Source organism: Phoenix dactylifera, chromosome 12 (assembly GCF_051530095.1).
Source record: "Phoenix dactylifera cultivar Ajwa chromosome 12, Ajwa_hap1_PhDact_Kaust_v1.1, whole genome shotgun sequence".
In the NCBI taxonomy this organism is placed as follows: Eukaryota; Viridiplantae; Streptophyta; class Magnoliopsida; order Arecales; family Arecaceae; genus Phoenix; species Phoenix dactylifera.
The window spans coordinates 26885856-26957944 of record NC_143201.1 but is presented as its reverse complement, the minus strand read 5'-3'; the positions used below and the strand labels follow the sequence as shown (position 1 = coordinate 26957944).

Genomic DNA, 72089 nt, shown 5'->3' with positions numbered 1-72089 from the left:
CGCACAATTACAAGAGGAAATCTTTCAATATATCACTACAAAATAGATTGACAGAGGTACTGACATCATTTTGTCGCACAAAATGACAGAGATACCCTCAAATAATTTGGCATAAGTTGAGCATCAAGATTAATGCATGTAACTGCAGTATTTTGTGAACATGAGAACTGTTACTCTAGAGGTGTGAAAGATAATGCTTCCTCATCAAAAAACAATTGCAATCCGAGTAAAAACATCGTCTTTAATTCATTACTTCCGCCTTGAGTATGCGTGTACCATTTTACATGCCTTTGATCCAACATTTAAGAACTAATGCTTGAGAAAAAATTTACATTGCAGGACTCTGAACTTAGGCGGAAACAGTGCCATAGATACAATTACGATGAGTTATAGCCCTCTCATGTATGTATAAACAGGATCGAAGTACAACTAGTGTATAAGTCAGAAAATGAAAGAATATACAACAATCAGCATTCCTAACAATCCCCTAAAATTCACTATGGATCAAGCACCCAAAGTTTGCACTGTGTGGTATACAATAAACCTTAGTTGAAGTCCACCAAACTTTTCTAAATGGATAAATAAAGGCGATAGAGTAGGACGGATCAGAAAAGCAGCAATCGATCGAACAATATTTCTTCTCCTTAAAAAAGGAAAAAAGGAATGATTGCTAGCTTAGCACTTCAATAATTTTCAGGCCTAAATGAGGCACCTATGTCAAAAGGCCATAAAACCAGATGAACAAAAGATAATCCATCACATGACATTTGGCTTTAACACTAGATTGAAAAAATGATATCCGGTCTCTTGCTCTTCTAGGAACAAGATAACCTCCAAGAAGGCACAAATTTCATAGTAAATCATTTATGAATAGAACCATTAGCTTAAACAGCATCCTAGAAGCTTGTCTAAAATATGTAGCGGTGACTCGACAAGCTTCTCACTGCATCACTGGAACTTCAAAGCTGGCCCTAGTGTTGCAGTAGGAGCCATGAATGGATTTGCTATCAAGCACAGAACATCAGACTCAACGGCTACCAAGTACCAACCATTATGGATGTAAACCAAAAAATGAATGGCTGCAAGAAAGATTCAAATTGGTAGAAGATATGAATCAACCATGATGTGAAACCAAAATTATCTGAGAGATATTGCATTCAATTAGAATTATGATGCCACACAGTTATATGACTGCCATCCAAGAGATAAAATAAGCTTTAAGGGGAAAGCATTGACCTAAGAACTCTTCAGAAGGATATCTGATGTCATTGGAGGCATAAGAGATGCTCTAATATGACAAGATTATACAAAACTAATATGTCACCAAGAAAAAGCACCCTGGCATGATGCAAATGTTCAGAAGAAGGTGCATTAGTTTTAAGTGAGAAGAGGATAAAGGAAGGGGGGTGCAAAGGACATTTCAAAGAACATAAATGGTTGAAAATCCTTAAATGAATGAAATTGTGAAATGGTGTTACATGTCAATCCTTTGAAAAGTATGCATGGCCCTACAAAATGAAGATATAAATGAGTGATTACCCTGTAGATGCAACTGTAGATGTGTAAGCGTGCGATTGCCCTCTAGATGCCACTATAGATGTGCCTGCGCACATCTGTGTGATGTGGTTGCCCTCTAGACACCACTGCAGATGTGATTGCCCTGTAGATGCCACTGTATATGCACATGCGAGCACATGTATGTGAAAAATTGGAGCCATGTACAGATAAAAGGAAAAAAATCTAAACTATACCGTAGGCACTAAGTTCCCTCATATTAATAATGAGTAAAACTGCCAACCTAACATAAGGAACTGATGAGTAAGGGAAAGCATTGGAGGAAGCATCAACTAAAGGACACTAGAAGAACATCTTAAGTAGCTAAGGATTCGAAAGTTGTTCTAGTTTGACAAGAGTATGCATAAACAACTGGCCTTCTCAAAGAACATACCTAAAACTGAGAGGATTCCAGAGAAAGGACATGCATTACAATGGGGTTAGAAAAAATACAGAAGGGGTAGGTGAAGCACACAAAGCTTCAAGATTAGCAAAATGCATAAGAAAGGAGAAGCCAGACAAATAAGATACACCTTAAGAAAACATGGCATGCCTGGACAAATGAAGACAATCTTGCATTTAAATCTGAGTATAAAGCCACCTCAAAGAGAGAACTTTTCCCAATGGAAAAGAATAACGAAAGGATTGACCAAAAGGTGCAGGGATGTGTAGGAGGAATGAAATAAAGGTACTCAAAGGGAACCAAGATAACAAGAAGCAAAGAGAAACACAATTACTGAAGTGGAGGTTATCATGGAATGAACCAAGCCAAAGGGACCAATTTTTGCTTCACTAAAAAGTTAGACTCAGTGCTAAGACAAATTATAGGCCATGAAGTCTGAGATAGTATATCCATAAAGCATCAACGAATGTATAGCCTAAAGGCATGAACTCAAAAATACAAGTTGATGCCACAGATTAGAGAAAGACAAGAACATGGAAGAACTAAATGTAGCAGATTGGAAATGTACACATTCCAGATAATGAAGCCACTCAACTCTACAATCAGCTCCAATCCTATGACTTGCAAAAGGATTCTACACATAACAAAAGGAAGGAAACAAGACAGATTGATCAGAAGATATGTGCTGAATCATGAAAGTCATCTTAAAAAACTGAGGAACAAATAGGACATCTGGAAAAGTTAGCCACTAGGATGCAGTTATAAGGTGATGGACCTATGCTATGACATTGATAATGGAGACCAACTGTGATGCAGCTATGAGAAATGGAAGATACTAGGAAACCATCTATCAGACTAGAGGCATCAATGAGGATAAATGAATTATGAACATAAGATAGGTAGCCTAAGGTCCTGTACCCAGCGCAAACTTACACGTATCATAGGTTGTATATATCATCATGACTACAACAACCAGTACAGTACTACTGTGCTTGAGAACTTGCTAGATTTGCTGAGATAGCTCTGCAAGCTTGGAATGGTTCAACAACATGTAAGGAAGCAATGAGAGGGTATCTTAAAATTAATGACAAAAATGGTTCTCAGATACGTGTCTTTTTTCTCTAACCACTTCAGGCTTTTTTCTCCTCAGAGTGATGGCATAAGATCACCACGGGCAAAATAGAAGGAAAGAGAATTACAAAAGATGACCCAAAAGCAGTGACCAACATAGGCCTATAGCAATTGGATTCATCAAAACTGACTGTATGCCAAGCGTTGGCAACTTGGCATAGTATGAAGGTGTTCATGCCATCAGGCATGACAAAGAAACAGAGTTATAAAAAGATGACTCAAAATGATATAGGCCCCCTCCACCAAAAAAAAAAAACCCAGGTGCCCCAGATCTACCCTTGCTCACCCCGATCTAACAAACACGATATGCAATGTTTTTTTTATCCATAAGAAATTGCATGGTTGGATTTTTATGGGGCTTCAAAAGCAATCCTAAAGGCGGAGAGATATCACATATGCAAAGTGCAAATGATATTGGACTTGTCTAAGATGCAGAGACTAATGCACAACTCCACTATCTAAATCATTTGTACATATGAAATTAGAATTTCAGTCATGCAAAAGCAAGGTCATGTATGATTACCCGAACAAACTCAACAAAGGCAATGCGTGTGGAGTGCACATTATCTCCAAGAAGCCTCAGATGAGAAACCTGTGTGAAACAAAATGTTGTCTAATGATAAAAACTCTACAGGCTTAATCATCTTAAGCAACTGATCATAAAAAATAAATAGATACTAGTTTGAGGGTAATGTGCTGACCTTGCCACAAATTAGTTCAAAGAAAACCTTTACATCTGTTTGAGTAACCTGCACAAGAAGAAAAGGCTGTCATAAAAGAGTTTTTGTTCAATCAGCAGCAAAAGCTCCAAGATTGTAATACCACAATCACTTGCATAAGCAATCTGTTTGGGTACCAGTTATTTTTCTATTTAATCCATAAAATATGTCTGTCAATAGTTTCAAAACACTGGAGTCAGATCACAGAGCAGAATTTACGTACCCTCTTATCTATGTTTGTACAATAAACTGTCCTTACAACCATTTCCTTTTCATCCTCAGACTGCACCCAGTCACAACCAGCGACAACATTAAGAAATATTTCAAACAAAATGAAGGAATAGTAGGAAAAGAGCTATAAGTTAAATGGTATTACTGTATAAGCATAGGCATGAAAAGATGTTACTCATGCTCACCCGTGGAAGAAATTTAGGATTGACAGGCAAGATAGCAGTCTTCGAAGGTAAGACTCTGACAGGATAGTAACCTAGCATGGTCCCGCTAAGATTCAACGCTGCTCTTGCACCATCTATCAGAAAAAGTTCCACAATTTTTATCTATAAGATGCATGGGACAACTACTGATTTAAATACATCTAAGACAATCGGCAGTTGAATGAACTAACCCTCATCAGCAAACTCTATAAATGCAAATCGTAGAACTGAATGGGTGTCACCACAAACCCGGCAATCAACTACCTTCATTATAAACATGTTAGAATAGTCAGAGAAATAGAAGTGCATTGTTAAGTGCCAAATCAGCCTTTTTTTATTGACAACTGTATTCTGAATTTCTATTAAGATGGAAACAGAAATAAATATCTAGCATCATCATCATCATCATCATCGACAATAACAATAGATGTAATAAATGAACTACAAATATAAATGTAATCTAGCTTCAGATAATAAAAGAATATGCATGGACAAGAAAAAGGAAGCATCTGAAACAATGCATGCTTGGGGCATTTGCAAAAGACTCGGTTAAAGTGATAACAATGAAAAGAATGGAAACAGATGGAAGTTAAAACTTTCTTAGCAACCTGACTCAAAGAATTAATAGTTCCTGAACTTTTATCTTGATGCATTTTGGTGAAACTTGATGCAGCAGGAAAAGAAAGAAGGGGTGATTTGATTGATGAGGTTATGCTTTGAAGATTAACATGCAAATAGAATAAAACTAGATTGAAGAAACCTTCACTTGGTAAAAAAATTCTCTCGAAAAGAATTTTACTAATATCTCAAAGGATGACCCTTACAATATATTATGTGCATATTTATAGTATATGATATCCTAACCCTAATTCGAGCATTAAACCTGATACAAAATTAAACTCAAAATAGGACTCCACAATAAGAAAATATACGAAAATTATTTTATTACAAATATGAAAATCTGGCCAAAATTTGATACTATCCTTGTTGGTCTATTTGGTCATACTAGAATTATTCTATTATAACATAAAATTTGAGACTAGAATTATTCTACTACTGCAATCTTTGCCCATGAATCTGTTGGCTCGTTCAATGCTTGGCATAGTCTAGTTGGTCATAGTATCTGTTGGCTACACTCTGTGCTGCATCAAAACTTCTCCTTCCCATCTTCAAGAAAATAATTACTTCTTGCAACTGCTTGAGAATTTTTGTGTGGCCTTTGACTGCTAAGGCCCGCATGAGAGTTACTTTGATTGCAGACAAACTCATAATATTCCTCAATCCTAGCAAGTAATGGAAGGATATCACTTATCATTCAAGCTTCCATAATCAAAGGATATGGGGCCCCAACATCACAAGTTAACTATATCAGAACCCTTCGTTGTCCTTTCTAGCCAAAAGTAATTCACTGGGGTTTGCTGATTGTCAACAAAACCATCGGACATCCTTATTTAATAAATGTTAAAAAAAAACATTCCATACAATATAATTAATTGTTGTGGAATCATAGCTTTGTGTCAATGGGATTTAACACCAGCAGTCAATGATTTCTTTCGAAGTCTTAATTAGATGAGCTACCCCCACTCCTGGCCAAAGTGCAACGCTACAGAGAACTTCAATGGAAACAATGATTGTGCCATATCTTCTTTATCTCCCTCAAGATATGCCTGATGACCATAATTAGTGTTCACACTATGGTGACATGCTTGTGTCAGGCCAATATCATCTGGAAGAACTCTTGAACATTTGTTCTCTTATCCAGATTCTTTAATTTCTGTCTTCCACCTGTCCATCAGAGTTCTGGATAGCAACCATATGTTTCCTCAATTTTGGATCACACTTCCTAAGAAAACATAAATATCATGTTAAGTATCATCCATTTCTTGTTTTTATAGTTTTAGTCAAAGCCTAAATGATCTATTGCGCCTTCTCTCTCTCTCTCTCTCTCTCTCTCTCTCTCTCTCTCTCTTTAAGCCTCTCTACTTCCATCTCACCAAGATATCTTTATCTCTTTTTCTTTATCTCTTTTAAAGCTAGTCTAGTGTGTTAGCACCAAATTTGTTCACTTTTCAAGATTTAAGGACCATTTTTGAACCCTTTACCTGCCTTATCTTCTTAAGAAATCTCTTTTTTCTCACCCTTAAAACTCTCAGATTCCTATTTTACCTTGACCTATTGGTTGGTTTTTATTCTCATATTTAAGAACATCTTTTAGTCCATCTACCATGCAGCTCATTTACTTAAGAATAATCTGTACCACTATATGTTTTTAAATCTGCCCAATTTCTTGGTCTTCAACCCATGGTTGGTCTGGGGTTCTATATGTCGATGTAAGTAGTCATGCTGGATTACATGTTACATAAAAGGACCATAGCCTATTATAATGGCATGTATTAGGATACCACCTCCAATAAAAAATCATTGCACATTTACAACCATTTCAACAGTTACTCAAATTTTTATTTTCAAGAGACATCAGATTTTAATACTATTGTATTAGCAAAGTTTCTTAGTGAAGTACTGTAAAAGCTCAATGCATATCCTTAAAGCATATCCTTTTTTTTTAGGGAAAAAAAGGACGCATTCTATAGTTGCTTATAAATGAGCATCATATCATATCAACATGAACTTCAAAATCTGGTGAATATAAGCATAAGAATTTTTATGTCAAACATAGAAAACGTTTAAAATGTGCAAGTTATCACGTAATATTATGTATCTCTTTTTTCTTGATGTAATTGAGAAAATATTATCACCCATCTCCAATTACTTGGGGTAATATAAAACTGAGACCTCTTGATGATCTAAACCTAGTTCAAAACCATGTCAGGCTAGATGAGACACTATCTGAAGCAATATCCTCTACCTGACAAAGTCTCAACAGCAACAAACCCTTCATAAGTCATGTAGATTATGAGCTCGTGAAAACCCAATTTTTTCATTTTAACTGAGGAGACTATACAAATCATCCAGTTCATACAAGCCCATGAATGTCTGCGCATACAATGCCAATGCAAGTAGTCAGCTACTCCTAAAAGGCAGGAATATCAAACTGACAATAATCTAGGCTGAACATAGCAGCCCCATCATTGCTAACCTTGCCATTGACAGGCCAGCCTTAATAAATAATGTTCTGAATATGAAACCCTTAGTTTTAGCCTTAAGAAAGTAAAACGACAATAGTCTTGGCCTTACTCATTTTCTAATATCAAAATGAACAGCTTCACAGACTAGCATTAAGAAAATCAGACACATCTTATGCGCAGCAGAATAGAGGAGCAAACAGTGTAAAGCATCAGAAAACTTTGATTCATAAAACCATATAAAACATATTTTACAACTCTGTAAACATACCATCCATGATGGTTTCAAATCTATTATATCATTCTTAATACAAGGAAGTTTGACGAGAATCTTCTAATAATAGATAGGAATATAATAGACAAATCCTCACAAACCTTAATTACTTTATAAGCATATAACACTGCCAAAACATGCAAAAGACAACAACTTTAAAAGATGATCCAAGAAATTCATTATATAAAAAAATCACATAACTCTACAATCTGAATTTAGATAACTCTTACCAAAAGAAATATCTTTTGCTGCTAAATTTGCGAACTGGATTAAAATGAAAGAAACAATAAAATTCCTTAAAATATAAAGAATAGCAATGCACTTGATGTAGCAATCTATTTCGTTCTATTCTGATCAATTTCATAATTCCAACACCTTATCATACATGCACAGCACATCCTGCAAATTTGTATAACTTCTACAAGTTGCAGACCAAGAAACTTACTTGCCCACAAGTAGCAAATATTTCAGCAAGCTTCTCTTCAGTGACCTGAAATTTATTAAGTGCAAGGCTCGGATTAGCACACTGCAATATGGAATTAGATAATCACTAACATTAGCAGCACAAGACCAGCGAATATTTTTTAAGTGACATATAAGAAAGTGACGGCAGCAAAAAAAAAAGAAAGAAAAAAAAGAAGAAAAACCAAGAAGTTTCTTCTTTTCGTGGGCTCACAAGCTGATCAATCTCAGAAACGTATACAGTTCGCCTGATGCTCTCCTCCCGCATAGCTCTCCGGGCTCTATCATTCATCTTCCTCCGCCCCTGGTTATAACCATTCCTCCTCTGGGAAAAAAGAAAGAAAGAAAGAAAGAAAATGTTTAACCACCTGGAACTTCACAAAACAGCCAAATTTCTCTAGAGAAAGTCTCCAAAAACTAAAATTTAACAGAGAAAATTGCTAATTAAACATTTCTTGCCCAAATTTGAGACACGACAGATCACAACAATCTCTTTCCAAGTTATCCCATGTTCCTTAATCTGTTCCTATAATCCAAGAAAAAAAAAATCAAAGTTTTGAAAGATATAGAATCCCAAACCCTATAAAACCGAATACCCAGACGATCTACATCGCAAATTCCAACAAACAAACAAAAAAAGAGCAGGACAAAAGAATCAGAGCCAGTACTCTGTGATTCGGCTGATTGTTCACCGATCCATCGCTGCTCGAGTCCTTATTACTCCCATTAACAAACTGATTGTCGATATTATTATAATCGGACGACGCCACGAAAATGGGCGCATCGGCGGAGAGCCGCCCGTTGGAATTCCTTCCCCCGCCGGCGCTGGCGCCGCTTCCGTCGGCGGCAGGGGCGTAGGACGACGGGAAGAACTCCTTGGCGGATGGATTCAATTTGGAGAGCAGGTCCACCAGCTTCCTCACGTCCCTCTGGTACTCCGTCTCCGCCGCCGCCGCCGCCGCCGCCGCCTGCCGGTGGATGTCCGACCCGATCGCGTTCTCCGCCATCGCAGCCATTTCCGTTTACAGCAACAAATCAGCAATCCAACGCCGCAAAGAATCCCTCCCCCCCACCAATTCAATCAAACAAACAAACAAAAAAAAAAACAAATTTAGCCACCAGCGATCGCTCGCTGAGTTCTTATTTTAGGAGGACGGTGGTGAGATGCGGAAACAGGAAGAAAGAGAACAAGGAGTGATGAACCGAAGACAAAGTGAGGGGAGGGGGCGGGCCGGGAAGGGCTCCGTCGCTATCCGTGCGTTGGCTACAAATAGAAAGCCATATCTAAATTGCAGTCCCTAAAATTTGTTCCACACGAAAGATTGCTTTCTAGAGAGAGAAAAGGGATGGATACTGGTAATAAATACTCTTGCTTTTTTTTTTTCGTTTTTCTCCTTTTGGGTGTAATAATATTTACGTAAGCTTCGGTCAGCTAAGTTGTTGAGGTTGTTACTTGGCCCGCATGTGCAGACCGGATAGGGAGTTGGGTGGATTGGCAGTTCAAAAAGTATTGTACGAAGCTTTTGATGGATAAAAATTTGTGAGGTAGTAAAAAGTTTACGTCGAATCAGTAATGGCCCATTAGTTTTATTTATTTATTTATTTATTATAAAAAAAATTCATAATTTTTTTTCTAAAATTTTAAATTTGCTTGAACATCCCCCTACAATTTATATTTATTTCTATGTATTCATAAAATACTATTTTTACACAAATGCCTCTAATATAATGATTCTGCTAACATCATTAATATAAATCATATTTATTTTTATAAAAATAAATTAAAAATTAAATTTTTTTTTTTTTTTTCATCGCGCTCATCTTATAGATATTTTTTTTGCACGTCTATCCATTAAGAATATTTTAGTAATTTTAAATTAAAATTGTCATTCTTTTAACGGTGTTAGATGGCATGGATATTGGGTACATATGCAAAAATAAGGATAAAAAAAAGATAAAATAGCAAAACAAATGTTTTACGCGGGTATGTATGTAAATATTAATTTTGGAAGAATATTTATATAAAATTGAAGATTCATGCAATATATATATATATATATATATATATATATATATATATATATATATATATATATATATATATATAAAAGTACGATATGGTTACTTTTTCTTTCCTCGGAGGGAGGAGAGACTGGGGATGGTGTTATTGGTGCAATCGGGTTGGTCGGTGCGTTTGAAATGAAACGGATGTATTCGATCGTGAAATGAAATCACATCGCCAACCGTTCCCCTAAAGGGCTTCGATCGACGTCTTGACGCAATCATCTATCAGCGTCCGGTGGTATGTTAGACCGAAGATGCCGTCTTGGATGGGTTTCAGAGTCGCATACGTTTGGTGTTTGAATGGTGGTCTCCTTCTTGTGCTGCTCGTTTATTTATTTTTTATAACAACAGAGCTGTCCAATTTTGAAGAGAGCGAGAGAGTTAGATGAAGACGAAGATATGTTTGAAATGGATATCTTACAAAACGTTAAGATCTGTACGTACCTTGGAGAAGGGGCTTGAGAAAAGAGATTGAGAAGGTGAAGCTCTCACAAAGGTTTTTGATATATATATATATATATATATATATATATATATATATATATATATATGATTGAGAAGGGGATTGGCCGTACGCTAGTGCGAAGAGGTTGGTAGATGGTTGGAATCATACCACCAGGAAAGGTTAGTGAAGATTCTGGGGCCTGCTGATAGTTGCAGGAAGCTTGAATGGAGTTTATTCGAACCATAAGTTTGAAAAAAAAAAATAGGTGAAATATTTCATCAAAAAGGAGAAAATAAGAACCTTCACTTGATATTTGCATGAAAATTGGCAAATATTGTTTTGGGAAATAAGAATTATGGTGGCTGTAGCTCACTTAAAGAATTTAATTAACTTTATTTTTTCAGAAGAAGAGAGAGAGGATAAAGACAATGTTTTCTTTGCTTTTCTTTTTTATTAAATTTTAAAATGAACCACATACTTCTTATAAATGATGGCCAGCTATTTCTATATCAGTCTCGGTTGCTGATTCATGTGCCTCGCAAATCAATAGAGAAATTAGTAACAGTAATTCACTCCCACACCTTCAAAGGGACAACTACTAGGGATTAAAGAGCCATATCTAGTCCTGCTTCAAATAAAATTTAACACTTAAAAATGGTATTAAAAATTGAACAGATTCTAGCAATAAAATGGTTATGATTAATTAATTAACTAATTATTCAATAGACTTAAAAAAAAAATATTTTTTTGGGTAAAACATGTCCGCGTAAATATATATGTATTGTAGTTGTCATGCAAATTTGGAAAAATCTATCGATGTAAATTGGGACAAAACAACATGTGCAAACAAAAATTTTGTATAATTATTTTAATAATTAAATTACACCTACCAATTCGTGGGCTAGTTTGTATCATTGTTAATGACCTCTAGCGATGAAAGCATTAACCGCGTGCGTATAGGGAGTCAAAATAAAAATTTAATATCAAACCTCTATGTCATGTTTAGGGTATTTTAATTATTTGACGTTGGCACGAGTGTACAGACAAAGTATAGATTTAGCATCCATAAGCCACAAAGTACAAAAGATTCTTAATTAATACCGAGGGCCCCAATGCACATTATGTTGTACAAAGAAAGCTTCCATTGAGATGGAAAAGTCTACAAAAAGAGTAGAAGATGACAGAAACCATAAGCATATCAAGTTGGCATTTTTTTTTGTTATTAACTCCATGAGAAAAGAGCTTAAGGACCAATAATATCGACAATGCTGGAATCATTTGTAGTTAAACAAGAATTATTTTAGGAACACATATATACGCACCAGACACATGCCTAGTAACTCATCATTTGGCTATTTCTTTAATTTCATTTTCTTAAGAATGGATTATTTGATAACCCAGCAGGAGTCCCTCAACCATTTTAGGCATTTGTCAGTCACCCATTTAATGGTTGTTAGGGGTGTAAAGGAGGGCCACAAAGCTTTAGTTCCATACTGCTTGAGTAGTGAAAAGAATTGTGCTTATAAGGGATCTCCATTTTCTTTTCCTCACGAGGTGCCTTTTGGACAAAGCTGTGAGGGGTATCTCCCGTCCTGAAAGGGTAGGAGGAACTCTCTAAAGCGGACAATACCTCGGACGAGATACAACCCCTTTTACTTGTTCTAACAGATAGGGCGCTCCAGGTGCGTAGACCTCCCCCTGCACAATCTTTCTCACTCGGAGGTAGTGTTAGGGGTGTAAAGGGAGGCCACAAACCTTTAGTTCCATATTGCTTGAGTAGTGAAAAGAATTGTGCTTATAAGGGGTCTCCATCTTCTTTCTCTCGCGAGGCGCCTTTTGGACAAAGCCGTGAGGAGTATTTTTTATCCTAGAAAGGCAGAGAAGACTCCTCAAAGCTGACAATACCTTGTGACGGGACATAATTCCTTTTTCTGCTCTAACAATGGCTATCTCTTCCAAATTAGTGCTGCTTACCTCTCTGCCAGATTTGATACTCCCAAGTTTGGGTGTGCCGAAGTATGTTTATTGAATTTTCTCACAAGGCCTGAAGGTCTCATGCTTTGTTATTTCTTTCTTCCTCTTTAGCATGGCAGCATCCTCGTACTTAATAGTTCACATATTCTTAGCCTTACGTGATGATTGGTGCACCTCTCTATTACACACATACATACATACATACATACAACCATGTTCAAGTGTATTATTCTTAATCGACAAGTGTATAATGGGATCAGCTTTTGGTAACTCCTCAAATTAAAATTTCTAAAGATAAAGCATAAAGTTATATTCAGACTGTGACAACATAATCAGCTTATGTTGTCCTTAACAAAGGAAAGAAAAGCACCAAAAATTATTTGACATGTTATAAACAATGTACGTGATAGCCGACAGGAAAACGTTCGACAACCAACTCTTTTATTTAATTGTCGAATGCTTTCCGATGCATTTCAGACTTGCTCCAACCCCAGCTTTTCCCTGCTTCTCATATGACCGACCACTGCTAGTACTTGGAGCTATAAAATTAGTTGTTCTGCTCAACTTTATAGCAAATTAATTACAGCTCCATGATAAACCATCAACTCCTCTCAAGTCTGATTCCTCGGCACAGCCTGCGGAAATGAGCAACTGTGATTAGTGGGATACAACTTCCAATTTGTCATCCACTTGGGTCTTCATCCAAGAGTGGCTAAGAAAAAATAAATGATAAGCTGCAGCTAACCTGCAATCCTTTCCGTCCTATAAAGACACTGCCACATATAAAAAATAATAAAAAATTTTGCAACTTGAGCTGCTGAAGATCCCCTTTGATGGCCCAAAATTTGGATCATCTGAAATATTGTTGGTAGAAATATAAGCATAACTCCATACCGTCATTTTGACTCAATCATTGCCAAGTGACTTAAGATGTAACAGATTAGCTCCCGTTGTGCAAAAATAGAAGAAATATTGCCATGTCTCGGAATTGTAGGACATTCCTATAATTAAATATTTATTTGCATACTTTTATAGAATTGTACTAAAAATTCTGTAAAATTCGTAGATTAGACCATCCATTTAAGCATAACCCTATATGAACCAAATACCACCTATCCTAAATTCTGTAGAAAGGAAAAAAAAAATCTTTATAAATATTTTTGTCTTTCTACAGCCTAAAGACTAGCAGTTGGATGGAGTTTGGACAAGTTCTTAAAAAATACAAAATATCCGACCCAATCTTATTGAAATATCCAAAACAGTCCGATGCACCCTCCCTATCCTCTCTTTCTTGTCGTTGGTCTTTCCTTCAAAGAAACTTTATTTCTCTTTAAAAAGGAACCGAACAAGGTCGTTGCTTAGTTCTCACACATCCTGGTTGGGAATCTATTCGCCCGGACATATTTATTCCTCCTTTCCTCACCACTCATTAGCCCATGTTTCCATCCATATAAATAATTGTACATGAGCTCAAAAATGAGCTCCCCTCCCATGCCTTTGTGCTAACTTCCCCTTACGCCGCCACACTTATATTCCATGCACCACGGGAATAACTAGAGAAAAGAAAGTACCGGCATGGGGTCTGGCTGGAAGCTTTTGCCAATAGCATGCCACTAAATAATTGGATCAAATGTGATTGTAGTGATAGAAGATGTGGTGAATGGGAAACACGTTGTAATCCATCAAAGAATTGTAGAAAATTTGGTCCAAGGATCTCCATCTCCTTGCGAGTGATTTCTTTTGCAGCTTCCGCTGTAAGCTCTTTGAATGGTTCATTAACCCTATGAACGGAAGCATCCATGGGTCTTTCCCCATAAGAAGAAAAAGAAAAATATCTCAACTTTCGGAAATTAACAAGGAAAGCTTACGTGAAAAATGCTCAAAGTATACAGCGTCTCCATGAAGTATTTCATGTAAAATTAGTGGGAATAGAAAAGTGAAATTAAAGAAAAAGAAAGTGATGGTTATTACGGTAACAAGGATTAGCAAGAAATATCGACTGATTTATAAATATGTCATGAATTCAAACAATTATAAAAGTTTTCAATTATCCATTAATAACCTAAGTGATTTAGTTAGATAATAAAATATATGAATAATCAACATACCTTTCAATGATTATGATAATTGCCTCCCTGTATGTATATATTGTATAAAGACAAGTGAAGATGTTCCTCCGCCCATGACATGACGATTCAATTCAGACCTGCTTTTGGATTAAATGACGTACTATTTGCAACTCTCTGTTTTTTTTTTTTTTTTCTGGAGAAGAAAGTCGTTTACGTTTTTTTTAACAAACAAAACCTAAAAACCATGATTAACTCACTGGTCCGTTGCGAGCCAAAATGGTTATAAGCCGATTAGAGCCAATACGGCTGAATTTATTGGCCTCATCGACGGGTCATTCTGAACAACCGACCAGTACACCACTTGTTTAGCGTATGATATAAGAAGAGACTCGTACTAAACATGCACAATATATAAAGAAATATATATAGCATACGTCAAGAATGCTAGGCTTTATCTAATCTCTCCCTTTCATTCGAGTATAGACTTTGCAACCAGTCCTTGTCAACTGAGCAGCCCTAAGTTCTTCTCAGTAGGCAGAATATGGTCGTGCCAACCTGCAGCAGAGGAAATGCAACACAAACTCATCGATGCTATTTATTTTGGTCAGTTTCAAGTCTGGGAACTTTTTATAGTTTGCTTTCGTCTCTGGGTTCTAAATTGTCTAGGTCATTTCTAGATGTAGAACTCAGTTATTTAGAAAAAAAAAAAATCTTGCCTTTTATTTAATGCAAAGGATTCATAGAGCATTTCCATTCATCTAGAAGAATATCATAAAATCTTTCTCCAAGGGAAAAGCCTTATGAACGACTCCATTCATCTCAACAAAATACCATATAGTATACTCCAATAAACTATATAAAACCGATAGCTCTTCTATAACTGGAGCTCACACCGGCAAATGACACATTGCACGAGCCTATCAACCTCAGGTCAGAGATGGCCCACGAGTGGTGAGCAAAGCCAAAGAGATGCAAAACCTAGTAAAGATTAAGCGCTTATAAAAGGCACACCTCGGTCCTATAAAGGGGAAGCTATCCCACTTATGTGGTAGCACTTTTTTCCCCCTGTAAAAAAGAAAAGGGGAATTTTAAGCTGCCAGAATTAGCACTCATTTTTCCGGGATAAGCCTTCACAACTGGTTTTCCGTTGCCAATCAAAATGCACCATTATGTTCTTTCTTCTCTTCATCTCCATTAAGACCTTTCAAGTGGATTCTCCACTTGGTCAGCATTCGCCTGCCTCGAGTGATAAGCCTGATTACACTCTGGCTAGAGAAGTTAAAAGAAGTCAGATTTATATAATCAAAAATAAGTATGATACAGAGGCACAAGCATTCATACAATTGCCCTTAAATATCCACAGCCTTTCAGAACATAGCTATCCAAAAAGAATCTCTCTGGTGAAGCATATATACATTGAGGAATCAGTAGCAAATATTTGCACGCAAAAACCACGACTTGCGCTGATCAAAGGGTCAATAAATAGGATATTGGAAACTCTTATTGTTGGTACTCCGGGTTGAATGCGAGAGCCTCCCTGTAGATTAGCTCTTTCATCTGTTCTTCTGAGAGAGCATGCTGCTCAAAATCAAAGCTGAAGGGCATCATGCAGTCTGGTTCATCACTAGTGTCATGTAAAGATGCCAAATAGGGATGTGCAAGCGCATCTTCAACTGCAACAAATTGAGAGTGAAGACCAAAAGATTGCAAACATAAGGCCAAGAAGACCAAGCATATATGTTTAATCTGCTGAAACAAAATCAATCTTCATAATGATATAAAGTTAGATAAAGAAAAGGTTGCAGAGAGAGGTTTACGGGGAAAAAAAAGACCCACTAGAGCAGGACTGAGCAGGAAAGCTATCGATAGGCAAATAACCAGAGCTCCTAAAATCTTACTTTGACAAAAAATCAGTCTATCATCCTCCATTTTTAATAAATCAATAACCACCTTGGCCAAACAAGGAGTAAAAGACAATGTAAGACGCATAACACGCGCGCGCGCGCGCACACACACAGAGAGAGAGAGGTAAAAGTTAAATTAGCTGATTAGTCAAGTGAACCATCCCAAGCATGGTGGTCAACACTTTTTGGGTCCAGTGAAAGGCACTCCTGGGGCCAGCAAAGTTAAACTGGGTTATTGTTAAACTACAAGAGCATTTTGAGGAAAAGATAGGACAGTGTTAAAACTACAAAGAGCATTTTGAGGAAAAGAACACCTATTAGAACTTTATTCTAAATTTAAAAAAAAAGTTTAAAACAAGGTAATTGCAATTGAATGAATTGTGTCCAAAGGTACGTGGAATGAGATATCAATATTCTAAGAACATGTACCAAATGACTCAACAATAATTGTGGCAGATCTCAGTCTCTTTTTTTCTTTTTAAGCATAGCCTGCTTGTGATGATGTTTAGCACTGTACATAAAAACAGGGTGGCCTAATACACAACTCCTGCAGCTGCAAGATCTGAGGAGGGTTAGATATATGCAGCATTACCCCCATGTGTGAAGAGGTTATTTCCATATTTCGAACCCATAACCCCCATAACATAATAGAGCAACCTTACCATTGCACCAAGGCTCACCTCTTCAGTAAAAAATATATGCATCGGGAAAGTTCAAATTTGAGCACTCATAATGTAAAAAACCAATGCAACTTATATGCAGAAGTATGATTTTCAGCAAGGTATATTTTACTTGATTAATTTTTCTTATCATTGTTACAGATTAATTTAATCCAGAAACAAGCAGAATATGTAGAATGAACATACCAGTTATTCTCTGTCTAGGATCAAATGTTAACATCTTTTCAACAAGATCAATAGCTAAAGGGTGGACATGGGGAAACCTTCCAGGGAAGGATTGCCGTGCATGACGAGGAAGTTGGCGAATATATAGTCTTGCATTTTCATTCACAAAATCCAAATCAGCCTCATCTGGAGTGCCTATAAGCTGCATGGTGCAACACAAATAACTTTAGCAGACTCATGTATTAGCATGTATTGCAGAAACATCAGTAACACATTAGCATCAGTGCAGAAGAATGCATAATATAGTTATGCATGATGTGCACAGAAAACCATTACTGTGAGACACATAAAACAGGGTTGGTCAAAATGCTAAGTTCTAGAAGACCCTTAAAACCTACCTGATTTATCCCATCTATATTGGAATAGTGTTATGGATCAATAAATTAGCCAACAAAGTCTTGGTAAGAGTGAGAAGTATACTAGAGAGGCATAGATTTTGCACCATTTATGAACCAAATGACAACGGATAGATTGAGAGTTGAGACCATCAATTATGTGCAAGAACGCTCAGAGGAGTCCCTAGTAAGAAGAGGTTCTCAAACATATAATAAAGGATCTTAGAAGAGCAGAAGTAGATAAATGTTAATGTAGATCGAAGTTATAACAAAAGATTTGGCAGAACTTGCAATAACTCTAGAACGACCTTTAATAGGAAAATTAGTAAACAAGATTCATAAAGCTTCCCCTAATAATTGGGGCAAGATTTGATGGCTATACTTAAATGGTTATCAAGCTTAAAGACTAATAAGGTGTAAAGGTTATTTGTCATTAAAAGTAAGCTAAGCATACATTAATAACATTGCCAATCAATTTGTTCCACGTATTGGACCAAAACCATTTGATATTGAATATCAATAGCAGACCTACCACCTAATTACCGGCAGCATAGTCTAACAGTTGACACGAAGCATGTTTTAGCTGTACAAAAAGTTTAATGAAGATCCAAAAGTAAGATATCGATATATACGTCATAATCATTCAATCAGCATTTGAATATGTCTGTATATTAAAATTATCCAATAATTCTGGCCACCCTTTTGGTTGATTGGTTTATATGACGGGATACAACCAACTTCTAGCATTAGGACAAGCAATATAGGGTCACTATGACATTAAAACGCCAAAATCCATCAAATAATTAAGAAATAAAAACTGATCAAAGATCAAGCAAGAGAAACAGTAACTTCCTTAAGCACTGGAACTGGATTTCTGAATCCTTTGCTTTTTATCTCACATTTAAAAAAGTCTTCATTCTTTTTTTTTGGTAACTATAAGCAATTTCAAATCTTCCCATATATCCTCCATTTATCTAATTATTTCATACTTTTCATATGGTACTTATTACTGCCTTGGTATGTTGTAATAATTAAGCAAGCACTAATTTAGCATGTTATCAGGATATTGTCATGAAGCCTTACTCCATCTCATCAGGGACAAAAAAGAAGACATTTGATCTGGAAAATATATTCCCTCTACAACTCAATAAAGGTGATGGATAATGGATAGGAAACAAGGTTAAAAAGAGATGGATTAACCTCCATTAGTAAACGTAACTGGTGCACATGGTCCCTTCCTGGAAATAAAGGTTTCCGGTTCATCAGTTCCATAAAAATGCAGCCAACAGACCACACATCAATTGCTGCAGTATACTCTGAAGAATTCAATAACAGCTCTGGTGCCCGATACCATCTTGTTACAACATACTCTGTCATGAAATCAGTTTCTGAGGTAGTACGAGCAAGTCCAAAGTCACAAATCTTTAAATCGCAGTTAGCATTTAAGAGGAGGTTGCTTGGTTTTAAGTCTCTGTGAAGAACATTCGCCGAATGTATATATTTTAATCCACGAAGGATCTGATAAAGGAAATACTGCATAAAGAAACAGGGAAAGAAACACATGAAATGAGTTACTTGCTCAATAACAAAAATATTGAATTATGCACAATTGTGCGGAGGAGATATAGTAACAAAATAGTATGGTTTTCAAAGTATAAGGTTTGAAAGTCACGAGTTCAATAAATGGAGTCACATGAATGCTGGTCCATCCAGAGAAACATGCAAGAAAAGATAAATAGTATGATATTCATGTATCAATATTCCAAGTTCCTTGCATCATTGAAGAATCAAAGTAAATGGTGCACAATAGAATGTTTAGCAGATTGCAAACAATGACCATTGCTTCCTCAAATAAGTGATAACTTATGTAGCAGGATACCTACTGCAATTCTTGAGGTGCTCAGCAGATACAGCTCAGAGTTATGGTGGATATTTATTCATCAGAGTTGTTATTTCCGTACAGAAAACATAAAAACAGCTTATCATATTATCATTCATCTTCGCTGAACTTAGGAATGATCATGTGATACTCTATTCATTTCAATTTTAACTCACTCAGGCTTCACCAAACAAACTGATGTGTTCACTGTCATCTGAAAATATAAGAAGCCTGGGAGTCTAGAAAGTCCAAAGCAGCTTTCAACTGGAGGTGAAGCTTTCCCTAAACCCCACCAAATGTTTGTGAAATTATTAACAAGAAAACATTTGACTGAAGTGTGGGAGGTGTCACTTTTCCTTTTTCCAACAGTATCATCATATCTAATATTGCATGTATATGAAATTTAACAGTGTATTCAGAAGTTCGTGGAGAAACAATGCGACCAACATATGGTTGAACTTAAACACCCTTGCCGGAAAATATTTAGGCAATCCTCATGTTGCTTATGTATTAATGAAGACATAAACACAAAAACCTTTTCCTGAATCTGGACCTCAACCAACCTTCTCTGTTGCCTTTACAAAAGAAAGTTCAAAATAGATCAAAACATTGGATTTTGTTGCGTTCTTTAATCATTATCACATCCCAAAAAATGGAAATTTAACAGAATTGGATAGGAAGTTCCCCTTGGTGCAGAACTTACCTCTGAGAAGTAACAGAATTGGATATCGATCATATTAGATGGGAAATATAAATGATTTACAGAGATAGGATAATGGACATGCATTGTGTTGGTTCTCAGGTGGTTGTAAGGTGCATATTTTTACTTCTTAGCCTTTAGCTTGCCAGTTTGACAAAAGAATTCATGCTACTCATTAATGTAGTTCAGCTTACTTATGGTAGCAAGTGGATAACTTATCCCCTTCAAAAAAATCCCATACAATATGATAATAAGCAAACAGCATCATACAGAAAGAAAATAACAAATTATGCCAACGCTTGGCATTAATGAGAACCACATGACAACAGCATTGCTCACACCCAAGTTTATCTAAGTAATTGGAAATACTTGTGAGCTTAAGTTGAGATTGTCAAGACACTAGCACCAGTGAAGATCTCAGAATATTATGATATATGATGTTCTCTTTGTTGGAAGGTTGCAACTTGCAACTAATTCAATTTCTCTCTCTCTTACTCCTAATATGAGAGTGAGAGAGACCGTTAAAATAGAAACATAAAGGTTCTGCCTACTGTAGATATAGAGTGGAGAGGATTTGGGGGGGGGGGGGGGGGGGAGGTATCTTTGAGTTCTAATGCAACATGCAATACACTGAGAAGTCATCAGGCAGCAACCACTAATGAAAGAAAAATTTTTAGCAATCTTTCTATGAAGGGGAGAGAAGTTCAATATGCACATTTTTTTGGACAAGAAATTGCAATCCTTGGTTTATGTTAGATCAACTTTAATGAAGATTGACAAACTCTTAATGGGGTATCCAAGGTTTTCACCTAGATCAATATCTTAGCTGAGATAACAGATTGAATTAGTACAGGGTATCAACAAGCACAATATATTTGAAATGATGGTCTTCTTTATCTCAGTTGATATAAGTTATATATCTCGAGATATTGGTCAATACAATATCAATATACTCCTAGAGATTTTTGTACGTTTGTATTGTTACCTTAATAGATTTTCTGATAATCTAATACACATGAATGCTTTGAAATAGCAGCTTATATCAGCCCCGATCTCAAAATACAATAGTTCTTTCCAAAATCTTCTGTCTTTCAATTTCGGCCCAGATAAACCAAGAACTTGGTTCATCTTCATTTTGGTCACCCAACAAGATGGTGCCCATATCACAGCAATTGGAGAACTTGGGTGCAGTGTGATATAAAATTTTAAGGATTATCCATGTAAATCTTTGTCTTATGGCTGTTTTTTCTTAAAACAATTTTAATGATAAACTAAAATGACCCCCATGGCAAATATTAGGAAGTCAAAACTTGCATCAATCTCAAAACTGTTATTAAAATATTTAGTCAATAAAATACAGAAATGTGGGTTATCAGTGACATCCAACTCTAGGAAGCCTAACAACTCAGTACCTTGTGTGAGCTCTTTTATTCATCGGCGCTACCAATAAATCTGAAGCTTTATTTCACCACAGAAGAATTCGAAATTAATGTCTCCATTTACATTCCTTTCAACTTTTACAGTCTTAACTGAAATGTTTCTTAATATGGAAACCTAAATAAGTAAAGGATCTATTTTGGCATATAACTACACAAATAAATCTTACTAAAAGTAATATACTTACCAGCCAAAGTAATCAAAATAAAAAAGAGGATAGAATCAGGATAATTGGTACGGCATCATCTTTGGTTGTGCACTTATGTTTGGGCACCGTAGGCCCAATGCATCCATATCTTTGGAAATGGTAATATGTTTCTACATCATTGTTTGATTTTCTACTACCTCTTATTATTATCTACTGCAATTTTAACTCTTTGTTTACTGATGCTACACCAACCTTTTCTATGATATTGATTCCTTCACCAAAAATTTAGAATTTATTTGCCAAAAAGACGAAGGAATCATTATTATTTTCTAGAATATCTTTCTGACCCATATTGGAAGCCTCCTTAATGAAGATTGTCATAGGCTAAGTTTCAGCCTAGAGTAGCATTACCAATGAGAATTTGAGCCTCAAGCAACACTAAAAGTAGGTATCACAAGAGGCCACTCAATTCAAAAGCTATTACTTGTGACATTCTACAAAACTGGATGCATTAAAGATCTGCCAATCACTTAGTTTACTTAATTGCACAAGGGTAAAGCGAAAAATGCTTTTTTATGAATTAGCAGTGATTCAACCACAAGAATCATTGCATTCATAGCCACCATAAAGGATCTGCATATACTTGTATTGCAAGCAATGATGCACAATACAGTAAGAGTAGTATCCATTTACAAAGCCAAATCAGCCACCATATTTGAGCCCTCGAAGCAGGATGAGAATTCAAGTTAATGATCAGAAAGAACTCAGTGGCATGATTTTGGTGGCATATCATTGCTAACAGTTATATTGGATTGTTATAATGCCTGACACATTGATATTGTAATGCAAATCGTGCATAATGTAACAATAAAAAAATCCCTATTTTGTATAAAAGACAAGTTGTATTAGCATAACCTGACAGTGCTCCTCAGACAAAGATTGATTTGAGCGAATAATTTGATGGAGATCGGTATCCATTAATTCATAAGCAATGTAGACATCGTTGTATGTTTCTCGCACAGGAGGTGGTATTATATCTCTTATAGCAACAACCTGCATTGCAGATGTATGGGACAAAGTCAGAAAGGGAACCAAGTTCAGATTTCGTATGTGACACAAACATGTAAAACTCAGACTCCCCCTCCCACAACAAAATCAGTTTGTCACTAGGCAAGCATGTTCTCTTGCCTAAGATCCAGCATTACATAAAATCATACTATTTTCTTACTAAACATTAAGCAAATGAGGCTGCGAGAAGAAGCAACAACTGTGATAGATATTACTGCTAACTATTGTACATAAATAAAAAATATGACTGAGATATTTTAACCTCATTAAATTTGACCGTAAGAATAGCCTAATAGAGAATTACTTTGATAATCTTAATCTTATAAAGCATGATACTTTGAATAATCAAAAGCACCGGAATAGATAAAAGAGGTGCCAACACTCAAAAGGTTATTATAGATTCATTGCCTGAAATGATAACCTAAGTACTTTGCCTCAGAAAAAAGATACCTAATTACTTTAACAGGAAATAAGTAGAAGAGGTCCCACACCGATTAGGTTTAAAAAGAGCCAAAAACACTTGGGTGGAGCAATCAAGTGTATCTGTGAATACTTCATATATTCAATGGGAACTAAAAGTATCAATGAAATTGTTGAGAACAATACCACCTCAAAAGTGGAAGAAAAATAAATTTAGCAATCTTAATAGTTCACAGTTCATAGAAACTGGTTAATGTAAGTGTGCAGAAGCTTTTTCTTTTCAACTGCTATCTGGTCAGACAATCAGATCTATATCTAATGAACATGATTGTAGCTACAAAGTTATGCATCAACAATACTTACAAAAATGAAAGAGATTAAATCCAAAAATAACCATATAAAGGATGTCACTTGAAGTGCTCATGAACTTGAAGTGATATATATATATATATATATATATATATATATATATGCATGAGATTGATGCCGTACGTACCATGGAATGCATTGAAAGATGCTTTGTAGTTCCGTGGCAAAATTCAAGTGCTAGTTGGCGATTTGATTTCAAGCATGGTTTCAAATTTCAGTGATTCTCCTCGTGGAATGCCAAGATGGTGCACTGTCATAAGTGCCAGACGGGATGGTACCACCATCATCCTAACATCACGATTGACGTATCTAGGACATTCCCCGTCCTAAGTATCGGGATGAGATGAGATGACTGCAATCCCATTCCACAGAAAAACCGTAACAACCCCATCCATGAAATTTAAAACCTTAATTTCAAATAGTATTTTTAAAAAAAATGTTTTTGTGACTAATGTACAGAGACCGTGCTTAAAAAGTTTCAGTCAAGCCCGCCCTCTTTCCATTCTTCGGATTAAATAAGACCCTGGGACATGGAACTGGATGGCCCAACTCTCGTAAACTCAGATTCCCCGCCTAGCTTGGCTGAATTTACATTCCGACTTCTTATAGTCCAAGTAAAGGATGAGGGGTGCCCTAAATGTGTGCGGTAGCACTCCTTATTTCCAGATAGAGAGTAATGAAAGCTTTGAACCAGCGAGTTACGAGGCGACAACAAAAGACCTTCGGTTCCACCCCTCCCGGTACGCCGGTACGGGAGGCAAATAGGAGAGCTAGCAAGGCAGACCCTGCTGTATCATCTAATCTCTTTCAATGTCTCCAAGTCCTCTTTCTGATCCAATTGGTCCGACCAAGAAGCCTATTTAATAGATTGTCTATTGCTTGCCCTGCAACTGGGTTAAGTGCTTTTCATTTATCTCTCTCTCTCTCACACACACACAAATATTGCAGGTTTCTTTTTTACCCTTTTTAAGGGTCTGAACCAAGAGGATTTAACCTTTATAGCAAAAGTTGCTGTTTTTGCTCAATTTTGCCAGCGCAGCCTTCCTATTGTTATTCCTTAGGTATTTGATCTTACTCCCTCCCCAACCCTGATTGCTATATCAGAAGGCAACGTATAGCATATGGATATTTTCATCTTCGATCACGGCAAAAATAAAAATCACATTTTTAATCTTAAGTAAATACTAATTTCTGATGGCTGGCAGAAGATTCCTCATTGACATCATCAGAAACGACAATCGATCCCGAGCAATTGATGCCAACGAGCTTTGCCTAGTTATAGAAACCCTCGTCAAAAGTGTCAAGTTGCCATACAAAAATCCTAGGATGGATATCACACCAATCTAGGCAGGCACCATGTTACCATAATGAAACAGCCAAAGATTTTCCGAGTCAACAGATTAATATGTTCACTTCTAGATCAGATATAGAGAAAGTCACTAACATTTTCATGATCCATGTGCCGAAGAAGCTTTATCTCACGGAGCGTCCTCTTTGCGTCGATCTTGTTATCAAAAGCGTTGGCGATCTTCTTAATCGCCACTTTCTCTCCAGACTCCGAATTCAAAGCGGAGCTAAATCCACAGAACAGAGCTAGAAGTTTAGCGATCTCCGTAGATCAAAAAACACAAGCAAAAGAAGGATAGTTTTGGGAAAATTACGCATCCGAACAGAGAGAAGAGTACCAGACGATCCCGTAGGCGCCCTTTCCGATGGGCATGATGGGGGGCTTGTATTTGGACGTCACCTCGAAAATGTTCCCGAAGATGTTGTACTGGATGAAGCGCCCGCCGTGGCTGAGAGTCGCCTGAATGCTCTCCAGCCCGGGTGGAGGCGTCGCTGCAGCTGCCGCTGCCGGCGCTGCAGCCTGCTGGGGGGGCGGGCCCGCCTCCGCCATGTCGGTGTCCGAGGGCTGGACTCCCGCATCCATCTCTTCCTCTTCGGATCCCCCAAAAAAAACCCTAAGAGGCAAAGGCAGCAGCGACAGCAGCAGCAACCGCCGAGGATTCGATCCACTCAGTCGTCCCCCCTTTGTCCCTCTTCTCCCCTCTCAAGCCTCAACTCCCGAAGATCTAATATTTCATTATTATTTGTGAGCTCTTCCCCTTCTATTTCGTGCCCCCTGTGCTAAATGCGGAAGACGCCAAAACGGAGGAAACCTACGAAGTTCAGTAATTAATTCAGCTGTTGTTATTATTATTATTATTTGGATTGTGGGTTGGGACTTGGGAGGTCCGCTTTTAACTCCTTCGCAATGAAATGGGAATTTTGGAGCTAACAGCAAAGTGGGGGATGGGGGCGCTCACCCTTGGTGCGAGCAAAGATGATGATGATGCCATCGGTGCCGCTGACGTGTCGTGCAGAAGGACTCGGGAGATGGGAGACGGATGGTGATGATGAGGGGCGGCGAAGTCCCTTTGACTATAGAGTGCACGGATTGGATTATGCGACCGTCGGCGGTACAGATCGAGGCACGGGCCTATGAGAACCCAGAGTAGCGCCTCTGCACGCTATAATGACTGGCGCCGGAGGAACAATAGGTGGCCACGCAGACAGTGGCCGTCCGATCGAGATCGGATGCAGGCGACGTGAGGCGAACAGCTGCTTGCCTGCTTGGTGGGCCAAACCGAGGAAAAAGATTAGGAGGATAAAAAAACAAAAGAAGTACGCTGACACCTCAAACGTTACCATTTTTATTTATTTATTTATTTTTGTTTTAGGTCGGATACCAATACGGAAGGAGACCAGGAGACCGGTGATGATGATTAGGGAAGAGAGGACCAAAATACGTGGGGCACAGCTCAGCTGTTGCATGAAGGGCTCCCACCGCATCGATGGCATCCGATTCATAAAACCGCATCCATACCATAGTAGCACATGGATCATGAGAGTTGGAAGTAAATGATGCTTTTGATGGTTCCACGATCAAGGCCGTCCGGAAGTGAAGGTGAAGCGGCCCCACCAGATATGAGGCATTCAATGGAAGCAGTCTTGGCAAAAAAAGTGCCACACTCGCTCGGTGCATCTCATCCGTTCCACCGGCCAATTAAAAAGGGCAAACGGCGGAGGCACAGGTCCATGCCGTGCCACGACGACACCAAAAAGTAATTCCGTCGAATACCGAGTCTCCCACGTTACCTTCAGAGATTGCAGCACCGAGTCTGTTATGGAAATCAACGGTCCCAGAAATACAGGAAAGTTGCGCAAGCTGACCTTGAGCTCACCGCCTTACTATAACTTGGAGATCGCAGATCAGCAATCCCAGCTTCCTGTCCAACGATAAATGTGCACTCGAAATAACGAAAACAAGCAAGAATTTTCATGTACCGACCTAATATAGAGATATGGGGGACAAAGTAAACCTGAAAGTCATTTAAACAGTTGATATTAGAAATGAGGGTTTTTTATTTGTCTATCTTCTTGGGTATACGGCGTACAGGATTGCTTGAGAATTCTGCAAGTCTCCAAGACTCAGCATAGAAAAGGCCGAATCATCACCCCATTTTCCATCCATCCAGAATCCAGATACATGCGTTGGATATACCTGCAGAAAAGAGAAGCTTCTTGTTAGATGCTGATAAAAATTTTGATGACAGGCCAGCAGCTATCAAATCAATATGCACCAACTTGAATTAAATGTTCTTCCCTCTTTACTAGACCAACCTATAGAAGAAAACACACTTTTCTTCTTCTTCTTCTTTTTATGACGAAGAAGAACCCTTGTTTGTCACCTCAATTCCATTTCCTTATCATTTAAGAGTATCTCATGGCTTAAAAATTTATAAAAATAACAGTGACAATATCTTTCCTTCACTGCCAAATGGAGTTGCAAATTCTTTTAAGATCCTCGCAGACCCGGCGCAACTCTAGGCAACACCACGGAAAATGATGAACACTAAACCTTGGATACAAAACTTGTAATCATGCATGTATAAAAAGCAATAAGATTTCGTAAATCAGATGAGAGCTAATCGCACATGGTAACTGTACAGAAGGCATAAATCATCCAAAGCATTTTCCAAACCTATGAGATTTGTCAGAAGCCAAGTTATCTAAGTTTGCATTCACGAGGTTTCGACAAGGAACAATTACCATAGAAGTCATTAGCAATTTAGCTGGAAACAGCTACAGCCAAGCAACTCAGTAGATCACCTCATCTGGAATTTAAACAACTCCACAGATCCCAGAATGGCAAGTCTCACAAACTTGGATAATTTTTGCATTAACTGACATGAGTAGTTTAATTGAAGGCCATGATGCTATGAACCATAGCATCATTGAGAGAAGCATCTTCAAAGGCAAAAAAGGACTTCAGTTTGGCCCGTACTGCTGAGTTATACAACAATCTAGAAGAATTAGGAACCTGAAAACAGGGTTTGTCATGTTCTTGACACGGTCTCTGAGATCCATACTTTGAATCAGGAACTAAAAGATGTATAATCTCAGCCAAAGCGGATTGGCCTCTGCCTGTAACCCCAGACTCCATTGCAGTTGGACTGCCAATATTAGAGGACAATCCCCATGCCCCATCATAACTTTTCACTGCATCCTGTAAAGCTATATTCCTGCTTTGATTCATTAAAGTTTACCAGATTTTGAGTCAAAATTCCCAGTCTTGCCTCAGAATGAAGCCTCTGGTCAGCCTTGGCAACATTGATCGAGTTAGAGATAGGAGAAGTCACTGTGTCACTGACTGTGGCAGTTTTCTTTTACAAAGTAACACTGTTGCAGAACCATTAAGCTGAAGATCATTATAATTGTTATATCTGGGAACCTCTTGAGAGGAATTTATACAGAGTGAATTTCCAGAAATCTGTTATTGAGCAATAGAGCCTGCATTGTGAGAGCAATAATATAATTATTACCATCATGACAAAAAGCTATCACTGCCTGTTATAGACCAGCTAAATGTAAAAGCTAACCAGAATGTGTAAGGTTGAAAAAGCTTGATCTTGGTCATCTACATATCTAGGATGGAAACCAGGAGGAACAGACCTAATCCAGGCAGGAAATCCAGACAGCAGAAATACCTCTGACCTTGAATCAGAAGCTGCCAGAGTCATAAGGGATCACTCAGTTCAATCACGATATATTAAAGACAATTAAATCAGAAATGGAAAGCAGAAAATGGATTTGTATGAAATTCAGTTAGGTACTATGACACCAAAAAATGGAAACAGAACATCATATGGCACATTATTTTTTAATAAACGTAACAAAAAGAGATAGAAGGGTTAGGGTGGTGAGTGAAGGCTCAATCAACTAAGATTATGACTAAACAACTAGTCTGTTGCAGAATGGTAAATTAGTACCATGGAAGAAAAGGTGACTAACTTGCAGAGTTCACTACCTTCAGAAAGAAGGGTGCAGGTCCCAAAATATATATGGTACATAATAATTCCATATTCAGTTTTATGCAGTTTTAAGAGACTAGACTAAAAGTAATTCAAAGGTATACTCTAGACAAGATGCAGTTTATCCAGTTTATGCAGTATATGCAGTTCTACGCTTACCAGGCATAATGCAAAAGCAGCACTTCCTCTGGTTGTCACAGGGAAAATTTTCCATTAAGTGTCATCTAACAGAAAGTTTTTTCAGTCAGACAAATATAATGATGAGCAAAGAGACTTCGGGATAACATTCAGTGAAATCATCTAAATCCCAGAGAAATAGAACATTCAAGGATTGGAACTCAAACATATTATGTACTGCATGCATATGAAACAACCACAACACAAAATGATAAAATAATAGCAGTTCAGAAGAGCAGCAAAGAAAGCCTCCATCAAAAGAGTAGCAAAGAAACATACAAACAATACCATGTCTCTGAACAAGACTGATTATGGATGACTTGAATCAGTTAACTGATGTCAAGCCAGCACTAGCAAGTGCTTGCAGTAGCATGCAGGCCTAAGTTTTCATTAAAAGGTATTACCATCATACATACAGATTGAACTTTTAAATGAAGCATAACAGTCTTCCTTAGTGGTCAAAAATAGTTTGCATTTATAGACAACTATATGAATCTTCAGCTCAAAATCAACCAGAATTACCAATTCCAGCTTATAATACACACTTAATTGACAAGAAAGATGATTCGCACAGAGACATGCAGAGAGAGAGAGAGAGAGAGAGAGACCCAACTAAATGAATAAGGAACTTGAGAATATTTAATAAAACTAAAAGGCAGCCCAAGAAAAAAGAAGAAATAAAACATATAAATTGTTTCTTGATGACAAAATAAACTTTATAGTTTAGCAAAAAAAAATAAACTTTATATGTGTATATATATATACATATATAATAAATACATACATACATATATATAGAGAGAGAGAGAAAGAGAGAGAGATCCCACTTTGATTTGGCCAGGTCTATAATGGACAATGGAGGTCCCACATCAATGATCAACTATCTCTAAAATGCTTACACACCAAAAATCATGTGAATTAGAGATCTAGTCCATGCATCAAGTGGTCAAAAAATATGTATTGTTTCATGTTATTTAAACTATCCTCTCTTTTTTTAAGACCCCTACCTACTTTCTTAATTAAGTACTATATTTATCAAAAATCTTTTGTAACAACCTACTAGCCTAGAGTTAGCAAAAGAATACTAATAATGTATCAAATTCTTAAATTTCCTTAAATTTCATATTTCAACCATGAAGTCCAGCGTAATCTTAGACATCAAAAAATTTGAAAATTAAATTTTAAATTCCTTAAATTTAAAAAGAATTAAATTTCATATTTAATTCTGACCAAAGAATTTGACTCATTCACATCCATGTTGTTGTTCATCTTTCGTGCTTGGACCCTCTTATTCCCAACATTCTCATGCATACAGAACTAGAACCTGTATTTTATGTTTATAATATTTTCTCCAAAAGCATGTATTGCTTCTAACACCCCCAAAAACATCTCTCAACTTCATCCAACTGATCTAATTCCTATAATCATTTTTCTCCTCATTCTTTAGAAATATGAATTTAAGATTAACACTAGCTAGCATGCCTTATTGCCTCTTAGACATCCTTTTTGACTGTGGCTCACTTTCATTTTATTTTCTCCAAACTGCATACCTTTTTTTATTATTCTTCAGATTCTCCGAGAATCATCCTTCAAGATTTTCTATGTGGCTCCAATTTAGCAGTTAGCCCTATCCTCTCTCTCATCAATTAGCATAACACCACATTCTAATATCAAGAACAAGTTTTCTACAGGAGATATAAAAATGGTATGAGGTCAATGTCAGTCCTTGGTTTAAGTCCCACCATCATACCTTCTTTTTTCGATCAGGGTTCGACAAGAAAGTTTTACTGCGCCATTTAATCTCCATCAAAGTGGCTCGGACTCGGAAAGGAAAACACCTTCACAACCACAAATGCTTCCACTCAGCCGGTAGAAGGCTCCGCAAACCCTAACCGCCACCCCCCACCCAAAAGAAAGGACAACTGATCCAAAACTTTGAAAAATACATCCCCCAAAGCGAGGAAAAAACAAGAAACAACAGAATCCAAGAGCTAATCTATGAAATATCTATCACAAACTAACTTATTCTCATCGACCAAAAAAAAGAGAAAGAAAAAAGATACGAAAAACAGATGAAATAATCGAGAACGAGGAATTCTTGAACTCACATTGCGAAAATCTCGAACTCGAGCCAACGGAAATCAAAAACCCCGATGATGAACACGGAGAGGAGAGAGGAAGAAAAAGGGAAAGAGGGGGAGAGAGTTCTTAGAGGCGGTGGCACGGTGAAATCGTTTTCCGCCCCCCGAAGCCGAATATGGGTGGCGAAGCCCCTAAATATAAACAGGATTATTAATGATATGGCTTCGGCCGGGAGGGGAGCTGCTAAAAGACGCGCTAGTGCTTTGTTTTGACGTTTCTTTCTTGTTGCTTTGTTTTGACGCTCCCGTCGACACCTGCCTTCCATCCATGGTACACGCCCCTCACCTCCTCCTTGTTGTCTTCCGCCTGTTACCGGCTCCATTAAGTTTAATTTTATAAACTTACCTTCCAACCCTTTAATTTTATTCATATTTTATATGTACCTTTTTTTATTTTTTTGAAAAAAATAGTTAAGTTCTTTATATTACACTTTGTTGCGAATGACCTTTCCATCCACCCCTATTACAATGTAAATCTTGGAAATAATACAATGGGGATCAAGAATTTCTTTTTGATCATTATAATGTTAATTGATATCGAAAGAGTCAAATGTCTATAATGCCACAATATTCTAGCGAAAGCCGAACAATAGTATTTTATGTGAAAATCATTTTGTTAAGATAGGGTGATAACTTGATTATAAGTTTTATTTTGAAAATACATGAGTGCAAGAATCTGTGATTTAATTTTAAGTTTTCTTTTTAATTAATCCGAGTATATTGAATGCAGTATATATTGAATATTGAAGCCAGGCTTGGAGGAGAGGTTATGGTTACGGAGAGGTACATAATTCAGCTTAACAATGGATTTTAACAAGACCTATCTATTCATACTTGCCTTTTGTTAATTAAATTGCTGATAGAAGGAATACATTATGCAGACATTATTACCTTCAACAAGAATGTAAATTATTTGACCATGCTGATTGGATAGCGCATGCTTTTATGATTTCTTGATTTCAAGGGAGAGTTCAAACTGCAGTTGGTTATAATATAGTGATCCATGAAACTGATATTTTCTATGTTCAAGATAGGAATGAGAGCCTTATGTAAAGAAGCAACTTTTATAATCTTCATTCAAGGAGATCCAATTCACAATAAAACCTATCGATCCGATCTAAATTGCAGTGTATCATGTAAAGTTACTGGTAAAACCTAACGAAACTTATCATCGCCTCTCTGTTGCTTTTATTGCTCGAAAAAGCTGAAGCTTGAGGATTTGCATTTGTATTCCACTAAAATCTGCTGCCTATCTGATTGATAGAATACCTTGGGGTTGTCTTTATTCATGATAGGGCATTGTTATTTTGATTGAGTACATTTGAAATTTTGGGATGTACATACTTCAGCATGCTATAGAAATATATAAACATTTCTAATTCTATAGGAGGTCGAGCCTCCGAACTTGCACTCATAAGTTGTATTATAATTTTTTTGGGGCCTTCGAGAATAGGGAGGAGGTTAAAACCTCACTGAGCGAACCTGGCATTGGAGGGATTCGAATACAGGCCATTGATTAGCACCCTCTAATGATCTAGAATTACTGGATCCTTCAATTTTCAGGCATATGTATAGTTCTATTGTTATAATAACTGTCGTTTTCCTTCTAGAGAGCAATATACTCTAGGATAGTACTATTATTGTGTGACAATATATAGCAACTGCCATTGTTCTATCATTTTGTATAGCAAAATACAAAAATTGGCTGCCTTGACATAATAATAAAGTTCCTCTATTTTGCTCTGAAGGTTATGGATTCAATACATGAAAACAATTTCTTGTATATAAGGGTAAGATTTTATATATTCAGTCCTCTTCAGATCCCGTAGCAGCAAGTGCTTTATATATTGGGACATCCTTTTTAATATAGGGCTCGTTTGGTTCGCGGGAAAAGAAGGGGGGAAAGTGTGGTCAACGGGAAAGTAATGAGATGCCTCTTGTTTGGTTGGAGTTTTCAAAGGAGAGAGAAGGGAAAGTTGTATTCCCATGGGAATGTGATTCCCACATTTCATGGGAAAGTCTTTCCCATGAGAAACATGGGAAAGTTACTTTCCCATGAGGCGGGAATCACTCCATTTTTACTTTTTCCCAAAAAGTCCCTTCAGCATTAAAGAAGCATTAAAGAAGCATTAAAAATCTAATTTTTATTAAGGGCATAATAGGAATTATATATAACTTTCCTAGGAAAGTGAATGGCCAACCAAACATAATCACCTTGGAAATTTGTCACTTTCCCATGGTCAACCAAACATGCCAAAAGTATTTTCCTAGGCATTCTCTTCCTAGGAATTTGTTTCCCAGGAATCATATTCCTAGGAAGGAAAATGCTTCCCGCAAACCAAACGAGCCCATATAGGAACTTCTTATATTGCTACATCATATATGCACAATTCATTGTCATATTCTATTATGAGGATTTCTTTTTTTTTTTTTCTTTTCTTTTCCTTTATAAACGGAGACTTATTCTCTTAATGGAACATAAAATGTAATCTTGATGAACACTAATTCAGCTCTATCCAAAGCATTTGTTGTTGCATCCATGCATCATTCTTTGTTCCACTCATGATCAATTAGCTGGTACTTGTCACAAATACACTTTTCTTCGACAAGCATCGGGACTCTATACCTTAATATTCTTTTCAGTGGCGGCATTCGTGCTTATAGGAGCAACACTATAGCTATGACCTGACGATGGTGCAAAGGTAGAAAAAAAAAAAAAAGGAACTCGCTAGGCCTTCGGAACAAAGACGATTCTGTTCATGCTTCAGACGATCTGGCTAATTCTATGTACTAATAGCTAATTATACTGATTCTATTGCATTCATCGGATAGCTAGAGCTAGCCGTAGGTCAGGTCAGATGTATTTCACTTCTTTCTCTTTATATATGGCAATGTGAAAAGTAGACCTTTAAGGTCACGAAGCGAATGATCACTGGAAAGTCACGAACAACAAAAGGGAGGTCATGCTAGCTGCAGGATTCAAACCCTGTGGATGTGGGAAGAGTGCAAGACTCCAGAGGAAGACTGGACAATTGGGATTACAACGGCCAGGTCTCACGATACGCGATCAAAACTCAACCAAGCCGATAGATACTGACATGTACGTCAGGTCAAGTCGATTAACGTAGGCCCAATTTATTCCTTAGCCTGAGTCATCTCTCAGCTCGAGTTCTTGCTGGGGAATGTAATAGAAAAATTAAGGGCTCGTTTGGTTCGTGAGAAGCATTCTTTTTTTTAGGAATATGATTCATGGAAAACAAATTCCTAGAAAGACGATGCCTAGGAAGTACTTTTGGCATGTTTGGTTGACAATGAAAAAGTGACAAATTTCGAAAGTGCTTATATTTGGTTGGCCATCCACTTTCTTGAAAAAGTTATGTATAATTTCTATTACATCCTTAATAAAAATTAGATTTTTAATGCCTTTTTAATATTTTTTTAATGCTGAAGGGTCTTTTTGGAAAAAAAATAAAAATAAAGTGATTCCCGCCTCCTAGAAAAGTAACTTTCTTATGTTAAAATAACTTTCTCATGTTTCTCATAGAAAAAAATTTTCTATTAAATATGGGAATCATATTTTTATAGAAATACAACTATTCGAAACAAGCAAGATGTATCTTATTATTTTTTCGTTCACCACACTTTTCTTCCTTCTTTCTCTGCAACGCACTGGACTGAATCCAAGTTGCCGTCTTTCCGTAAGAAGTGGGTACGTGGACGCTTCTCATCAGCGATGGAAGCAGAAGAGCTGCACGGAACGCTGAGCCGTGTCCGGGTGGTCTTATCTGATCTGGATTCTGGGCAACCAAAGATTCGTACGAAACCCTCAAAAAGAATAATAAAATAAAAATAACAATAAAAAACAATCGTTATACTGGGCCACCGAGTACGGGTCCACTCACCGATTGGTGACTCCTCGTGATCGGTTACTCGCGCCGCTGAACAGCGCCTCTATTTACTCCCCGCGGTACTTCACCGACGGCGTGATTGGACGAGCTATTTTAAGCGGTCCGAAAGGACCACCAAATCAACGGCCGGCAAACCACGGAGTCCGAAACCGAGGGCCCACGACGACCCACAGAATGTAGCAGCACGGATCACGCGCTCAGGTTTCCTTAATCCTCGGGGAGTAGACTGAATCTCTCCTCCTTTCCCCTTCCCCTCGTTACTAAAGCGCAAGCTTACTTCGCGGATGTGGAGGCGACTGTATCGAGAGAGACGGACAAAGAAGGGAACAGGAAATCGGACCACACAAAAGGCCCCAGTTGGCGGAGCACAACCACACTAAAAAAACTTAAAAAAAAAAAGAGCTCGAGAGAGTTGATATATATCGATAGAGCACATAGAGAGAGAACGGAGAAAGTTCTGCAATCTCTGTCTCGGCCCCTCTCTCTCCCCGCCTCCCAATCATTCCCCGCGATCTTTCTTGTGCTTCCCAGCGCTCTCGTACGGGACCGCGCTCCCACCGGACCTCTGGTTCTCTCTTGGATCTCCTCTCCTTCGCCCCCACGAATCCAAGGCACCGTCCTCCTCCCCGATCCCTCTCTTCTTTCTCTCAGTTAGCGAAGAGGTGCTTGAAGAGAGAAGAGAAGGTGGGGTTGTTTGTTGATTCGTTGGCCGCCGTTTGGATTGTCTGTTGCGAGGTTTTGGATGGCTTTGATGGTTCTTGTTGGAGGAGGAGGGGGATTTAGGGTTTATTGACCTCGGATATTGGTGTTTTTTATGGTCCGCACAATTTTTTGTGCGTGTGTTGGAGAGGGAGCGATGATGGCGATTCGGTACGTGGGAGCGAGAGCAAGGCGCGGAGGAGCTGCTTGCTGTGATCTGGGGTAGGGATGAGAGATAGTGGTATCGGATGGTTTGATTCGATTCGTGGTGGTGAAGGCGGATATTGAGGTAGTATGCGAGGAAAATTAGAATATTAAATATCTTTTGTTTCTTGTTCGAAGAAATTGAGGAATAAGGAAGAAAAGGATTTTTTTTTTTATAAGTTTTTTCCCCTCTCCTTTCAATCTCCGTGGTTGTTCGTGAGTTTGATGGGGAATAAGATAGGGAGGAGGAGGCAGGTGGTGGATGAGAAGTACACAAGGCCGCAGGGCCTGTACCAGCACAGGGACATCGATCAGAAGAAGCTAAAGAAGCTCATTCTTGATTCCAAGCTGGCGCCTTGCTACCCTGGGAGCGAGGAATGCGGCCTGGATCTCGAGGAGTGTCCCATCTGCTTTCTGGTCTGAATCCTTTCTGTCCTTTTTTGTTTTTTCCGGGTCATTTACCTTCAACAATTTTACTTCTGCAAGCTTCATCATCTTAGGAGTGGATTGGATTCCTTTCTTTCCCTTTATTTTTCTTTTTGATGTATGATTGCACTTGTGATATTGTAATATTTTTTTCTATTATCCTTTTAATGTTTATAGTATTATCCGAGTCTTAATCGATCGAGATGTTGCATGAAAGGCATATGTACAGGTACTGTCCACGTGGCAATCTAACTTTGATGTGGAAGAACTTTTTTTTGGGGGGGGATTATTTTGTCGTATTTAACTTCTCACCTTGAATTGGATGCTTTTGCAGAATGTTTTCTTCAGATGAAACCACATCATTCTACTCGACCTACACAGTATCCTTGGTCTCCTGCTCTGATTTCTTAGCATGCTAGTTTGTATACTGAAAAAGGATTCTCTTAACTAGCAAGATGCCCCTTCTGTAAAACTCCAAACTATGCTGTGGAATATCGTGGCATGAAGACAAAGGAGGAAAAGGGCATGGAACAAGTTGTAAGTTTTGTGCAATTATTCACCTGTCCTCTTTCTTGGTAGCCATGAATGTGGTGTTGCTGGGACTGGGACTGGACTTAATCATTTGGATTTCTATTTTTGTGCAGGAAGAACAGAGGGTAATAGAAGCACAAATAAGGATGCGGCAGCAAGAACTTCAGGATGAAGCAGAAAGAATGAAGAAGGTTCAGGATGCAAGTACGCCAAGCAGAAAAATGACTCCAGCAGAAGTTGAACATCGGGATATGTGTAGTACCTCACTTTCAGGTCTTCATTGCATTATGCACGGGGCTTGACTTTTCCATTGTCTTTTCTGCTTTCGTTTAGTTACTCATAAAAGTGAATAATTGGTTGATGTTGCATCAATTATTCTACAGTGCCATCCCTTACATGCACGACACTAGGTAATGAGTCTGTTTCATATCAAGCCTCATGCTCTGCACCAGCAAGCACCAGGCCTTCACACTCAAGGCAGAATCGGTATGATATGATGCAATTTCATTATTGTTTTGCATTTTCTATGATATATAGTGTTGTTTGGTTGACTGTTTAGTAAGAATTGTCATTTAATCGACATATGGTTGAACTGTTGTCCTCTTCTTGAAAAGGTATGGAACCATCACATTATAACTATGACAATTCTTCTAATCTCACATTTCACATATCTGGTATATATGTTTTGGTATCTGGAAATTACTTATTCTAAATGACCGTCTAGTATTAATTTTTCTATTGAAAACTGAAACAACCTATTTATCCTGTCATTCAAAATTTCTCTATATTTGCTGCTCTAAATATGTCGACTTCCATATATCATACCTTGCCTCCTTGCCTTGTAGTCTAGATGTTGACTCTTTCCATGTGTAGATGTCTTGAATGATCCCTTCTCAGTTTATGGGCTTAAAATGGTGTAATGAATAAGGTTTGTGCCCCTTTTTACAAACTAGTCCTCTCAGACGATTGAAGGCCCACCTTTTGCCCAAATTTCCCCTTTTATTTGATACTGACTCATAGAAGCTGAAATTCATATTTTAATTCGTTAAACAAATGTTAAGTTTAAGTTAACAGATGCTTGTGAAATTCTTATAAATTCAAGAAAGAAGTTAATATAGTTATAGCTATCATCCAAATCCCTCATTAACAATATAATAGGACGAGGACAATCCATGCAAAAAAATGTTTCTATACGACCAAAGATACATACTCCAAGAAAAAAGAAAAACAAAAAAGGAAAACATGAGTAACTTTGCTTCAAAATGAAGTGACCACCTTGGATTAGGAATGTCCTTGAACTGGATGTTCTACCAATTTCTGTGCCTTAATATTCAGTAATTTTGAGGGGGAAAAATCAATCCATATTTGCCACCAAATTGCATATGAAAGTTTGTGCCATAACAAGCCTTCTTGTCACTAATGAATTTTGCACCATCCTCACCTTGGTGGCAGCAAGATTAGCTTTATCAGGTGAGGAGACCTGGCGAAGCACAATGACCAAACCTTCTTAACCCAGCTACTTATGTTTCACTAGAAAAAACTCAAGTCACTTTTTTTTATTTTTTAAAATTTATATTCTTTTACTACAACCTAGCTTTATCCTATTCTTAAAATTGGAGAGTAAGAATCCAGAGATTAGGCTTCGTAAAATTGGAATCTCGTGAAAGTGGAACTGCACTTCCCACCTTCAACCCCATGGTTTAACTATTCCTCTGCCTTAGATATGGATTAAATCAAATCTCGGCGAGCCTAAAAAACAAGAAAGCCAGTGCAAATTGCCAAAATGAACTATCGAGCAAAAGTTAGCTCTGTTACCCCTAATTATTAGTCCTAGCATCATAATCAAGGTCTATTGTATCGACTCGTGTTGACTATACCATATTGTACTGGTTAGGTCCCAATACAATATCAATGTTTGATTCGGTGTATGAGTCGAACCGGTCCGAATCGAGTGGAACCGCCCCGTAACGTCTGAATTAGGGTGCATACCATACCATAAATCTAGTTTCAGGCAGTATCGTGATAAAAAGTGAGAAAAATGTGTCAAGAGCTGTCTTAGTGTTAGGTGCACACCATACTACACTATCCATATAGTACCAAATTAGTAATATACTAGTACAGTACCTGGTACCGAGATTGCAAATCTTCATCATAATCTCCTATTTCCATGCTATACTCATATTTCATCTTAATCTTCAATATATTAGTATTTTTCAATTTTTAAATGTACATTCTCAGCAACCCATAATGTCCAAGTTCACTCGGTGCAACTGCCCCACAAAATGATGGTCATGCCCACAAATTAGTTAAGCAATTGAATCCCTTTTTTATGTTCCATTTCAGTCACTTCGTCTCAAGAAATCATTTTGTACACTTGACAGTGCAGGCGGTTAGAGAGCAATTATAGCCAAAAATATACCTGCCCCACTAGAATGTGGTCTATATCCACTAGCTAATTTTTTATTGAACCTTTGCAGAATTGAATCATGTCATGCACATTGAGTTATACTAACCCGTGTGTTTCAAACAGTTGGTAACTTAACAAATTAATCATGCAACCCAACAATTCTTCCCCCAAATGAAGTCCATTGCTGTCCATTGTGCCTCTGTTGAGGTCAGCTATAGGTCTTGCTTTAGACAAAATACCAACTTATCCAAGCAGTATAAGCATCTTTTAGGACAATCATCTTGTATAATAGCATTCTTACCAAATAGATATGAATCAATTATTCAAATTGCTTATAGGGTTGCTCCTTTCATGGATCCCTAAGAATTACATTCCTAGCTAAGTAATGGATAATTAGTTAACTCAATTGCTTTTGAGAGTCTATGTGTCACTACTACTTGCTTGTTAGTGAGGCTTTATCATTTCACATCTGTAGTAGTTGAAGCTCCAGTAGGTGCTTGCCTCTAGAAGAGGAAAGATGTCAAATTCTTGTTTGAGTTCTTTCTTACTCTCTTTTTTTTTTTAATTCAAAATAAATCTCTGTGCTATTTTTCATTTCCATAGTTTGAGATTTTTTTTTTAAAAAAATAAATGCTCCCTACATCTCAGAAATCTTTTTATAGTTGTGTTTTAGAAATAGAGACTGTTAACTTATGATCTCATTCTCAAACCACTCTAAAATTCCTTTTTATTGTGAAGCACTATAAAAGCATTGTTATGTTGCCCCCCCTTCAATCTTGATTTTGGTTTCTGTTGTGCTGCATTATCCATCATCCCCTTGTCTACCACCATGCTTCCAGTTCCACTAGAACTTACTTTCTGTTCTACAATTTTATTATAAACCAGGGCTGGAACTTTAAACATCAAACATAGATGCACACAGAAGTTTGTCATTCCCCTATTTAGATAAACTTGTTGCGTTAATCTCTCTCAGGCTTGTGAACTGATGTAAAGTGGATGTTGTATTGGAATAAAACCTCTTTGATGACCTTCTCCAGCTTTCTCTTTTTACCTCCAAGTTTGCTAAGCCTTTTACTCTTATGTGCCATTCTGACCAGGTCTTAAATTTGTCATCATAATCCAACTAGGTCTGCATACAAAATATAATGTACAGTATTCTTTCATGTACACATGATTGTCTATGAAGAGAATGGTATTGTCTTGTCCATTGTAATTGAATATATATTTTGTCATGAATGTTCGGGCTGATCATACTAGATTACAGTGGAGTTAAGCTGCTTAATTAATTGCAAGATAGTTTGTATCAGTGTTTCTTACAGCTACAATTTTGAGGTAGCAAGAACACTGACAGCTTACTCATCGATGGTAATAGATTGATAAATTACAAGTCATGATCTGATATGATCCAAGACTACATCAGCTGCTGTCAGTTTGTTCTGAGCTGATGATGATGATGATGAAACAACCTAGGAACATACCAAAAAAGGACTTGGTTCATATCATTGATTCTTACAGCTACAACTTTGAGCTAGGCAGAACAGTGACAGCTTACTCATTGATGGTAATAGTCATTTGATAAATTAGAAGGCATGATCTGATTTAATCCAAGACTACATCAGCCGCTGTCAGTTTGTTCTGGGCTGATCATCCTAGATTAGAGTGGAGTTAAGCCACTTAGTTAATTGCAATATAGTGATGATGATGAAACAACATAGGAACATCCCAAGAAAGGACTTGGTTCATATCAGTGTTTCTTACGACTGCCACTTTGAGGTAGGCAGAACAGTGACAGCTTACTAATTGATGGTAATAGTTGCTTGATAAATCGCAAGTCATGATCCAATAAAATCCAAGACTACATCAGCTGCTGCTGGTTTGTTGCTGGATAATGTTTCAAGTTATTGAGGTTTTCTATAAATACAGATACAAACATAATCTTCTTTCGGCACTTCAGAAAATGTGTATGCACAGTTGCATGAAACTTGTTTTCCACACGCTGACTTTCCCTGAGAAACTTTCTCAAGCATCTGAATTTTCCTTCTTGAAAGAATCCGCTTCCCCTATAAATAGGACAGAATTTTCTGTAAATGCATTGGGAACATATGTTCAATCTTAATATCCTATGAGTAACTGGTTCTGACAATAGAGGGGCATGACATATAATACTTAACATAGTGCAACAGCACATTGTCAAGATAATTTTATGCAAGTGTTAAAATATGGTTTGTTGCATTGCATGGATGACAGAATGAATGAGAAGGAGACCATTGAATCCCTACTTGTTTCCATCTTATTGTGCTACTTTTTTTATGCTTTTAATGGTTTATAATGGTGTTTTAACTTGCATGTATCTTCTAGAATGTTTTGGCCTTTTGGGTTTCCCACTTCCCATTTCTTATTCAACAGCATATTTTTCTTATGTTTCCTGGTATTATTCTTCATCCTTTTTTAATTCTGGTGACCAAAGTTCTGTCTCTCTTGTAATTTGATATGAATCAATAGTTCAATACTAGCCACTCTTTGGTTACCTAGAAACTAACTGCAGCTTAAGTGTCTGTTGCCTTTGGAGTTCTTGTAAGGTATCTTGAGCCTGTCAACCATCTTACTGTTTCTGATGTGGATTAGAGTCATCATTCACTTTTGCTGTTCAGTACTCTCATGGAAAAGATCTTTGTGTGTATGCCCCTGCATTTTGTGGATTTCTGGTTATTTTCTTCTACTATATTTCTGCAATGCGGTATGCCTTAGTCAATAGTTCTCCATCTTCAGTTATAATGGAAAACTATCAATGTGTTTGGATGGTTCTTTATCTTCTGGTGGCTGCACGCTTGTTATCATGTAACCCAATGACTTTATGTATGTTCTGATCTCATAACCTTATGTTAATTTAGGGAACTTTAAAAAAATGCAGGGATGACAATTTTGACCTGGACCTTGAGGATATTATGGTTATGGAAGCAATTTGGCTTTCTATTCAGGTGATGCAATGTAACATTTTTTATTTTTTTGAGGAATTTTGAGCTATATGATAGTATCATAATACGGTGATAATATTTTCTGAACAATGAAGAATTCTTGAATTATATTCAAAATTTTAATTGGTGAGACCTTTTTCCCCTACCATGCCAAAAAAATTAACTGTTCAATATTTCATGAGCTCATAATTTTATGACCTATGTGTGAAGTACTTATGTATCATGTGCTAATAATGTTACTCGGTGGTAATGTTGCGGTTGTTTGCTATTACTTTTCCAGTCATTGTTCATCCATAAACAGTTATTTGCTGTGTTGGTGATGTTACGTCTTTTGATGTTTATTTTTCTTTCTTAACTCCTTTTATGATCACATTCTTTCCAAAACTTTTGCTGGAATTTTAAATCTTTCCCCTAGCTGAATCATTCTTCAGTGTCTAAATTGTGACTGAGGGATGTTTTTATCATTCTTTTGTTGCAAAGTATCTCTTTTGTTCTACGATGCAATAGTGGTTATGTGGGGATAAATCATGATTACTATGAACACTGCATTTAGGTGGGTGGAAATAAATGGGAAATGATATTTTACTTTTCTCAAAGCATCGGTAACTAATTTTGACAATTTTCAACTTTTAGTTATTTATCAGTGCCTTAATACCTATTCATGTTCATGGACTGAGAAGTCTTGGCAAGTTGTAAAAGCTATTATGATTTTATATAGAAAGTCTTCTTTGACATCTGATTATCCAATAAAATCATTTATGAACTGGAAGTACGTTATGCTTGTAAAATTATTGAAATATTAGAAACAGTTCTACTTATTTTATGAATCAAAGCATTATATCAATATTTCACTTAGGATTCCCATGTCAATATCCATCTTTTGAACCTTCAAAAAAGCCTGGTTGCATTGTCAATTTTCTGTTTGTATTCTTATCATTTCCATGTCAGTACGTGGATTAATTGACAGATAATATGGGAAAAATTATATATACGACCTAATGCAATTTTTCCATGTAACTTGTGTGGATGATAATTTATATGAAGTCATTGCTTGTCATTTCTTTGTTAATCAATATCATACTTTTCATTTTTAGATGGTAATTATATTTTGTGGGATGAATTCTTTGATGTACGATGCTATCTTCTTATCATTTTTTTAATTGTAATGTTCTGTTGTGATCCTTATACTTTAGAAATGATCTGAAGGATTGTCTCAACTACAAGTTGCACACTGCAATGGATATCAGATCTGATTTTTTTCCTTTAAATCTGAAAAATAATTTAAAATTTGATGCAGAGAAACCTGTGCGGGATCATGACTACGATCTAGGGTAATCAAATCAACAAGCCACAACTGATAGAAAATACACCTGAAAAAGGAAAAGAGGGGAGGGAGGGATAGGGAAGAAGGGGACCGGAATTTTGAATACTTTAAATGTTTGGGATGGCCTCTTCCCTACATCCATCGGCTGTAATAACACAATCCATAATAAAGCTGGGCTTCATCTGAACAGGTGTTTTAAGTTACCAATTTCATGAGTGGAGAAGTAAACAGAAAATGACTAACATCACTAATCTCTTTTTAGCACTTTCAAGCCATCGTAACTTTTTCAAAACAAGCTTGTTTGGTGCATCTAGGGCATCTAAAAATTGTATCTTATCAATGGCCCCCTAAATGACATTTTGCTTAGCTAAATCTGATCCTAAGCTACTAACTCAACATATCATCACTCCTAGGTAGTCTTGCGATTGCTTGTGCGCTTATGAGACCATCTGATTATGTTCCTGTTGGTGCAGTTAGACATTTGGTTTCTATTGGGATACATATCCATCCAAACATATACTTTTCTGCTCTAATTTATACTTTTACGATTCGAGGTAATGCTTTAAGCTTAGTTGCTTACACAGTTTCAAGGATTAAGAAGTACCTGTTTGTGACCAAGAAGAATTGGATTTGTGGATCAGTAAGGTGCTCGAGATTTTCTCTAGTTTTCAGGGCCTTTAGGTATTTGGCTTGCAGAGTTGGTTGGATGGTTCAAATTCAACCTGTATTTTACAGTAGGCAGGAAACCAGACATATGGAGGAGTGATGATGGATCTTGAAAGGGTGCTATGGAAATGATTGCAGTGAAACTTTTGATGCCAAGCTACTTGACCTCCATTTCATGGCCGTTCATATGCATTAAAGGAATGAAAGATTATTGTTTCAAAGACACTTATGTCTATTTCCTAAGCCAGTTATATCTTATTCTCATAATCTGATAGCCCCTCTTATGTTACACACTTCTTGAAAGCACCCAGTTTGAGAGTGTCTTTTCAAATCCTCTCCTAGTTTCGCTTGGATCAGGAAAGAAGCTGAAATCCAATAAGCTGCTTTCCGAAAACTATGAAATACAAGGACGACCTTCGAATTTCTATCTGAGATTTGTCTGATAAGGATTGATAACTGAGTTCCATAGTCATCTTTAAGCAACTGGTTGTTACCTCTTTGCTTGGATAAAGTCTGGGTCTTTATAAGGATGTACTTGGTAGCTAAATGGCATTGTTTTAATTAAATATTTGTATGCAATCTTGACATAGCCTCTAAGAGGTCAAGAGATAAAGTTCTAAACTTAGCAGAAATCAGGCTCCGATGTGAGCTTGAAGAAAGAGAATATCAGTAGCAGAAGTTGAGGCAGAAATAGAGGCCTGTGGCCAGTTTTGTTCTCAAAATAAATTTCACATTCCAACTTCCAGCTACACGTGTCTATTTCAATAGCTTCAGCCACCCACCTTTTTATAAGCCTACAGTTATTTTTTCTGATTTGGCACTTCAACATTAAATTCTAATCATATCAAATCTTTCTTGTGGTTTGAATTCTCTCTAGGATGATTTCACATTAGCATTTTTCTAGTTTATAAACATTTGGTGGTCTTTGTTTACCTCTTTCTCATGCCGCCCCCCCCCCCCCCCCCCCCCCCCCCCCAACAGCGTGCGCACACAAATAAAAAAGAAAACTCCTGTTCTCTTAAAATAATAGCTTTGAGTTGGGCAGTTTACAGGCCTTAAGTTGATACCATTACCTTATCATTACTTTTTCTATTTTTTTGATTAAAGAAATTGCTGCCACTGAGGATAAGAAATTCAAGACATGTTATTCTGGATGCTTGGAATGATAGGCACGATATTAAGTCAGTGGGGATGCCTGCTCCAGCAATGACTTGGAACATCCAGGGAATTGGCTCCATAGTAAAGCATATCATAACATGACAGACTACCTTTTGTTTCAAATGCAGCCAAGCGAAAAAAAAAAAGAAGCAGCACTGTCGTAGTTAGGAAAATTGTGCTCTGGTATTTTTTCTATATCCCAAAACAGTATTTCTTATTTAATATTTATTTTTGAATAGGAGCAAGGAAGTCCAGGAAATCCACCTGGTGGTGTCCATGTTTTGCCTGAACCATCCTTCTCAGAAGAACGCAACAACTCTGTCGCCGTAGCTCCTGCAGAAGGATCTCCTGGTGGGCTGGCCTGTGCAGTTGCTGCCCTGGCCGAGCGTCAGCACATGAATGGAGACTCTGCTGCTAGCATGGCTGACAGGGATGCTTCGTCTTTCGGCATGCCTCAACAGTCAACCAGCTTGCCTGTTGGGATGGCGAGGGTAGCGGAAAATGATCCTCTAGCTCCAGGGTGCTGGAACGAAGTATCACCGGACAGTGGGAGGGAAGTACCGACGGAGGAGGGTGAGTGTTTGACCAATCATTGTTCAGAGGCGACACCGGCAGGGACCAACTATGTAGGCTCTGATGTCATGGTACATGCAGGGGATGCTACGGTATCCCTCCCAGAAGGTGGTAACGTGGGTTCGAGCCACCTTCTTCCAGAGAGCTTTGAAGAGCAAATGATGTTGGCCATGGCTGTTTCTCTTGCGGAGGCTGGAGCGAGGACAAATGCCAAGGGCTGACCTGGCTGTGATGATCGATGGCTTGGTTGGAAGAATCTGCATGTATTTGGTTCCTTTGGTTCTTTTCTTTTTCTCTCTCCCTTCTTACATCTATAGTTGTTGCTTCTACAGTTCTTTTTTTGTTGGTTGGTTGGTTTCTTATTTACATATGTGAAAAGGGAAAGGAAAAAATAGAAAGAAAATATGGAAGTGACATTTGTGGATGGTGCGTAAGAAGGCAGATATAGATGAAAGGATGATAGAATGTGCAATAATTTGATCTCTTCTTTGAACTTGAGGGATTTTTTTTTTTTTTTTGAGTGGGAATTTGTTCAGATTTAGGCTGCAATGTTGCATCATTCTTGGACATCGGTGGAAGCTGTTTGCCTAATCGACTAGCTTGGTATCACAGTCGCGGGTTCACTCATAATTAGACTGCCCCTTTAGTACCTCAGCTGCTCCTGAACCGCTTCACCCGCTGCACATGGTATGACTTAAACTATGAATGGTTCAGCAAACACAGGCTTCTTTAAGGCCGTTGGTCATTTGTTGCCTGCTTACGAGAAACTAATATCTTGTATGACCCTAATATCTTGTATGACCCTCCTGGTGTTGGCTAGACCTGCTCGTTGGGCTAGACCTCTTGGGATGATCATAGTCCGGGCCTAGCCTAGCCTGATCTACAGGCCTACTTTTCAGGCTTGAGCCCGGTAACTCTGGGCTTGGGCTTTGTGGGCCAACTTACCATCCACTATTTATAGTTTGCTCTCTGTGGATTTAAAGAGTGGGGAAGAAGACAAGGAGATACAAAAGAGAAACTTAGGGTTCTCCTGGATGTGGCCAGTTAAACCCTAAGACCACCGAATTGGAGCCGAGAATGCCTGGGTTTGCTCCATTCTTGATCTCGTTCTAGCTTTTTCTTTAATTTTTTTATGATGTTTATCAGCGAGTAAGATTAGGGATAGCGAATCCGAGCATTGATGGAGAAGGATCCATGGTGGAGACGGTGTTTAGTAATGCGGTGCCATCACAAATAGCATCAGGGTCGTTCAAGGGGGAGTGTTGGTCGACGGTGCGTGTTGATTTCGAGTGATCTGGTGCACCAAAACTTGAACTCAAGAAGGTGGTGTACAAAAGGTCAAAACTCGGTGGAGTAGGTGGGAAGACTGGGGTTGGAGCCATCGACGAGCTCTTGGATCTCAAGATTTATCTACGGGAAGAGGAACATGTGCCCTAGCCACCATCAAAGCCAGTTGGTGTTTCCTTATTCATAAAGTGCTGGTACTGTTAGGACACGATGACGGCCAATGCCGACAACCCTAGCATGGTGCCAAAGGATGGACCTCCACAACCTAGCCACTGCCTCCTTTCTTTTATAATGAATCGGGCAGGTTATTCACCAAACTAGGTGAATATATATATAGAGCGGGTCGGGTTTGCTAAGTCGATAAAAATCCGAGTCTGGCCTGTTCGATGGACTCGCTCAATTTTAGGTCCGGCCTAGTTCGTTGGGCTTAAAATCTAAGCCTAGGCTTGTTTGAAATGCTTTGCGCCTGAGCAGATCAGGACAGCTGCTCAGCATTTGACGGGTCTAGTGTGGGCACTTGTTTTCTGTATTTTCAGAAAAAGTAAAAAAAAAAGTGAACTGGCGGTGAGCTACAAATTATTTATTACCGTTTCCTGATAGAAGCCCTAGCTGTAACAGATTCGACGGTAGCAAGGTACCTGTTCCCAAAGTTTAAAAGAGGTGAATAAAATGCCTTCGGCAAATAATTGTCATTGCCTATCGACATTTGATGCTGCGTTTTTGTATTCATCCGTCGCCAAAAGGATCGGTTATTCTCATATTTAAAGTCGTTTAAAAATGCGGAGTGTGAATGAGCAGTTTCTACAACCTCGGAAATTGGCAAGCATGGTAAAAACAAAGAAAATCTCGAATTGTTGAAAACTTCCTCAACCATTCTTGCTTGTTTTCTTCAGCTCTGTTCTTTGATTTAACCCAGTAACAAACTTAGCAAATCAAATAATTTTTTATTTACTTGCAAATTATACAGAGATTTTGTGATTTATGCAAGAGTTATTAAGGACGATTCAAGAATTTCTATGGATTATAAATTAATCACGGCATGTGTCATTACTAGCTTTGTTTCTTATGGTACTCACTGTTCTAGATTCTTCTGAGCTTGTTTGAACATGGTAACTTAATTATTCAGTTTTCCCCGCTTATTTCAGGTATCAGGAATTCTTTTCAAAAGCTTTTGAGTTACGAACTCCAGCCCAACTGTCCCTGATCAACACCAAACTTTTGATGCGAGGACCAATTGACCAAACGCTATTAAAGGAGATCAGATGTCACATTTACGGTGCACCAGATGAGAGGAGAGATCGTAGGCCTTCAGTCATGATGGAAGCATTTGTGTGGTTGCTTCGGAAAATATATTGCAGCATCCGCTATGTTCGGCTGTCTTTGTTAGGCTCGGATATGATATGAAGTTACACGCTGGTTTCAAGTCTCTGAGTATTTTTTTACTTCTCCTGGCAAAAACGATCACGCCTTTGACTCTATATGAAAGTAATTCTCCATGATACCCATTAATAATTCATGTTCTATAAATCATTGTACCAAAAGAAGGGAGTCTTATAAATGAATTTGAAGCATTAAAGTTGATTTTGCAGCCTTGGACACGTTTAGAAATTAAGAAACAAAAAAAAAAGACCCCACGCTGTAAATCCACACGAGTAACTCCAGCAAGCAAAGAATCTATGCTTGAAAATATTGCTGGTTCTTGATTCTCCAATATTCCATGGCTCTCAAGTCCATCTCCTAAATGCGAAAATAGGAACATTAAAGAAAAGACACTAGACTTGCATAAATTAAGGGCTCATCCTCTGTCGGCACCGAGACAGCAGTTGGACATGAATTTGCCCGACAATTTCCAGTTTATTAACAAACCATGATGAATGCAAAGTTCTGATGATTCTAACATGGTTGGCTGGACCAAGACCACATCATGCAGTCCTGTTTCTGGAAATGAGAATTTATGGCCCTTAATGAAGAATCTGGCTGCCGTAGTCCTGGTTGAACTTTTCATAGCGGTGGGCATGGAGGTGGGCTGACGGCCTTGTGTTTTTCAAAGCCACTTCAATATCTTGGACTGTGAGTGGACCAACTGGAGGCAGCTCTGCACACAGGTTAGTGACATTCAGCAAGTGTAAATTGGTACAAACATTCATGATGCTGAACGTTTTGGAAAGAAAAAAAAAAAAAAGCTTGCACTATTTATCTATATTACTTGCATGCATTCAGCACAGCACCATGTATATGAGAAAGACCATCTTTATGTTGATCCCGGATATTGGAGAAGATCGAACACTTCTTCCAAACACTTGTCAGTGACCCAAGTTATGAAGCAAAATGCCCATGGCAAAAGAAGTTGCCTGATGGATCATCTCATGATTCTCCCTTGACAAAAGCTAAAACCATTCATCAAAAACACCTCGACCAGGGATCTTGGTTTGGCCAAATTGGATACAAGCTATGCAATGAAGTCAAAGTCTTCCGTCAAGGATTCAGTATAGAGAATAACTGGGGATTAATGCTGAGTGGTAAATCTAATCTTGGAGATTCTCTATTGAGTGGTTTCAGAAGGTGAGGTGCAAAAACTTCAAACATCTGTTCTGGAAAATCAATCGATGCAAATTGAGAAACTACAATCAGTCCTGACTAATACGCTTATTCCACTTCAGTGAAAAACTTTCAACGCCACCAGTGCTGGTCCCAGCAAGGATGGAAAACGTGGAGGGTTGATGTTAGATTGACAAGCCAGTCATTAAACTGTGTCAAACTATGAAATGGATCCAAATTCAACTTGGAGAATTAGAATACATAAAGCCAACATAATAATTCGGACAAGGCTGGATGGTTTTCAGGGGCCATAAAAAAGAATCATGAAGTAGAATACTCACCATCCTCATGGACTGGTTCCTGTTTGTCTTCCAAAAGTACCATTAACCTCCTTAATGGCTGCATAGCTGCCTCCTTGCATACTAATCGGATGTCGGAACCAGAGTAGCCTTCTGTCTTTTCTACAAGAAAATCATGTGAAATCTGTGCTTCCCCAGGAACCGATGGCAAAAGTTCCTCAAACATTGAAAGCCTTGCTTCTGGTTCTGGAAGAGGAACAAGGATCTGATCGAAAATGATCATGGAAAACAGCAGAGTGCAAAAAAAAGGCGAAAAAAAAAAGAGCAAGCTTTTTCAAACAACACTACAACATGGTTTCAAAGTCTCCAACATGACCAAATGGATCAGTGAACTAAAGCTGTTGCCATTTAACATTCTGGCCAGCAGAACAAATTGATCGGTCAATAGCGCAGACTATTTATTCCTTTAACATGTCTTAGAGCAAACAGATTTGGTTAAAAGGAAATTCTAGAATCACTTAGAAGAAAACTCTACAACTGCTCCATGTATCAGATAAAAAACGGCATATCTGAGTTTCTAATGGCATCAAAGCTGGCAGAAAGGTAATTTTGGACGTGAAATAAAATTAAGGGCGGACTATTTTTCTGTCCACTTTATATTCCCTTTCCTTCATTTTGAAATTAACCTTCAAAAAATGATTTTTTTTAAAGACCTCAGTTTTATGCCTGAAAATGATGAAAACTGTGTTGGGGCCACACACTACAGGCGATGTGACCTAGAGCTGTATTTTGAGAAGAAAATAATGCCAATATGCAACTGTTGATCTATGATCATACAAATAATTCATGTTAAGGATACTCGCTTTTCAAGACGCCGGAGCATAGCTGCATCCAATTCCCAAGGTAGATTAGTTGCAGCTAAGACGAACACAAGCTCATTTGTCTTTGTTAAACCATCCATCTGCATTAAAACCCAAACAACCAATTTGCATTGAAGTGATGTAATATCCTTATCATAATTTTGGTGCATGCTAACATCAAAATACAATTGACAATTATTATTTTTCTTAGACACAGCAAAAAACAATATTCAAGCGAAAGAGAAAAACATGTGTTCCTTCATGCTTATAGCTGCATCAAACCACTAACTCAGAATAGGTCTTTCTTTCCTCAGAAAATTTGGTTGGTTTTGAGTCATCTGGTGGTTACAAATAATATGAATCAAATGGCTCTAAAGGCGCCATGGCATTTTTGGCTGAATGCATGATAAATGATTCACAGATCAAATGCGACTCACCTCTTAACAGTTTTTAAAAGATATATAAAACAAGCCCTTTACACTTTAATATAAACTTCAAAAGCATGCATAGAAATTCATGAATGCATATCAAAATTTATATACACTCTGTTGCTAAACCTACTTTTTGGAGCTCAAAGAATACAACAACATATATACGCCTGTGAGACCAACATTTATACAGAAAGAATTTTAAGTTGGTTTGAATATGATGGGAATCAAAAACTAAAGTACTGATACCAGAATCCGTACTGGTAGCTTACTGGTATAGACTGATCTGGTAAAGTCGCATACAGACACATGGTACACTTCTTAGTGCCGGTTCAGCAATAATAAGGGTGCAGAACAAGTGCCAATACAGTATCAATAAAGGGGGTGTTCTGGTATCTATATCTTACCTGCATTGCCACTATGGACAATTTGCATTGTCCAGCAATACCTAAACCCTTGCTGGGTTGGTTGTTCATTGTCCAGTCTTTATAAAATTCTTGTTCTAGAAGTAATTGATGGTTAAATTGACTTGAAACAAGCTTCCCTCTCACCAACAACTTTATTCAAGCTAATTTTCTTTGCCCATATAAGTGGAATATTTTTTCTTGTCCTGGGAACTGAGATAACACAAAACAACGCAATATTACCTGTATAAGGAGTTCGGTCTTCAAACGTCGACTAGCTTCATGCTCACTTCGTGCTTCACCACGTTGACTAATGATTGCATCAATCTCATCAAGAAATATAGTAGATGGTGCATGGTGCCTGGCGAGCTCAAATAAAACTTTGACTAGCTTCTCTGAATCACCTGCAAACTCATAAAAATTTAAAGATTGATATAAATCCACTTTTCAATGACTGATCAGATAAACCAATAGAAAGGATATTACAAAGAAATACACTTAAAAATATTACTAGCATCATCTTCTTCAGATTAGTTGTGTTGTTTAAATAAGGGTAAGTGCCAGTCTTGTGGGAACCTATCGACCAATAAAATTTTCTTTCCCCATATATACAGTAACAAAGAATTCCATAGGGAACAGAGAACTCTATCATGTTCTTTATACAACTCTGCTGCTTCCTTTATAGCCAAATATCAGAGGCAACCTTTGCAAGTTAGACATAAGATCCTTGTCTCCGATGAAACCGTCAAGCTCTGACAACTCCAAAAGGAGATGAGTTAACTGACCAATAATACACCTTTCACTGACCAAACTACCTCTTCTTCCTCCTCTTTTTTTTTTTGAGTTCCAGATGAAATGCTAAGATGGAGAAAAATATATGCAAATTCATCAGCGAATATAGTTCTTATTCACTGCCAACTGAAAAATTTATTGATATGGAGAAGGAAATTCAGGACAGAGAATGAGGACTACAAGATTTAAGAACTGTGAAATACAACAAGAAAGGACATATAAACTAGAAAAGCCACTCAGGCAGCTTTAGAATTTTGACAGAAAATATCATAAAGTTTCAGCATTATGTAACCAATCTACAAAAATAAAAATTTTTAGTCACTATCTATAATGGAGCACCAGAATAATCCTATCATACAAACTTTACTTCTTGTTGTCACAGCCATCTTTATGAGCGGGAAACTAAAATAATGATGATAAACAAGCATATCACAGGAGTGAGAGCTGGAAAACTATGATGTTATCACAACATCTGTAAGTACATGAATGTCTATTCCACTATCACATACCACGCCATTTGCTGACAATTGATGATGCTGAAATATTGAAAAAAGTAGTCTTGCATTCAGTAGCCACAGCTTTTGCAAGCATCGTCTGGTATAGAGAAGTTAAGATTCAGGTAAGTAGCACATTTAACTGGTCAAAATGCAGCCCATATGCATGCTTACATACATACATACATGCAGCACACACACACAGAGAGAGATAGATACATATATGTTATCATTGCTAAGATTAAGATTGAAAGATGCACGTTAAGGACATTTGTATGGATAAGGGTCATGGACCATTCTTCGTCATGAATTACCATATACTTAAAAAGTGTGCCCCTAATCAAACAAGTGTGAAGTTATCAAGCGCAATATAACACTTTGATCATAGAAACTAAAGTGCACACTCTATTATTCAATGTCATTAAAGAGATTAGTAAATAAGATGTGCAAAGCAAGTGATTGAACAAGAGAAAACACCCTTAAGGTGATAAGTGTGAATCAAAAATAAGACAAAAAACTTGAAAAAATCAAAACACCGGCATGCTCCAAATATTGGTATATAATTTGAATGACTAACTATTCTGTATGATTGTGATATTGTGATAGAACGCTAACTGAAACTGCAGAGGTTGTGATTGCTATGCGTAATTATGGATAGATGGCCAGGCACTTCAACTAATGGCCAATGAATGCAGCCATTTTGCATTTTGAGAAGCAATTTCATTGAAAATTATTAAGGGAAACAAATATCTGGATATTAGACATCAAATTCTTCAGAAAAGATGTGAAGGGACAAAAAAGACCTTAAAAAAACACAGCTGGCAAAAGGCAGAAATGATACAAAACTTTCCTCTCAAAGAGTTAGAACCTTGCAAGCAAGAGGATACCTCCCAAAACCATAAGCCAACGACCAACATTATAGTCTTCCATAGTGTCCGAAAAATGTCAATTCCAGCCTCAGTTTTTGGAAGATCCTCCTATACCACACCTCCCATTTCTACGAATATGGCATAATCTTCAGATAGATATTGGCTACAATACTAGAATAAGGGTTTCAAAGCAAGAAGCCATGGCAACATATCAACCACCTCCATAAGAACCAAGTCAAAATTGTACACCATCATGTTGTTCATAAGGATGAGCAAGCATTTTGTATCAAATAACCAACATTTTCTAGAGATTTTCCATTGTGAACAACCTATCCAAGATGTCCATTTAAACAGAAGTATAGTTTTGTGCAGCTCATTCAGGTTTTGAATATTTTCTTCTTGAATAACACACAGCTACTCAAAAGTGAGAAAGGTATCACAGGACTGCACCAAAATTATCCTTCCACATCCCATCTAAACTTCTATCACACTTCCTCTCCGGTTTAACACTATCCGTGCACCAAAATTTAACTTTGTACACCCTCAACTGCCTGCGCATCACCCCCACCCAACCACACCACTAAAAAAACCAATCACCGCCAATTTCTCTCATATATTTCTCCAATTAGAAACTCTCCTTCCTGTTGTGGAATTCTTTTACTCCATTACGCCTACCAAGGTGTTTCACTACTCTAATTACTCTGCCTTTGATCATGACTTCAGTAATTGCTAACCAATCAATGTTAAACTTATTCTAGTGCCCTTGTAGTGAACCTCCTTCTTGCATCCTAAAGATATACATTTGCCTCTAAAAAAAAATCTCATTCAACATACAGTTTCCCTCTTCTATACTCCTAAACTTATCCCATAATCCTTTAGCAGTGGTCTCCGAGGAAACACTAAATAGGACCAGGTAATGATCAACTGTCGCCAACGTATCCCTCTTGGTGAATCCTTCATTTGTCATAGTAGGAGGCTTTCCTCTGTCTTCAAGTGCCATGTCGAACTCATCCTTCACTAACACAGCCTACATCTTTAACTTCCAAAGTGCATAGTTAGTGACATTAAATCTAGAAAGTTAAAATCTAATTGAATCGCGCACTGTCTCAAATAATCTACCATTCCTAGTTCAAACTCTGATATCAATTGTTACAACCCCAGAAACAACCGACTAAAATAATAGAAAAGTAACAGAGAAGAAAACTCATGACACACCAAGATTAAATGTGCTTCATCCAAAATCCTACATGGCTTCTTACAAGCATTCATGAGGAGAAAATAACTCGGAGAAAACTCTCAAGAGTTTTTAATACAAGAGAAAAATTGCACCGAGAAATTCATCGAAGCACTCAAAGAGATTACTAAGGATTTGAAACTCGAGATAAGCATCAAGAAAAATATTTTTCTTATCTCTCTTCTCTTTCTCCCCCTATCTTCCTCTTTTTCTCCTCTTCCCTTCTACTCGTTCTCTCTTTTTCTCTTCACTTACATCTAGCCAAAAGGTTTCCACAGAACTTTGTGTCGTGCCCCACAAGGATGCCCATGGCTCCCTTTTATAATAAAGAATAGGAAGCACCATCTCTCCTCTCAAACCAAAACAAACAAGGACTTGTATTAAGTTCAAGTTGGAAACAACTGGAACTTGTTTCCAGTATCAGAGAGGTGTACCAAGAGTCCTACTTGGACTCAAACGGGGCAAAAGAAGCCATTTTTTCGAAGACAATATTACCTGGACATGTTACCGAGCTCTAAATTTTGACATGGGAACCTACAAACCAGACATTGCCACATTTTTACCTCATGGATGTCTCTATAAATAGGTACAGAAATATGCTTTCACTAATAATCAACTGGACCTATTGCAAAAAACTTAATACAATTTTAATCAATATAACCTTACTCAACACCTTCTCTAAACATGAGTCAAAAAATTGTAGGATGGTGATGTCATCATATTTTGGATAATTGAAATTATAGAAGTTTGCTTTTTTGTGAGTCCAAGTGTCTGAACCAACTACAAAGTTAAATTTAAAATTCTTGAGCATATCAATAATATTTAAGGTTCTTTTAATATAATGTCTCTAAGAGGATTTACATTTTAATTTTTTAAGCCTATTTTTCATCGCCTAGACTATTAAACATCTGGTCAAGATCAGCCTACTTGTCAAGTGGTCAATTTAGACTAGTACTCTCCAGTGTAGTCCAGAAATGAAGTATTTTAAACAGGGAATAATGGGGATGAAACAACACGAAACTTGTTTAAGCACCCCACGTCATATATGCAACTGAAAATTGAAACCAGTCTAGTTGAGACAATTCACTCAGGACCGAATTTCAAAATATATGCATCCATAACTCCTAAAATGTTATGGCTTTTGGAGCCAAAACAATTATCTGATATCTACTGATAAGATGGATCCCCGTCTTAAGATTTGCTGCCCAACAATCTCTCTGTATGAAAAGTAAATTTGGAAGCCATCAAACCTAGCCATTTTAATTGAATTTCTAATTAGACATAGTCTTCATGAAGGTTTGAGACCACTTTCTCCAAGTTAATGCTACATCCACTAGATTGCAAGAATACCCTTCCAGATGCCCGTCACTTATTAAATCTTTCACCATAGATGTCTTCACTGCACCTTACCATGCTCTACATACACCTAAGTCCACCCAAAATAACTCCTAACTAGCCCCTCCTCAAACAAGATAGTCTGGGAAACATGGTCTAAACATCACACAGATAAATATATAGATATGTAATGTAGGCTGTAATAATAAATGCGACCAAATTCAACCACGATGACATGATACAAATATTTGATAATGCACGGGGTAGCTACATATGGAATGAAGAAACGAGTACATGCAAGCTATCACATGCATATCAGATATGACATCCAAAGGAGAGGTTCTGGTGCTACAAAAAAATCAAAGGTAAAAGTTTGACCTGGTACTGGTTTGCATAATTATATCTGTTATACATTATAATATAAATTAGGTTTTGTACCAAGGCCAAGGCGGTTTTATGAGACTGCCTCGAGTACACAACATCAATAAAAGATGACTACTAAGATACCATGAAGAGCGCTACAAAAGATAACTTACTCCAGAAATTGTTGTTAAGATGTGTACGCTTGAAGCAACTAAGTTGACATTAAATTGGCATATAGCATCACTTTATTTACTTAGTGTAGTGCAAGTGAGTTGTACAAAACTGAAAAAAAAAAACATTTGAAAAAAGGGTAAAAGAATGAAGTTTAAGTACTTATGTGTTAAAGCACATCTGCAGTAAATGAGATAAAAATGATTCCCATTAAAGTGTATTGCAATGTACAACCTTCCCTGTTCCTGGAGGGCCAAATAACAAGATGCCTTTCCATGGAGTAAGAAGCCCAGTGAAGTACCTAGACATACATGTTGAATGAAAATTAATATCAGTTCTCAAGCAAATTTTAGTTCAAAATTACAAATCTAATCTGAAATTCAGCATACTGATCTAAAATTTTGATCGATTGAAATTAAAAGTAGCAATATCTAACCTGATCGGAACGGAAACAAAATAAGAATATGTGAAGACTCAAAAGGGAGTCCCAATGCACAAAGTTCCCACCTTTCCGAGGTCTGGGGAGGGTTAGATGTATGTAACTTTACCCCCGCATGTGGAGAGGGTGTTTCCATGAGAATATATGTGCGAAGACTAAAGAGGTAAATCGTCACATTCCAAAATGACAATTAGTAGCTAACATTTATGCAAACAAGCAAAAAGTTTTTTAAACAACTTAGGTTTCAAAGCTTCTGCTTCTTCTTAGTGATATTGTTAAAATTTGCTTTGATTATTTCCTCAAATGATTGGATGCATAGTTTGTTGCTTTTGAATTCTACTTGCCCTATTGTTGATGCGAGATCCACATTCCTCTAGTAAACTCCTATATCTTCATAATTCAACTCTAACAGAAAGCCACACATCTAGATTTTTATTACTCATCTATATATAGTCAACTAACAGGTGTTGATAAGATATTGTCCCGGTAACTAAATATTATTGCCCCCACACTTCAGTGACCATTTCAAATTGGTTCACAGAGACACAAGTATTGAAGAATTGGAACTACTATACTCATATATTTACATATTTTGTCACTTTGGTCGCACCTAAAGCTCAAACTTCATAGTTCAAGAAATAGTTAAAGGGCTTTCACTATGTAACAAGTCAACTCCTCTGCATAATTTTAAAGGTATCCTTTATATCAAGGCTGAATCCTGCATATATACCACTCCCATTTAGCAAATCTGTTTAATAAACATGGTTTTGATTAGTAAATAAACATAATACGGATATAGAATTTCAAATACCAAACCAATATTTTCTGACATGTACTGAAGATAGGAAACAAGAAAAATGGTTAGTGACATAATACAACCTATAAGCTTTGTCAGTTACTTTTATATGATGAATAAAATGAATATCCACGCAAATCAATTTAGTTGAGGTGCAGGTTATGCTACGTAGTAATTCAAAACTCTGAATTGTTGTTGTAAGAAGCATTTTGATAGTGCATACATGATATTCGGTATACCGTATACCTAAACAATCAAGTCTGAAACCAACATGCAAATGCCAAAAATATATCATAAAAATCAAGATGGGGAGGAACTGATAACCAGTTCTGCATAGCCCATGATATACAACTTACCGTAACTCATGCAAAGAGGTTGGTGTAACCAAAATGAACTCTAATAAAGCCCAAAGGACGAGATATAATCCTGGTACACCTGGTTAATATATTTTTGGAATTACCTAAAACTTGTCTATAAAATAATAAGCCAAAAACCTATGGTATAGTTGAAAGCCAGCTAAAGCATTGAAAGAGATATTAATTGGATATAGATTTTTGAGAATAAATTAACTATTTCATGTGATACAAAACAAAATCGATGGATCATTATGCAATAGAACTACTAAATCAGCAAACAAGATTCAGAAGGGTAACACCAAAAGTAACACTTTCTGGTAACATGTTCTACCAAAACACTTGTTCTCAAAAATAAAACTACCAAAACATTAATTTGAGGTAGGCAAAAAGGTATAAAGAAGAGTTTTTGGATATCTATAGGGCAACTTCAAGAACAGTTTAGTAACTTTGTGCAATCAGTGCTAATCAATAAAATCAAAGGGTCACAAACCTACTTTGGATACTTTATTGGCATGACTACTGCTTCCTTCAGAAGGCGTTTCGCATTTTCTAATCCTTTGATGCTTTCCCACTTTACATCAGGACTTCCACGGATGATGTCTCTGTAGCCGAGTGATACATGATTAGTAAGTACCATCTATGAATATTTTGCGCCATATGGATCATGTCAATGTTGGTATATGAAAATTTAGAAATTTTGAAACTGAAAATTTGAAACTGCTTAGCTGCCATTATCCCTAATACGGACACACTAACCTGCATAAAGTCTCTGCCAAAGTACGCATTTCTGCAGACTCAAAAGGAGGAAGCAGGGGCCTCTGACTGCAAGTGAATTTGTTACATAATTTAATAAACTTCTGAAAATAAAGCAACGTTGCCTGCAGTTTTGTAGCTTGAAAGAATAAATAGATTGTATATGAAATGGAAATTTTCGTGCATATGATAGCTGGTTATTTCAAGAATGCTTTTTCTAGAGAGGGGAAAAAAGAGCAATTTTGTTAAGAAATTTAGTGGAAGGAATATTAAGAAAGCTACTCCAAGATCTTGATCATAATATGAACAAATAATTGAATTTCTCACACAAAAAAAAAAAAAGTCAAATGCGATTAACTGGCAAAAAAAGAGAACCAGAGAATCCAAAGCATTTTCTACTTTTCCTCCTCTGATATTGTAACATGTACAGCAGTTCTGCATTACAGATCTTCCTTGTCTAACAGATAGATATGTCCAGAAGTCCATATTGCCATGTTGTTCATCTTTCGCAAAAATCCTAGACGTTAACCTCAACCGACAAGCCTCATCCCATTATATGGGATCAGCCTCAAGGATCATGGTATGATTCATCAAAGTTGAAGAACTTTTTAAGACCTTGTGCCTATGTTAGTTTTATACGAACTAGTGCCAAATTCCTAAACGAAAGCCCTAGCAAGGCACTTTTATGATGTGATATTGAGGGCAGCATAATTTGGCAAAAGGACATGCTATGTTATGTCATCCATCATTATCAAGAACCCGTATTCATAAAAGGAACCAAAAAAAGACAAAGCAATTCAGGGCAAAATATAGTTTTTGGAATCAAATAACTGCTGAGGAAATCAAGATTTCCACATCACAAAGAGAATGCTGCCAAATTAAACTGGTTCTCTCTCTATACAAGAGCCGTTCGATAGTTGAAACTTCACAACTGGTTGAAATTTTGTGCTGAAGCAAACACGCAACCCTAATCAACATGCATCCAAAGAGGTTTAGGTTGATGGAATCTTACGGCCTTTCCGAGATAACCCCCGGCCGCGCCTCAATTCTTCTCTCCTGCGACTCAGAATGAGATACCATCACGCTTCCGGCTAATGGTAAACGACATGGCGCAAATAAAGCAAAACATACCTGTTGCTCGAACTGCTCGTAAACAGCCAAGTCGGCCGTGTTCTTCCTGCTCCCATTGGCATGAACCGATCCATTCCCATAGCTACCATTACGATCCGATCCGGCCTCTGGCACCTCTTCCTTGGTCTCCTTCTTCCTTCCGAACTTTACGTTATAAAACATCTTGAAATCCTTCAAGAACCAAGAGAACAGCTCATATCATCAATATCTTGTAAGCCACATAACTCCATATCGCGACGCATCTTGAGATCCCTCAAAAATCAAGAAAGCAGCAAACAACCGTCAAATCAAGAAAGCCACACATTTTTGAGGAACCAAGCAAAGGAGAAGAACGGACTCGGAGATAAATCCAAAAACGAGAAGGGCAGGAAACCGAAGGATTCAAGAACACGAGCAGAGAGGAACCATAAATTTAAATTATGTCAACGACCCACGGAAAGGTGAAGCAGCGCCGAGAAGAGAAGCGCGATGAGGGTAGTGGAACCGAGAAAGAGGAGCAACATCTACGCAAGTATCTCGGAGTTGGGGCTGGCGGAGGAGTTCACCTCAAAAGTCCAGCGAGTAGGCACGGGCTCTTCTCCCATCTCTCCTCGGTCCCTCCCTCCTCCGTCCTCTTCCTCTTTAATATCCCTGTCGCTCGCTATCCTCGTGATACGGCGTCCGCAACGAAGAGAGAGAGGGAGAGAAAGGGCGAAACCGAGAAAAAAAGAAGAGAAATTAATCCAGTGACTTATATTTTAATGACAAACGGCAGCCAGGGGCATGTGATGCTAATTTCTCTTCTCAGACAAAGAAATCAGTGAGACCGGCGAGGATTTTTTTTTTTTTTCCTCTCCTCCCGCCGAATCTTGATGTGATCTGGGAGAGCGTCGGCTTCTCCCCAGCAACACCGGAGCAGCAGCACGCACGTGGAACCAAATTCATGGCATCTACTCCGCGGCACATGGGTACTTCGAGGAGGCCACCTGATCCTCGCCGTACCTACCCTGGCTGTGGGCCCTGATTTATTTTGGGTACCGAGGGCAGGCTGGCAGGTACAACGAATCTGTTCTGTAATATATATATATATATATATAGAAATTTAGTTTGCGAAAAACTCTCCATCCATCATCATCCTACTCTACCATATATATGGAAACTATATAGAAATTTAGTTTGCAAAAAACTCTCTATCCACCATCATTCTACTCTACCATATATATGGAAACTTAGTTTCCCAAAAGACCTCCATCATCATTCGTTATGTGGCACCGAGGCTGGTATTATTTTTTCAGCTATCATTAAAATTTATTTATTTTAATATATAATAAATTATTAATAATTATAGTATTAATATATTCAAACATTATTAACATTTTTTATTTAATTATAATAAAATTGACTATTAATATGTTACAATATTAAAATAGTTAAAGAAATCTAATCTATGGGCCGTGTTACTGATGCTGATATTAATAAGAAAACTTTTTGTATAGAGACTCCTGTGTAAAATTTTTAGTCCACCGTATGGATAGCAATACTAATGATGTGAGTTACTGTACAGATGTTATTAGAGTTTATTAATTGATATTTAAATATTGAAGTCATTTATTTGGATAATTTATCGTATTGTTATATTGTGGTTCAATAACAATTGAAAAGAGAAATAGCAAAAGTTTAACCATTGAAATCTTGTATTTTTATAATTTATCATACTATTATATTGCAGTTGAATAACAATTGAATAAAGAAAAAAAAAAACCAAAGTTTGTCTATAATTATGTTGAATTTTTTATTCACTATGTAGATGTCGGTTTAATCACATTAGTATTAACAGCAAAAGTTTCGACCCGATTATGGTTTAAGTTTTTTGCTTAATGTATAACAAACTATTAACTATTGAAATATGTAAAAAAATATAAAATATATAAATAAATCTACCTCATCTATCATTAAGCTTTTAGAACAAGTGATGATTTTAACATGATATCGGAATAAAAAAAAGTTCACATCTTGGGCTCTCCCATTAAAAAAAAAAATCCGGCCCATATGTAAGAAAGAGTATAAAAAAATATAAAATATATAAATAAATCAATTTCATTCTATCAGCTTAAGCTTTTAGAACCGATGGTAATTTCAACAAAGTATTCAACCTACTATGATTTGCTTATATTATTGTAATATAATTTAATAGTAGTTGGAAAAAAAAGAAAATTATATTCTAAGCGTACGCTGCTTGACCATTTTTCTAATCTAAAAAAAAAAGACTCACGTAGTCATGTTAGAAACTGCAACCATCTTCATGTGCTGATGTCAAATTTTTTATTAAATTTTAGATGATTGGTATCAAATTTTGTATTGGAACGAAGTTTATGTAGTTTAGATTTTGGATTCCTCTTATAACTGTTGCCGATCTCACTAAATATATATCCAGGTATTAAATTTATCCTTCATCCTGGCTTCCAATTGGAAAGTGAGATCCAGGGGCTCAGGTTATGTTCTCCAAGCCAGACGGAAAATATATCCAGCAGCAGCCCCATGTCTAAAGCATGGAAGCCCAAAATTGGCCTACAGTCATGACGTCAGGTGCATCTTCCGGTTGCTCAACGTTCCTCGAAGAGCAGCTACTATTTATTAATGTCAAATATCGGTTCTACTAACAATACAAAACAGATCGGCTAAACTCACATTGACGCAATCTCCCAGGTTCTTTAAAAGATATCGGTTTCGTCGCATTGTCTCAAAGTATTACAATCGTACGTGCCCACTTTTTTTTTTGTTTTTGATCTTTTTAACTCTACGAAAAGAAAGGCCTAGCTACCCAAGTTTATTAGAACAGAGGCCCCTTTGGCTCGCAAGGAAAAAAAAAAAAAAAAGCCAACTATAAAAAAAAGTATATTATTAAATGACTTATATTTAATTAAGTATCTATTTTTCTACGAATGTCATGTAAAATACCTATTATATTATTAATAACGAAAAAAATTATCTTATCGATCATTAAAATAGTTTTTAATATATATATATATATATTTTTAACTCTAAGCTAATATTTATTATCCTATCGAGGAGAGTTGGATGGCACTGTGAAAAGGCTAGCGTACTTAAATATTTTAGCTCATTCCCCGGAGCTGCAGAAAATTGAGGCTTACCTTCAAAGAATTTTCTTCCGGCCAATTTTAATGGAAGCATGTCTGACAACAGACGCAAAATTGGAGTGAAATTTGTGATCAAAAATTCTCACTCTAAATTAGTGGCAAATGGGGGCAAGCGCATCTATGATACTTAAGTTTCTAGGATGATTTGAGAGTTGCATGAAAAGATATCACCCATACAAAAAATATACTTAGAGTTGACGGCATCCAACTTAAGGGGGTTTCAAGAATGGTGGTTGGCTGAATTCAGAACATGGTGGGAGCAGATGGCGAGCATCCACTGTTGCAAGATAGTTGCGGAATGGTGATGGGTAGTGCCGCCTCTCGGATCAACTGATTAGGTTGCCTTCTATATGGCTCAATATTTTGGCAGTCGTTTGTGAAATAGCCTTGAGATTATTTTTTTCGTATTATTATATTTTTTGATTTATATAGATGTATTTATATCAGAGTAATATGATCTATTTGCAAGAAAAAGAAGAGTACTGAATTTCAGTACCGGTGCAATACACGGGACAAGTTTGTCTTGCGTTGATCATGTACGACCACCATGGTGCAATACACGTTCGGTTTTTGGTCCGTGCACGATATCAAATGCAGCCTGCACCGTATCGATGTGAACCCACTTTACACACATAACAAGGATTATGTCCCCCATTGGAGCATTAGAATGACATAAGTGATGTTTGAAATCTGGACGTTGGTGATGGGTTGGGCCTTCGTCATAGAGCCATGGCTAAACAAAGGGGAGAGTTTGGGGCCTGGGAATACGAAGAACGTGGGCGCAAGCCCGAATTAAACCAGCTTACACATTCTTCAATAGTTTGTTTAAGCTTGGTTGTTTATCTTAGCATCAGACAAACAAATTCTGATTAAATTTGACCACTGAATATGGAAACATCCATGACCATATTGGATCCTTCTCTTATCGTGTTATAAAGCATTAAACTCTTGCAAAAATAAATGTGAAGTAAATGTATTCACAGTTGGGAACAAATCAAGCCGTTATCTCCCCACCTTAATCTCTCTCTAGTATAAGCAGGAGTGCCATCAACAATTTCATGGGGAGATGAAAAAATTGTCCATGTCAAAACACTTGGAAGCAATTTGCAAGCTTCAAACACGAGACCTTTTTGGTGATTCCTTTTGGCATGTCCTTAAGCCTCTAGTAGCTTATTGGGAGGGGCCCATCTCCTCCTGTTAACTTTTAAAAGTGATGAAAGGGGTCAAAAAGGATGGGGTGGTGTAATGTTGCCATGTTGGTGGGGAGAACGGAGAGCGAGGGTGGTGAGGTAGTAGAAGGCAGTACTAGAACGCAGGTGACCATTTTTTTTAGCTAACTTTCCCATCCGGTTGGGGCCGGGTGGGGATGTGCATGCACCAAGCAATCAAAAAATCCCAAAAATGAATGAATATTTCAAATTTATCTGCATTTAGCGTCATGAGATCCCATATAAAAATTTTGCGTTCTTTGGAATCTGCTTAGTTATTAGCTTTAGATATTGTAGTTAAGCTAAGCTAGCAGCTTCAATGGATGTGACTTTACCCGTAAGATATGAACGTGAGGTATGGCTCTTGAGAGGTGGTCCCGATTGGGCAGTGCATAACATCGAATGGATACGCTTGGAAAGGCCAAAAAAAAGGGAAAAGGAGAGAAGATTCGCGGAAAGGGACACCATTGACACCTACCCCTCTAAGTGACATTCAATAAATATTATATCTGTTGCCTTTTGAGCTCGATTGAGCTGGAGAAGCATAATACGATGTTCCAGCTATTTTGCAATCATAAGAAGTGATCAAGAGATTGTTGGAACCTCTCTAAGTGATACTCAATAATTATATCTATTGCCTTTTGAGCTGAGCTGGAGAAGCATTGTATGATGTTCGAGCTATTCTGCAATTATAAAAAGTCATCAAGAGATTGTTAGAACATATCCGGCTGAAAATTCTTCGATGCTTAAGTCAAGTACAATTTCGAGAAAAAATAGAAAATATGAAAAAAAGATAAAAATATGAGAGTATGGTATTCGAATTTTTCTTTATACTCGAAGGATTTGGGTATCTGGTATTTATAGAGGAGAGGATTGGAATCTGCGTGATTAGGATCACACGATTTACAGATGAATAGTTGAGCTCATTCCATATCACTAATTGGGGTGATTAGAATATTTCTTTTTTAAGTGTGCCGCGATCGAACGCCTTCATTATCTACCGACTGATCATGATAATCCTTTTCGGATGTATTGACATCGTATCAAAATGTAATCGATCATGCTAATAGTTCAGAGATTTGATTGATCGTTGATTTTGCTGGACACGTCATCATCTAGTTAGCGGGCGGAACTGTCAGGCGAGATTTTAGGGATGGCAGATCCAAGTATGCAACCAAAGATATTATTAGTCAAAAGATGATCAAGATTAGTTGGGTATTAGACTCTCCAAACAAGAGAAGAGCCAGTGTGATGGCTTTGATAGGTTACAAAGGACTTTGCAATAAAAATGTATAAAGCTATATCTTATCAAAGTATTACCAAATTTTGGAAGGACTCTACATCTGAGGGACTTGATCCTGCAAGGGATTAGGCTGCCCCACAAAGAATAGAGAAGTAGTTGAAACAATCAATTTTTTATAATGGTCCTTCCAATGTTAAAGTTGATCGATGCTTTCAAAAGTTTCGTAAATTATGTAGGCCTCTCTGTGTAGTGGAGAGTTTGCTACTATTTCCTCATGGAAACAAAATCCTAGTGTTGGGGGGAATAAGATTTTTTCTCAAGTGACATAAATGCCCCTAAGAAGCCGTACAACTTCCGACCCCGGACGGCCGAAGTCGGCGTCCGACTTCGGAACGCCCGACCTCGAGACCTCCGACCTAAGAAAAACCCCGATGTTCGAGGTCTACTCTTGTCAGCCACCTACTACGGCCGTGCGCCTCAGAGGTCTGGCCGAGGACCATACCCCGACGCCCCTCTGGCATTTATTGCGCATGGTCGCCGTAACCCTCCGGCTTACTCCACAATAAATGCGGATCTCCGGCTTACTCCACAATAAATGCGGATCTCCGGCTTACTCCACAATAAATGCGGATCTCCGGCTTACTCCACAATAAATGCGGATCTCCAGCTTACTCCACCATAAATGCGCATGGCTCCTGTCATCTACGGACTCTCAGCTCTCCACGGCAAATCAGCCCAGCAGAGTCTAGTCAACTATGATAAGTCTCCGATCTCGGCCATAACTCCGACACCAATGCAATAATTCGCCTGATAGCGTGCTAGTTCGGGCTGTACGACGCCCCCACCGCCGACATCAGAGCAATGATTCGCCTGACCATGCGCCGACCTGAACAACACGCCGAGCCGTACTACGGCCTCGCCCTGTTACATCGCAGGTAAACCGACCCCCGCCTATAAAAGGGGGGCCTTGGCCCCACGGGAGGAGGGGGGGTACACTCTACAGACACTGTTTATCTCCTTTCTACACTGTTTGCCCCCTCCCTGACTTGAGCGTCGGAGGGCCGGCGCCGGAAAACCCGGCCACCGGCTCGTGTGCAGGCACCCGGACGGAGGACGCCGCCAGCTGACGGATCGTCGCCTCGCCGCGTGGACCCGCCGTCCCATCTCTCCGACCGCCCCAGACGGAGGACGCCGCTCGCCGACGGACCGCCGCCCCGCCGCCCCGCCGTGAGAACTCGCCGCTCCCTTTCCTCGACCGAAGATTGCCCTCGGGTCCAATTTCCAGCAACAGTTGGCGCTAGAGGAAGGGTCTGAGTAGCAGTCATGAAGTTGAGAAGTAAGGGAGCCTCTAACGCCTCCGGGCGTCCCCCGCAAAGTCCTGGACACTCTATCCAGAATTCTCCAACTCCGGCGGACCCGGTTCCTCAGGTCCAGCCGGAACAGTTTGACGCCTTGGTACAGCAAGTCCAGGCCCTGGCCACCGCCGTTCAGGGTCTGCGGCGTGAGGAAGCCTTACCTACGCTCCCCCCACGGGCTCAGGCCCCGCCGGAGTGTCTCCCCAACGGCCCGGTTTTCCCAAGCCAAAACTTGCATGGCTCTTCTAGAGCCAACAACGGAGAACGAGCTTCTCCCCGAAGGGAGTTACCGGGAGAAGGTTTTGATCGGAGACCCCAACTTTCTGAGGCAGAGTCAGCCCCAGATCACCATGAGCCGGCGCAAACCACAGCGACAATCCCACGGGTGGGGGAGCTCGACCGGAAAGTTGAGCATCTGGAGCGTCAGATTGCGGCGCTCCACAGCAAGAAGGCAAGACAAGAGGGAGACTTTGAGTTCACCACCAAGTCCCCCTTCTCCCGCCAGATCGAGGATGGGCCGGTTCTCGCGAGGTTCAAAATGCCTCAGGTGGAACCCTACAACGGGACGACCGACCCCCTCGACCACCTGGAGAGCTATCGGGCCCTCATGGCCCTACAAGGGTCCTCGGAGGCCATACTCTGCAAGGCCTTCCCAGCGACCCTCCGAGGGACCGCTCGGCTTTGGTTTTCTGGACTGAAGTCGAATACGGTGTCCTCTTTTGAGCAGCTCGGCAGGCAGTTCGCCACCAACTTCGCTGCCAGCCGGCGCCAGCGACGGACGTCAGACTCCCTCCTCGACATCAAACAGAAAGAGGGGGAGCCCCTCAAGGAGTACCTGGACCGCTTCACCGCCGCCACATGGGAGGTTCGCAAGCTAGACCAGTCGATGGCTATGTCGGCTCTGAAGACTGGGGTTCGCTCCTACCGATTCCTCTTCTCCATCGAGAAGAGCTTTCCGGCCGACTTCACTGAAATGTTGGCCCGAGCCCGAAAGTATGCCAAGGCCGAGGAGGCAGTTGCATCCACGCGGGGGGCAATTGAGCCCGCCTCCAAGAAGCAGAAGAAACGCCGCGAGGAGCGCGGCCGACAAAGGAGCCGATCCCTCCGCCGAGAGAAGAACCTCCCCAGACTGAGAAGCCCGCCCCAACAGCAGAGGCGATCTCAGCAAAGGACCCCTCCTCGGCCGAGGTCCCCACCACGGCCTCGGACGTACCCGGGAAAGTACGAGAACTACACACCCGTCAACGCTCCCCGGGCCGAGATCCTGATGGAAATCGAGGGTCGGGACTTCTTCCGACCCCCGCCTCCTATGCGAGACACGGGATTCCTCCGGAATCCCAGGAAGTATTGCCGCTTCCACCGAGATCGTGGGCACGACACGGAGGACTGCTACCAACTCCGGGATGAGATAGAAGCGCTCATCCGACGGGGAGTACTCAACCGGTTTGTGAGGAACCGACCTGAGGAAAGGAGGCCGGTGGAGAATGTCGCACCAACCGAAAATTCGGGCGACAACAGGCCCATCGCCGGCACCATCAACATGATCGGGCGGGCCTCGGCAGGAACGGCCGCCCAAGGAGCACCCCCGAAGCGCCCACGTACTGGTGAAGCCATCTCGTTCTCGGACGAGGACTTAGAAGGGGTCGAAACCCCCCATGATGATGCTGTGGTCATCTCTATGATTGTAAATAGGTTTGATGTAAAGCGTGTCCCAGTTGACAATGGAAGCTCAGCCAACATTTTGTATTATCATGCCTACCAGAAAATGGGATTGACAGAAGGGCATCTCCGGAGAGTCAATGCCCCGTTGGTTGGGTTTACTGGAGATGCAGTCCCGGTTGAAGGTGAGGCTAGCTTCCTTGTCACAGTCGGCCTCGCCCCCCGGGAGAGCACTGTGAGGATGGACCTCCTGGTGGTCCGTCTGCCCTCGGTCTACAACGCCATCCTTGGGCGCCCAGGGCTAAATGCCCTTCGAGCCGTGGTTTCAACTCACCATTTGCTCATGCGGTTCCCCACCGACCAAGGAGTAGGCGAGGTCCGCGGAGACCAGCTGGTCGCCAAGCAATGCTACATGGCGGCCCACACAGTAAAGCAACCAGCCGAGGCGCCGGACCACCCGATGGGCCCTTCGCTGCCCATAGAAACCCTCGATGCGAGGGACACCCTCTGGAAGAAGCAAGTAGAGCCCGGTGAGCTCCTTATTCAAATCCCACTACGAGAAAATTTTTCCAAGCTAACTGTGCAGGTCGGCTCCGGCCTCGGCGCCCGCGAGAGGGATTGCCTTGTCAGCTTCCTGCGGGACAACGCTGACGTCTTCGCCTGGTCGCCTGCGGACATGCCGGGAATTGACCCTGGAGTCATGGTCCACCGACTCCAGGTAAGGCCGACCAGCAGGCCTGTAAAGCAGAAGAAAAGAGGCTCTGCTCCGGAACGACAACGGGCGGCAGCTGAAGAGCTGGACAAGCTCCTCAGAGCCGGTTTCATCCGGGAGGTCTCCTACCCGGACTGGCTCGCCAACATAGTCCTCGTAAAGAAGGCCAACGGAAAATGGCGTATGTGCGTGGACTACACCGACTTGAACAAGGCCTGCCCAAAAGACAGCTTCCCCCTTCCGAGCATCGACCAGCTCGTCGACTCCACTTCAGGACACCAACTGCTAACTTTTATGGACGCCTTTTCAGGATACAATCAAATCCGAATGGCGCCAGAAGACGAGGAGAAGACGGCCTTCATCACCGACAAGGGCACCTACTGCTACAAGGTGATGCCCTTCGGCCTGAAAAACGCTGGGGCCACCTATCAGAGACTGGTCAGCCAAATTTTTAAAGACCAGATCGGCCGGAATATGGAAGTCTATGTGGACGACATGCTGGTAAAGAGCCGAGCGGTGGAACACCACATAGCCGATCTCAACGAGACATTCGCCAAGCTCAGAAGGTACCAAATGAAACTCAACCCGGCGAAGTGCGCGTTCGGGGTCACCTCGGGCAAGTTCCTGGGTTTCATAGTGACCCAGCACGGAATTGAAGCCAACCCGGAGAAGATCCGGGCACTGCAAGAGATGTCGCCTCTAAAGATAGTTAAGGAGGTGCAACGGCTCGCAGGGCGGGTTGCCGCCCTGGGAAGGTTCGTCTCTCGGTCAGCCGAGCGATGCCTCCCCTTCTTCAAGAGCCTTAAACGGCCGAAAGACTTCCGGTGGACAGAAGAATGCCAGCAGGCCTTTGAAGAGCTTCGGAGCCTTCTGGCCTCTCCCCCGCTGCTCACCAAGCCCCAGAAAGGCGAGGTTCTTTACTTATATCTGGCCGTCTCCCCAGCTGCAGTAAGCTCAGTCCCCGTCCGGGAAGAGGACAAGCTCCAAAAGCCGGTCTATTACACCAGCCGGGTTCTCAGGGATCCTGAGACCCGATATTCTAAACTTGAGAAGACCATCTTCGCTCTCATCATCTCGGCTTGGAGACTCAGGCCTTACTTCCAAGCCCACACGATAGCCATATTGACCGACCAGCCTATGAAGCAAATACTGCAGAGGTCGGATCGTGCGGGGAGGATCGCCAAATGGGCGGTCGAGCTCGGAGAATTCGACCTCGAATATCGGCCCAGGCCGGCTATCAAAGCTCAGATACTCGCCGACTTCATCGTGGAGTGCACCCTTCCGGACGACCCCGAGAGGCCACCCGAATCCGTAGAGGAGGCCCCGAGGCAGCCATGGGTCCTGCACTCGGACGGGTCTTCGACCTCGGGGGGTAGCGGGGCCGGACTCATCCTCACCAGTCCAGACGGAGTGGTGGCAGAGCAAGCTTTGCGCCTCGAATTCCCGGCCTCGAACAATGAGGCCGAGTATGAGGCTCTCATCGCCGGGCTCAAGCTGGCGAAAGAACTAAAAGTGGAAGACCTGACGGCCTTCAGCGACTCCCAGCTGGTAGTGAACCAGATCCAAGGAGACTTCGAAGCTAAAGAGCCATCCATGCAAAAGTATCTCCAAAAGGTGCGGGAACTCATATCTATCCTGAATTCCTTCAATATTCAGTACATTCCCAGAGCGGAGAACCTCAGGGCAGACCAGCTATCCAAATTGGCAACCTCCCGCATGAGCGAGCTTCCCAAGGGAACAGCGCTCGAATATCTTCAGATCCCCAGCACGGAGGAACCCGAGCCCACCATGTGCATCGACTCCGAGCCAAGCTGGATCGATGGGCTCGTCTGCTACCTTCAGGACGGAACCCTACCTTACGACGAGATGGAGGCTCGCCGAATCAAGCGCCAGGCTCCCCGGTATG

General features: G+C 39.0%; 3 protein-coding genes and 1 pseudogene across 16 annotated transcripts in view; 1 reads left to right on the top strand and 3 right to left on the bottom strand.

The window, feature by feature from the left end:
* The window catches only part of LOC103699264 (polyadenylate-binding protein-interacting protein 9-like), a 10277-nt gene extending 884 nt beyond the window's left edge, over positions 1-9393 (bottom strand). Inside the window, exons 1-10 of one of the 4 annotated variants that reach the window (XM_088709453.2) lie at positions 8729-9391; positions 8275-8385; positions 8044-8088; positions 4433-4505; positions 4224-4336; positions 4031-4090; positions 3790-3837; positions 3612-3680; positions 2553-2591; positions 1511-1672 (exon numbers count right to left, since the gene is read on the bottom strand). In XM_088709453.2, coding sequence (XP_088565579.1) covers positions 1634-1672; positions 2553-2591; positions 3612-3680; positions 3790-3837; positions 4031-4090; positions 4224-4336; positions 4433-4505; positions 8044-8088; positions 8275-8385; positions 8729-9076 — 945 coding nt within the window. In that variant the 5' untranslated portion in view covers positions 9077-9391 and the 3' untranslated portion in view covers positions 1511-1633. Of the gene's footprint in view, positions 1-1510; positions 1673-2304; positions 2592-3611; positions 3681-3789; positions 3838-4030; positions 4091-4223; positions 4337-4432; positions 4506-8043; positions 8089-8274; positions 8386-8728 lie in introns of those variants that run through there. The other 3 variants (XM_039130343.3, XM_088709452.2, XM_008781540.6) reach the window with 3 other exon arrangements.
* A 6497-nt stretch (positions 9394-15890) lies between these two features.
* On the bottom strand, positions 15891-31749 carry LOC103700827 (mitogen-activated protein kinase 1). Of its 8 annotated transcripts, none has more exons than XM_089926509.1 (14): positions 31417-31587; positions 29291-29355; positions 28700-28827; positions 27870-28610; positions 27140-27321; positions 26991-27046; positions 26507-26915; positions 26084-26386; positions 25463-25936; positions 25222-25351; positions 22836-22973; positions 18957-19289; positions 17383-17563; positions 15891-16285 (listed from the first exon to the last, which is right to left on the bottom strand). In XM_089926509.1, the coding sequence occupies exons 9-14, from the start codon at positions 25705-25707 to the stop codon at positions 16113-16115; spliced, it is 1200 nt and encodes a 399-aa protein (XP_089782635.1). In that variant the 5' UTR covers positions 25708-25936; positions 26084-26386; positions 26507-26915; positions 26991-27046; positions 27140-27321; positions 27870-28610; positions 28700-28827; positions 29291-29355; positions 31417-31587; the 3' UTR covers positions 15891-16112. The 8 variants fall into 8 exon arrangements, with proteins under 8 accessions (XP_089782635.1, XP_089782632.1, XP_089782637.1 ...); XM_089926506.1 differs by having other exon boundaries at positions 26644-26915; XM_089926511.1 differs by lacking the exon at positions 29291-29355 and having other exon boundaries at positions 26644-26915; positions 31417-31749.
* A 4049-nt stretch (positions 31750-35798) lies between these two features.
* On the top strand, positions 35799-46744 carry LOC103701024 (E3 ubiquitin-protein ligase GW2-like; annotated as a pseudogene). Its single transcript, XR_015972457.2, has 8 exons — positions 35799-36677; positions 36864-36915; positions 37021-37066; positions 37142-37223; positions 37331-37490; positions 37601-37703; positions 42536-42602; positions 45987-46744. The product of XR_015972457.2 is annotated as an E3 ubiquitin-protein ligase GW2-like (transcript).
* Positions 46745-49282: 2538 nt separating this feature from the next.
* Positions 49283-61796, bottom strand: LOC103701169 (uncharacterized). 3 transcript variants are annotated; one of them, XM_008783255.5, is made up of 11 exons: positions 61415-61796; positions 60870-61040; positions 60751-60794; positions 59742-59807; positions 59480-59587; positions 57629-57695; positions 53438-53522; positions 52380-52540; positions 51304-51405; positions 50487-50709; positions 49283-49702 (listed from the first exon to the last, which is right to left on the bottom strand). In XM_008783255.5, exons 1-11 carry the CDS (start codon positions 61451-61453, stop codon positions 49569-49571), a joined length of 1200 nt encoding a protein of 399 aa, XP_008781477.3. In that variant the 5' UTR covers positions 61454-61796; the 3' UTR covers positions 49283-49568. The 3 variants fall into 3 exon arrangements, with proteins under 3 accessions (XP_008781477.3, XP_008781399.3, XP_038986268.2); XM_008783177.6 differs by having other exon boundaries at positions 61304-61791; XM_039130340.3 differs by having other exon boundaries at positions 61207-61467.
* Between the last annotated feature and the right edge of the window lie 10293 nt (positions 61797-72089).

Coding starts and splice junctions, on each gene's coding strand:
- LOC103700827 (XM_089926508.1), bottom strand. CDS start 25,707: ATGGATGCGGGAGTCCAGCCCTCGGACACCGACATGGCGGAGGCGGGC. Junction 25,352..25,462: donor GGCGCCTACGGGATCGTCTG/GTACTCTTCTCT, acceptor CTGTGGATTTAG/CTCCGCTTTGAATTCGGAGT. Junction 22,974..25,221: donor GGCACATGGATCATGAAAAT/GTTAGTGACTTT, acceptor TCTGCAATGCAG/GTTGTTGCTATAAGAGATAT.
- LOC103701169 (XM_008783177.6), bottom strand. CDS start 61,372: ATGTTGCTCCTCTTTCTCGGTTCCACTACCCTCATCGCGCTTCTCTTC. Junction 57,696..59,479: donor ATGCCAATAAAGTATCCAAA/GTAGGTTTGTGA, acceptor ATGTATGTCTAG/GTACTTCACTGGGCTTCTTA. Junction 52,541..53,437: donor AATTGTCAGCAAATGGCGTG/GTATGTGATAGT, acceptor ATGAGTTTGCAG/GTGATTCAGAGAAGCTAGTC.